The sequence below is a fragment of the Eurytemora carolleeae genome, unplaced genomic scaffold, assembly GCF_000591075.1.
Source record: "Eurytemora carolleeae unplaced genomic scaffold, Eaff_2.0 scaffold903, whole genome shotgun sequence".
Classification (NCBI taxonomy): Eukaryota; Metazoa; Arthropoda; class Copepoda; order Calanoida; family Temoridae; genus Eurytemora; species Eurytemora carolleeae.
Genome location: NW_019396790.1, coordinates 88,772 through 145,237, shown reverse-complemented (window position 1 = coordinate 145,237; position 56,466 = coordinate 88,772). Strand labels below are relative to the sequence as shown.

At 31.1% G+C, this 56,466-nt stretch overlaps 2 protein-coding genes across 2 annotated transcripts; one reads left to right on the top strand and one right to left on the bottom strand.

Moving 5' to 3' along the window:
• Nucleotides 1-2,594: 2,594 nt before the first annotated feature.
• LOC111708723 (uncharacterized) lies at nucleotides 2,595-8,199 on the bottom strand. The gene is made up of 8 exons (XM_023482182.1): nucleotides 8,086-8,199; nucleotides 7,973-8,017; nucleotides 7,712-7,764; nucleotides 6,448-6,513; nucleotides 5,666-5,735; nucleotides 4,294-4,354; nucleotides 2,798-2,850; nucleotides 2,595-2,730 (listed from the first exon to the last, which is right to left on the bottom strand). The coding sequence occupies exons 1-8, from the start codon at nucleotides 8,101-8,103 to the stop codon at nucleotides 2,659-2,661; spliced, it is 438 nt and encodes a 145-aa protein (XP_023337950.1). The 5' UTR covers nucleotides 8,104-8,199; the 3' UTR covers nucleotides 2,595-2,658.
• Nucleotides 8,200-14,252: 6,053 nt separating this feature from the next.
• LOC111708728 (peroxidase) lies at nucleotides 14,253-41,825 on the top strand. Its single transcript, XM_023482188.1, has 29 exons — nucleotides 14,253-14,356; nucleotides 14,975-15,009; nucleotides 16,206-16,261; nucleotides 16,656-16,713; nucleotides 16,779-16,852; nucleotides 17,587-17,682; nucleotides 20,937-21,037; nucleotides 22,216-22,308; nucleotides 23,948-24,003; nucleotides 24,251-24,276; nucleotides 26,198-26,279; nucleotides 27,147-27,197; nucleotides 27,967-28,004; nucleotides 28,521-28,637; nucleotides 29,970-30,025; nucleotides 30,583-30,649; nucleotides 31,083-31,129; nucleotides 31,611-31,652; nucleotides 33,903-33,950; nucleotides 34,453-34,522; nucleotides 35,302-35,415; nucleotides 35,991-36,093; nucleotides 36,808-36,887; nucleotides 37,025-37,102; nucleotides 37,518-37,621; nucleotides 38,461-38,563; nucleotides 39,270-39,385; nucleotides 39,971-40,121; nucleotides 40,361-41,825. The coding sequence occupies exons 1-29, from the start codon at nucleotides 14,274-14,276 to the stop codon at nucleotides 40,439-40,441; spliced, it is 2,226 nt and encodes a 741-aa protein (XP_023337956.1). The 5' UTR covers nucleotides 14,253-14,273; the 3' UTR covers nucleotides 40,442-41,825.
• Nucleotides 41,826-56,466: the final 14,641 nt, after the last annotated feature.

The window sequence follows — 56,466 nt, the reverse complement described above, 5'->3', positions numbered from 1 at the left end:
ATGATGTATGATGTATGATGTATGATGTATGATGTATGATGTATGATGTATGATGTATGATGTATGATGTATGATGTATGATGTATGATGTATGAAGTATGACACCTGTTTTTAGAGAGAACCCACCCCCACCCTTGAAGCTGAATCTGAATGGCAACTACCCTTACTACCCCAGCTACCTTCAGTTTTTTAAGAGACCCCATCCCCACTCTGTAATTATTCTTTGCCCATGGTCTACAATATGGGTATCGATTCTCATTAAATCAATTGTTTTAAGCTTGTTTCTGGCATTCATAACACTCTCCGACCTTTACTATCCTCACCACCCACCTTCTGAAGGGTGCACATTTCGTAGTCGAAAAAAAGGCATTTTATACTTACAGGGAAGTGGTTCCTTCCTTTCTCGTTTGAAAGCTTTTTATGATGTTAATTACACAAAAATTATAATTTGTTCATCCTTGGTAATTTTCGTTCTACATTTTAGCAAAAGATTTACAACAATTCCATTAAGTATCTTATATTTTTGGTATACATCATGATATGGGGGGAAGGGAAAAAGAAAAGAAAATTGTGTAACTTTTTACCTTTCTTCGCTTTGAATCAAAAACGGCAACATGTATGATATATAAATGATCCTGTGCAGTGGGAAACCTTGAAAGCGTATTAAATAAAATTGGTCAGTAACCTAAGCTTATAGAAGTTATTAGAAAATTGATTTTAACAAAAAACTATTTTGCATCAAAAACATTTCAATAACTTCAATAAATTAAAAAGCGTTTGTCGACATACTAAGTAGAGACTTGAGTTCTAAATTGAAACTTTTACATTTAAATATTTATCAATTATTGCAAATCAGAACAGAGAACCCTTTAAACCTCTTTCGGATCACAAATGTGGAAGATATCATCGTTGGTTTTCTAGCATTTAAAGTGAATACACTTCTCCATTATTTCTGTAACAGAACCCACAATTATGAATAATCAATTTTCAAAGTTAAAACATTGATATCTTATTTATTTTTTATCATACAAAGGTTTTAAGGTACTGAAGTGAATCGACGTTTATGAAATTACGTCTATACAGTCCCTTTAACAATAATAAAATAAAACCAAATTATTCAAAAACTGACCTTCGCTATAATTTTAGATAAAGTGTTTCTCAGAAAGGATGACATTTTAAAGACAACTTTACGAAATTTTACTGTTTCCTACATACATGATTCCCTGCAACTGTAAAAAATTGCTTTTTTCCTTTGCCAAATCATTAAAATCATTATATAAGCCATTTAAACACAATATTCAGGGCAAAAAACTACACAAATTAAACTTAAAATTATCGTATTTTAAGAGTTTCAAGTTCTCTTTAAAATCTCATCCTTTGTGGCTAACCCTGTACGATACGATATGGAATATAATAAAGGTGCTTTGGAGTTATCAGCATTTTGAATAGTACATTTCCTCTATTTCTATGATTTATTAGATTGCAAGAAAAATGATAATATTAACATAAGAATTTTTCTATAGAATGTTATAATTTAAAGGGGAACAAACAAATATGCTTTTTACTTTTTTGAAAAACTTTTGTTAATTATTTTTTGTTAAAAAACCTAAATTTATGAAAGTTATGTTTCCACTTGCAAGTTACTATTTTAAAGCAACTACAGTTTCATTTGAAAAATTATCAATTTAAGAAAGAAAAAAGATGATATCACTTGAAATAACGATGAAAGATATTAAAATATCTTTTAAAAAATCCTCTGAACTCTAGCTCAAAATAAAATGCTTTTTTTTAATTTCACCGAACATATATTTTATAAATGGTTATTTTAATAACGTTAAATTAAAATCAGAATCTAGATCCTTTCAAACTCAAGAGTTGGAACTTCAAACTCTTGAGCTCATTAATATTAATACATAGGTAGAATTTATGTAATGTCGCTTTGAATTCTAATTTTTCTAAGCTGTCATAGTTTTCTGCCAAAAGCTGTACAGGGATATATATAGTTTACTAAAACATTTAAACATTTCTGTGTTTAAAGTCATAGTTTTTTTTTATCGGGAATAAAAGTTTCTAAATTATTTTTTTTTGTAAAGATAAATAAAAAGCCCTGAAATACGCGACACATTTTATCCAACAGCTTAGTGAAGTTGGGCACAAAATATCATATAATTTTCAGCGGCATAACCAAGTGAATAGTGATTAAGACGACATTCTAAAAATTCTTCCAACGTATTCATATTTATGAGTTTAACTGTAGTTTAATTCTCCAATGAATAAAAGAAATAAGTTTATTCCTCCCAAAGATTGATTTAAAGGATTAAGTTTAATCCTCTAAAAGAATGATTTATAAAAGCAAATCAAGTTCTCCAACAAAATAATTTAAAGAGATAAGTTTATCCCCCAATGAAACAATTTAAAGGATTAAGTTTGATGACATAAGACAATTATTTAAAGGATTAAGTTTAATCCCATAAGACAATTATTTAAAGGATTAAGTTAGATGCCATAAGACAATTATTTAAAGGATTAAGTTTAATCCCATAGGACAATTATTTAAAGAATTAAGTTTAATCCCATAAGGCAATTATTTAAAGGATTAAGTTTAATCCCATAAGACAATTATTTAAAGGATTAAGTTTAATCCCATAAGACAATTATTTAAAGGATTAAGTTTAATCCTCCGAGCATTATTGAACCATACACAAAAGCTGGGGCAATCACGTGATAACTCTGAAATCACAAGAAAATTATATTCCAGAAAAAAGTTGAATTTTCTAAATATTAAAAAGATATTTACGATAAAAGTCTCCTTTATTTCCAGGCTGAATATCATGATAAACCAGTAGAAACCTGAAATATATTAGAATTGAATAGAAGTATAAGGTGAGGTGTCCCATTTAGTTAATCAGACCAAGGTTGTATAATAAGGTTGGTTACTCTCTATGCGCTCCAATGTAGAGAAAATGTCCTCCCCTAAGATAGATAGACCTCGTATGATGTCACTGATTATTGAGGCAAGAGTGACGTCATATGAGGGTTTTATATATCTATCTCAGGAGACGACATTTTCCGTACATTGGAGCACATTGAGATTATTATGCAACCTTGGTTCAGACATTCTGATAATTGCAGCAGCTAGCTTAGGTGTAATAAAGCAGTAGTCACTAATCACTAACCAGTATGCCACATCTCAGAACCAGTATGCCACAACTCAGAACCAGTATGCCACAACTCAGAACCAGTATGCCACAACTCAGAACCAGTATGCCACAACTCAGAACCAGTATGCCACAACTCAGAACCAGTATGCCACAACTCAGAACCAGTATGCCACAACTCACCACCAGTATGCCACAACTCACCACCAACATTTTAAAATTCCCAACAGAGTGTTCCAAAATTAACTATTCAATTACTGTGAAAGTTTTCACAGAAAAGATTAGAATAATATTCAGGAACTAGACTTAGAGTGCGCTTAGCGCACCTTTTCAATTGAAATATTTAGCTTTTGCAACTTTTCAAGTCGCCATTGTACATTGTACTCAGTGGCGCAACTGGGGGGGGGGGTGAACCGAGTTGTGCCCCCATCAGTATATTTCGCCCCCCTGTTCCCCCACCCTCATTCCCCTCACTTGACTCCAGCATGATCATGATTGTGAACCATCTTTTATAAGTTTTCCAAACTTAGAAAAAATAAAAAATAATTCTTTGACGCTTCTGACATCATTTCTAATAGAATTTTCTCGTTTTCGACTTAAAGAAAGTCATTCATTCTTAATTTTTCTTCTCTCAAAAAACCTGTTTATATGTTACTTCTCATGAGTGTTGCAATACATTTATATAGATCTTACAAGTATCACCATCATTTACTTAAAATGATTGTCTAAAAATAATTTAATAAAAGGAAAAAATTATTAGAAAAAATTCAAAGAAAATTATTCCCCTCTTCTTACCTTTATTAAATCTATGTAACCCCGCCATATATGAAAAATAAAGAAATTAAATTGTATTCCAAACAAAATCTCGTATTTCTTATTACAAAATTTAATTTCTGAAATAAATTAATACAATATATGACAGAGGGGGGGGGGATAGTAATTAAAACATGGACGACGAAACCCCCTCCCCCTCAAATTTTGTAATGTAATGAATCCCTGACACGACCCATGGAGTTTTTTAGGGGAATGTGGGTACTCCTTTTCCATTTCTTTTAAGGTATTATTGGTTCTTAAAAATAAGGACTTTACAGGAAATTTAAGAAAAAAATCGGAAAATGACCTTTTTATTTTTTACCTGTCAGAAGAAACATAATTGCAACGAAGCCATAAGCCATAACCTGGTCACATGCTTCTACCTAAACATTGCCATAACCTGGTCACATGCTTCTACCTACCTAAATATTGCAATAACCTGGTCACATGCCTCTATCTAAACATTGTTATATCCTGGTCACATGATTCTACACTAAACATTGCCATAACCTGGTCACATGCTTCTACCTAAACATTGCCATAACCTGGTCACATGCTTCTACCTAAACATTGCCATAACCTGGTCACATGCTTCTACCTAAACATTGCCATAAACTGGTCACATGCTTCTACCTACCTAAATATTGAAATAACCTGGTCACATGCCTCTATCTAAACATTTTTATATCCTGGTCACATGATTCTACACTAAACATTGCCATAACCTGGTAACATGCTTCTACCTAAACATTAACATAACCTGGTCACATCCTTCTACCTAAACATTGCCATAACCTGGTCATATACTTCTACCTACACATTGCCATAACCTGGTCACAAGCTTCTACATTAACATTGCCATAACCTGGTCATATGCTTCTACCTACCTAAATATTGCCATAACCTAGTCACATGCCTCTATCTGAACATTGTCAAAACCTGGTCTCATGCTTCTACCTAAACATTGCCATAACCTGTTCATATGCTTCTACACTAAACATTGCCATAACCTGGGCACAAGCTTCTACCTAAACATTGCCATAACCTAGTCACATGCTTCTATCTAACCATTGCCATAACCTGGTCACATGCTTCAACATAAACATTTCCATAACCTGGTAACATGCTTCCACCGAAACATTGTCATAATCTGGTTAAATGCTTCTACCTAAACATTGTCATAACCTGGTCACAAGCTTCTACCCAAACAACTTGGGAACAAGCTTCTTCCTAAGCATTGGCAAAAATTGGTCACAAGGTTCTACCTTAACATTGTCATAACTTAGTCACATGCTTCTACCTAAACATTGTCATATCTTGGTCACATGCTTCTACCTAAACATTGCCATAACCTGGTTACATGCTTCTACCTAAACATTGTCATATCTTGGTCACATGCTTCTACCTACCTAGTATTCGGCATAGATTTATTACTTTAAAAAAACATTTAACTTTATTTTGGTTTTTTAAGATGCACCTAAAAATTGTATGATCAAAAAGATTTTTTACCATTCTGCAAAATGTTGACTTATATAAAAAAGTTAATCGCTTGTTAACGAAAGATTGGGGGTTTCTCCATTTAAGCATATCTTTTGCCAGAGTCAACATCTTTCATGAGAGAATTTTTTTTAAATTGCATGTTTGACCGCGAAAATTTTTTACTCTTCTTCAAAATTTCCTTAAAAAACACTTACCTCTCTATAATGATGCTTAAGTTTATGCGCTCTACTGTGTAAGGCTTCTTTATGCCTATTTTCAGATAATCTACACAAAACATACATTTTTGAGATAAAAAATAAGAATTATTTGCAAAAAGAAAATTACAAATACAAATGACAAATATACCCCATACCATCAAACGCATTTGGTAGAGTTTAAAACTGTGACGGTTATACTAGGCTTTTAGAACGGACACTTCAAAGTTCTGCAGCAGTGCAGCCCTTTTTTCTTGAAACAATTTTTGCTTTTAAATGTTGCTTTTTAGGCCGTCGTTTTTTCAGTAGTCCTTCAGAAAACAATTTGTTTTGGTGATAATTTGCTATATTGCTGTATTTCCCATTTTCTTTTAAAATTAAACATTGGTTCAGCCGTTTAGACGATTATTATTGGATGCAAACAAAAAAAGACAAGCCAAATAAAATATTTATATCTAGATAGACGTTAGAAAAGTGCGATAAGTTAGGGACAGATCACTTAATTATACGATAAACTAGGTTGGGAACCCAGCCTTGCCCCCAGGGTACCCATCGTTACTCCCACCGTTTACCCCCACTTGTTCTTAAATTACGATTTTAGCTATATTTCTCTATAAAAATCACTCAACTAAGAATCTCAAAACCAAGCCTAGGCTATGTCCGTGGTTCTCTCGAGTTCCCCAATTTAGAATTTGAGGTAAATTGGTCAAGGGGATCAAAATTCATTTGATAAAACTCAGAAATGAAAACTTAAATAAAAAAACATTTAAATACAAAAATACCTAGCTGTGAGAAGAAGATCGTTCTTAATCATTTTTCTCTCATTATTCAGAGAAGAAAGCTCAAAACTAAATAATTTTATAGATTAATATTAACAAGTTTGATTTATATCGTTTAACTCTGGTTTATTATTTTTCGACGCATTCGTATATAGTTAATATTTCATAATATTTTTGATTTAAAAAAAATAATTTTCGCTAGCGCTGGATTTTCGAACATTCCTGGAAAATATGAAAATGTCGTCTTCATTATCAAAAACCCTCGAAACAGGAATAAATGTTTTCAAAGGTAACTTTCAGATCATGAAAAATACAAAATATTATGAAAAATCAACTATTTACGAATGCGTCGAAAGATAATCGATGACTATTGTTTGTAATATCTGGATGATTTGTTTGGGATTAAATTGATTTGTTTACGATCTTTCTGAATTTGTACAGACACTACGTTCTTCGGTATTGGTCGTTTTTAACAATTTTCTCCTTATAGACGCAACAGATAGAAGTAATATTAGTAGCCATCAAAAGCGCTTTTTTATCGCATTCAGCCTATACCCCCTTTCATTTTTCGCGAACACTCCCTTTTAATTGACTGTAAGCGTTATTTCAAAGTGACCCTCTATGCAAAGATGGTAGTATTCGATTTGCAACGGTACCTTCAAAAGATTTGTCTGATCAAATATGAATTAGATATAAATGTTTTTTTTATAAACTATTTATTTTCATTTGCGGTTTCTCTGCAAAAGTGACGTGAGCATTTTTTGCTTATAAGATATAAATAGTTTTCGAGTAAAAAAAAGATTCTATCTAAACTTTTAATCTTAGCACTCAAATCTTCAAAACTTACAATCTTAGCCCTCTTATTTTTCAAACTCCCAATCTTAGCCCTTTAATATTCCAAACTCCCAATCTTGGTCAATTGTATTTATTTCGCGTGTACAAAAGGATTTGACATTTTCTATAAAATAGTTTCACCCTAACTCTAACCTTCTAATCTTCCAGTCATAGCCCTTTAACCCTCTAACATGCCAATCTTAACCCTTTAACCCTCTAACATACCAATCTTAGCCCTGTATTCTTCTAACATGCCAATCTTAGCCCTGTATTCTTCTAACATACCAATCTTAGCCCTTTCATTTTCTTCTCTTTTAAACCTAGCCCACTAATCTTCAAACTATTCAATCTTAGCCCTTTAACTTTTGCCCCCTAACCTTTCAACCTTTAACCTTTCTATAAGCTGTTCTTCATACTGCAAACTTATAATAACCTGGTAAGTTTTGGAACTGGAGTATAGCTCTCAGGGTAGTCAGATACATCAGACTGATTACAGAAATAATAATGATACCATTAATACTGTATATATAAGTATCACAATTAGTAACGATTTATTTCTATCATATTAATAATAGAGATACTGAAAAAATACTTTTGTATTCAGATACTTCTAATTAAAATGACATGTTGTCAATAATAAAAATAATATAAAAAAATTTATAAAAATTACTTTTTATTACTTGTTAGTTATTACCTCCGTATCGTTGTGTTTATCACTTGATTCAGGAATAACAAGATTCTGAATTATAAAAATAGATTTATTTTTGAAACTTGCAGTTTATTCGGACTAAAAGAATAATTATTCACCTTTAATGGTTTCGACATTTTTCTCTGTAAAATTTTAAGAAATTTATTAAACAGATGCTTATCAGGCGAGTTTTTCTTCGGAAAAATTCAGAAAAATCATTTTCAAATTGAAAAATATGAAGTAAATATAATCTTTTATAAAACTAGAAATTATAAACGACGATTTTAAACATATCATTGATTTTAACAGTCATTTTTGAAAATATTTGTTTCTCGAAATCTGAAATTGATTCATTTTTGAAAATAGTTTTTCTCGAAATCTGAAATTGATTCATTTTTGAAAATAGTTGTTTCTCGAAATCTGAAATTGTTTCTTTAATCTTTTATTCTTCAGAAGTGACGGAGATAATATAATTCTTAATTCTTATTTTATAGAATTCTATATTTGTAAGTTTGAGAATATTATGATTGGAACTGAATAAGAAATTAACTTGACAGTATGTTATAGATATATACAGGTTTCTTATCAGAATTCAGATAGCAACTCATCCTTCATATCATTTTAGATTTTTAAGCATCTTATCTGAGAAGATATAACCCCTACTTCCCTCCACCTATACTTCCATTTTAAATTTTTAAGCATATTATCTGAGAAGACTTATTTCCGGCCACTGCAGGAGCCAACAAATAAAATGCTATTTAAGACCAACAATTGCTAGCAATTTAACCACTTAGGATGGAAGCTGAAACTGCATATATGCATCTAGCATACTTGAAATATTTCCTTGATTATTAGCGAAAATGCATTTCAATGAAAATGTGGGTTTAAATACCATTTCATCGTTTGACAGAATTGACCTTTCACGCCAATTCAACATACGGTTACCCACAAAAGATGAGACTTCAGAGATTACTTTTTTGAAATTATACTGTCTTTTTCTTTATCTATATGACAAAGCTCATATAAATATATTTATATGTATATATGTTAGCTATAGCTGGCCAAACGACTGGACCAAATTGGCTGAAATGGGGAACACATGGGTACCCATGGGGTCACAAAGGTTTTAAAAAATGTATTCAAAAATAATTTTTCTTCTTCTTCAAAATTCATATTTCTTTTTGATTTCACGGGCAACGCTAGGCACTTCAGCAAGTATCTCGCTCATATATATATATATTAATATGCAGTTAGCTCTAGCTGGCCAAACGGCAGTTTTTTTCTCTTAAAAATTCATTTTTTTAAAAATTCCACTGGCAACGCCGGTCACTTCAGCTAGTTTGTATACTACATGGAACCTAAAACAGTAAACTTTTTTTCTCTTTCCAAATCATTAAATAAGCCATTACAATACTACATTCCAGGCAGATATTTTAATTTAACCCTAGAGTCGTCATATATATTTATATGTTTCAGGTTGTCTTTAAACTGTCATACTTCGTGGGTGTGGGTAACCCTGTCCGTAACAACAATCTTGAAAGAATCATGATGATTGTTACAATTTGTTGTTCCTATTTTCAGAAAAGCTTCTCAATAGCATGCCTAAGGGAAAGAAACCCTAGTGCAAAACAGGAAAAATATCTGTCTTAATAAACTATAATGTGTGAAAAGTTTAAAATCTAGTTTTTTAGTCTTTTGTCATTAAATTTTACTCTTTTTGAGTCGTTTAAGTCTAAAAAATGTTCGTCTTTGGTTCCTAATTATGAAATTTTTTGTTCCTAAAAAATCCCCCCCCCCCTCACTTAAATCCTTTATCTGCCCCTGTGCGGCGATAAGATTCAAACTTTTAAATACAAGAGCTAAGATAATCGAGTCAAGTCTAACTTTTTGTTGCATAGTACTCTAGGAGCGGACTTAACTATATCCACCATACATTAAGTTTTGAACTCTTGTCTCAATGGCTGGGCACCAGGGAACAAGAATAAGGGAATGGAAATGGCGCTGGTCTGGCATGAGAAAAGCCAGTCGCACTGCTTTACAGAAGGGTTCCTTATCATACAAACTCACTCTTTTGGTACAGGCACACACACATGACGTTTCCGCCCCCTGCTAGTCAAGTTTAGTTCACAGTATTTTAGTTCTTTTTTAAAGTTATCGTTTGTTAACAATCTCAATCTTTACATTAACAACGTAAAAGGAAGATATATTTCAGAAATTGTTAAATAAAATATCGGGCTAGTTTTTTTTTTAAATCGGTTTTCTTTCACACGCTGGTTTTGTTCTCAAACATGAAAATGTTTTGCTTGAATAAATTGTTTTTCAAACTTTTCGTAAGAAATTGAGATAATCTCCGGATTTAGATTCAAGCAAACTAGCAACTAAAAACAAACTGAAGGAGGGAGCTTTAAACCTTAGAAAAATTTGTTTATTTTTTTATTTTTTTTTCTGCAATCTAAACATGCACTATTTTTTATTATTCTTTGAACGGTTTAAATAAAATAAAAGACGACATATCTTTTGATATTTGTGATCTGCATTTATCCGTGCCTGAAGCTATAGCGGACATTGCCCTGTTGCCAATACCCTAAAAATGTTAAACCTTCATGTTTATTTAGTGCACCAACAATAAACGTGTTTTCATTTTTTAAACTGCATAGGTGCACCATGCATACGATGCATTTTAACTTCTTGGGCCATAGAGCAGGGCGGCGTGAATTTCTTGAAAAAAAATCCTGACATTCAGATTCAAGCCTAACGGATGTGCCGCGTGTGAAATGTCAAGATGGCGTGCACGTTTAAGAAATATTAGATATCTAACATGTGTATCTATTTCTGTATTTACATGGCGTCCCATATGATGTATATTAGATTATCTTCAAGTAAAAATATGCACAAAATACTCCCAAAATCTTTGTATTTTCTGCGTGCGAGCGAGATTTATATTAGGCTTATTCAAATTTACAAGATGATTGATTTAAAAAAATTCCTGTTAGTCCCAAAAATACCAATTTAGAGCTATGTAGTATGAACGATCCAATGCGGTGGTCTAAAAAATCGTCGAAAATGTGTCAATTATGATAAAATATAGCATTTATGGCCTAACCAACAGGGCATGTATATATCAGATGCAGAAATCTTCTCCGTAAATTTCGAATCGAAAGCACTAAAAAATTTCTAAAAATGCGATTTCGAATCGTATATATAAATATGATGTGTGTTAGTGATAAAATATGTGTGTACACTAAATTATATAATTATTTAATACTCCATATGTGAAAAATTAATAGTATAATAGTATTTTTTTAAACACAAAATAAAACATGATAATTTATGATGGTTTAGCTTAAAAAGTTTATTAAATATAAGTCTATTGAATATATAATATTGATAAATTTTGTTCTGCAATGAGTATTTGTTTAAACAAACTTTCATATTGCAATCACAACTAAATATGCATTCCTTTCTAAAAAGCTGTTTTTTTGGTATGCAACAATTTTCATTGAATCCCGCAAATATGTAAACTTATTAATGCATGTCCAGTCCAGCTCTTTGTCATTTACTCTCAGAACAATTATTATCAATTAAATTCGGGATTCAATAAAAACTCTATAAGCTACGTCTTCAAATATTAATCAGTATTTCTTCAAATCTTAATTGTATCTCGAGCATATTATTTGAAAAATTGCTAAGTTTCTTAGCCCTTTGATTATATTTCTGTAAAAAACCTTCCTATTAAATACAATTTCATTTCTGTTGGTTTTCATTTTTCTGAGAGTAAATGATACATTGATACATGATGAAAACAAGTAATTAGTCTAGGTTCTAAAATATTAAAAAAATTTAAAGGAACCCATTTTACGCACTTATATATACATAAAATGATTCATTAAAAGTATCTAAGTAGTTTCTTTGACCGTAGTAGATTTGACATCCACCATTAACAAAGTGTGGACCCCACTCTCGTTCTCTCATTAACTGTAGTAGATTTTGGCATCCACCATTAACAGAGGATGTAAAGTTACAGAGTAACAAAAGTTTGTATACGTCCGATTATAACTAATGAATCCCTTTTGCCTAAAATTTTGATTGAGAAAGTTAAAATTAAAAAGTTTGACTTTTTAGAGAAATCTCCAGACAAAACTGGGTTTCCATGCTAGTAGTTTTGCTTTTTTACTTTACTATTTGAGGTTCTTGCATTTATAGTATTTTTACAGAATATCTCAGGCTCTCAGACTCAGAGAAACAAATTGAGTCTTTGTTAAAAACTCAGATTTTCTAATCCCTACATCTTTGCAACCCGATAGCTACATGAGAAGTTTATTGAAATACTATATTTCCCCAAATGTTGGCCACAATAATTAAAAAATTAAATTTATAATTATAAAATTTATATTAAAAAATTTGTCGGCAGTTGTAACCTGTTGGCCTTTGTCACGAATAAGCTATGCAATTTTAGAAATATAGGATACTAGAAATTCAAGGCGCTTCGCGCCCTTCTTTCTAGCCTTAGAGGACGCTTCGCGCCCATCTTCTAAATTAGTTGTGAACATGTTCTCTTTGTGTACATCGTAAAACAAAACAAAAATAATTCGCGGATTTTCACAAAAAATTTCGCGGATTTTCAAAATTTTTTAAAAATTTAATGACGATCGAATTTTGATGGAGACAAATATTTGAAATTTTGATTTTTCATAAACCTTCCCTGGGGTCCCTAGATGTCCCACAAAAAATTTGGGCCCGATCGGTTCAGCCATTTTGACGTTTATTGGATACAAACAGACAGACAGACACCCAAACAGACAGACAGACAGACAAGCCAAATTTATATATAGATATATTGGGCTAACCTAAAAGGCCATATAACTTTAAGCTACTTTAATCTGACGAACTTTATTTTTAAATGTAAACTAAATGATTTGACAGAAAAGTAATCTTTTTTTGATTAAAAACGTGATTTTTCTCTAAACTAGCAATCAATTTAGGAACATCAATAGCGGGCTAATAGATTAAAAGGAGATTATATTTCTATGTTTACGTTTTCTAAGTATATTTTTCATTAAAATGATGAGAGAGTTGCGAGGTTGTGAGATTTTTAGAGCGCTTAAAAGCCCAGAGATTTCAATGCTGTAAAGGGCAGAGAGTAGGANACATTTGTCCTCAACCGAACCTTTATCTAGAGTTGAAGGTTTAGCTCTAGGTTTAGTGTTAAACCAAGGGTAGAGAAGAGTAGAACTACAAAACGTAAACTTCAGATCGTGACTTCACACAGACTAAACGTTTTAGTGTTAACGTATTTAATATGGAGCAAAATATGAGGAATAAATAAGAGGACATGAGTGGGGGGGGAAGGTCATACGTTGGTTTAAAATTTTCATATTGCAAATTCTTTCCTTTTTCATGCAGAGCTATGTTTTAGTTTCCAGTAATTCTTCAAATAAGTTAACAACGTTTTTTATCAGCAGTTCTTCAAATTAGATAATTGTTATTCACAAGAATCCTAGGGGTACTTTTCAGATTTAGCATTTATCTTTGGAATTATTTACCCCAGTTTAATATACATCAGAACCTGTAAAGGGACTGAAGATGTTTTTATTCTTACTAGAAATTCTTTCTAGGCTTTTAGGGCGCTTCGCGCCCATCTTCTATTTAAACTTTTAATTGTGGCTTTATCTGTGAGCATCTTCTCTTTGTACAGTATAAAACAAAAACAAAGAAAGTTTGCGGATTTCATAATATTTTTTCGCGCATTTTCAAAATTTTACAAAAATAAAAAAACTTTTAAACACAAATTTTTAAAATTTCAATCATTCCTAAACCTTCCCTGGGGTCCCTAGATGTCCCACAAAAAATTTTGGCCCGATCGGTTCAGCCGTTTTGACGTTTATTGGATAGAAACAAACAGACAAGCCAAATTTATATATAGTTATACCAGACATGTTTAATATACATCAGAACCTGTAAAGGGACTGAAGATGTTTTTATTCTTATATACCAGACATGTTTAATATTCATCAGAACCTGTAAAGGGACGAAATATGTTTTTTCAAGTGACTCTCCATCTAAAGAAGGCAATGCCTGATGCACAGCGGTACAAGTCAGAGAGACTCTGATAGGGAGAGGGAAACCAAGGGACAGAATTAAAAAATGTTTATGGTTTCGTTGTAAATCACGCATGTGCTTATCTTGAAATAACGCTAACAGTCCCTTTAAAAGGCCAGATTTCTCGTTTATCTGATCTTGTTGTATTGTTATTATCAGATATCAGAATCCTCGTTTATCTGATCTTGTTTTATTATTATTATCAGATATGAGAATGATGTTTCTGTTGTTTATGTTTCTCCTAGAACTACTGGGTTCAACCTTATCTCAGAACTCACAGAATTTGTTCAGGTACAAACATCAGAAACTTAATATTCGTCAAGAAGGAGGGAGAGAAGGAAGAAGGGGGGGGGGGGAGAGGGGAGGTGGATGAAGAGGGAAGGGGGGGTGTATGTCTGAGGGAAGGTGGAGGGAGATGCAGATCTGGAATGTGAGGTGGAGGGGGGAGGAAAAGGGAAGGTGGAGGGAGAGAAAAGAGGGAAAAGAAATGGAGAGTGTAAAGAGAGGGGTTTAGGAATGTTAAAAAATAGTAAATGGTTATTGGCAATTACAAAGAACCAAAAAGTAACTTGAAAGATTGTAAGTTGTTTAAAAGGACTCGGGGAGGCGGGGGAAACAGATCAGAAAAATTTGAAAGGAATGAAATAAAGAAAGAAAAATTCAAAAAGAAGAAAAAGTGTTAGAAGAAGAGGAAAGAGGTATAAAAAAAGATGTAAACAGTATAAAAAAGGTAATAAAGAAGAAAAGTGCACATGAAAAAAGTGTTAATTAAGAGATAAGATGAATGAAGAAAAGAGATCAGAATTTCTAAGAGCCCCATGAAAGAGGGAAAGGAGTGTTTAAGAAGTAAAAAGGGAAAAAGATTACAACGTATTAATCAATAATAATGATGGTTGATCTATTCTATAGTCGTGGAACATTTCAAACCATCACAAGATTTAGAGGTAAATAGACTTTTTTTTTAAATTACAAATTTTAAATAGATGATGATAATATGTTATATTGTATGCAATAATGTTTGAAGGCCTTTATTCTTAAAAACAATGACAATAAAACAATGACAATAAAAAATTTAAGAATCCATTTTGTTGCAGTTTTTCTGATTTTAAAGAAGTTATATTTCAATGAAGTAAACCCTTGTACACGTTTTGATCATAAGAAATTAACAATAGTAGCTCATCTTAGACTTGTAGTCTTTATATTTGAAAATAAAATCCTGAGCATTGTGGTTCTCATTTGTGTTGTCGATATCCAGGACTTGATTTTTAGGAATGCCTCGGCGGAGATATTATTAATTTTCAGTCACGTTCACAACTTCTAAATGATTGTTCATGGAACATTTAAGATCCAAAATATTATTTGTAAACATGATTGAAACCAATCTCAGTATAATACCACTTATAATACTTTTATAAAGAAAATATAATGATGTATCGTATCTTTAATCATATTTTCTTAAGTCTACTCTACTAGCTTGGTACTTGTATCTTGAATATTGTAAAATGTATGTATTATATATTGTTATATTTTGTCACATATCTATGCATATAAAGTAGAAATATTTGTTTGTTTGTATGTCCCATCATAACTTAGGACACATTGACCAATTTGCCTCAAATTTTGGTTAGATAGCTTTTGAGAACCACGGGAATTTCCGTCAGCAAAGCTGGCTTTCAAAGCTAGTTATTATAATATCTATATAATAAAACGACATTTGAATATATGTTCACTATAGCCGGCCAAACAGCTGGACCGAATGGGCCTAAATTTTTTATGGGGACCCATTGCTAAAAAAAGATGAAATTTTTTATTTCACTGGCAACGTCGGGTAATTCAGCTAGTAGTGTAATATATATGTTTATTGTTGTTATATATTGTTATATATTATTAAAGATTGTTATTTATTGTTATATATTATTAAATATTGTCATATGTTATTAGATATTGTTATATATTGTTATATATTGTTATACATTGTTATATATCGTCGTACATTATTAGATATTGTTATATATTGTTATATATTGTTATACATTGTTATATATCGTCGTACATTATTAGATATTGTTATATATTGTTATATATTGTTATACATTGTTATATATCGTCGTACATTATTAGATATTGTTATATATTTCAGGGTCTAATGAACGAGATTTTAGTAACTTTGTTGATCTACCGAGCCAGAGACTACAGGTATCTACATATTAAAAAAAAAATTCCATTATCCGAATGTCTTGTTTTATTATATCTATATAATAAAACAAGACATTTGTATATATATGTTGTCTATAGCCGGCCAAACGTCTGGACCGATTGGGCTGACATTTTTTGTGGACACTCATGGGTGATTGGGAGTGTTACAATAAAAATTTGAACTTTTTTTTTCAAATATATTTTTTTTTCAAAATATCATTTTTCAAAATTTTTTTCACGGGAAACGGGCCCTTCAGCCAGTAGAAAATAAATCGAAAATTATAGATATTGGAACTTAATTTTAATCATCTTGAATTTAATGCGCGCATGTATAATAGAACAATTATTGTTTTTGGAGGATATTTTTAAAACCTATAAAATTGTGCTAATTTAGGCATCACAGCCCCAGCGCGGTGGTGCCTCTCCACAGGGAAACTCAGATTGTGCTTTAGGTAATGTTTGATCGTAAACAAATGTATTTTTGAGAATCTAATTGATCATACTTTCCTATTTTCAGAATTGTCCAACACATGTATTACATACACAGAGATTAGTGAAGCATTCGTTACAGCAAGAGACTCAGTAGTGAGGGTAATAAACTTCTTCAGGGGGATTTTGACCTTTCAGGCAGATTGCAACCCTTTTCAGGCAGATTGCAACCCTTTTCCAAGAAGAATTTTATCTTATACTGATGTCTTTCAAGTCTCTATTTTTCATCGTACTCTGCAATAGACAAATATTTTGGAGGATTTTTCAGTTTAAAGGAGTTAAGTCTTTGCAACAAACTCGAATTTTCTAATCCCTATATATGTCAAACCTTATGACGAAAACCTTAGACATTTCAAACTTAGATTATTTGATCTAACAGAATTTATAGTTTGAAATATGTAAGGTCTACGGCATTGGATGGCAGAGATATTAGGATTAGAACATCAGAGTTTGTGGCAAGAACTCAATTCCTTTATGCATTATCCAGGCAAAATGTTTCAAATTGAACCTATCGGTTTAACAGTTATGGCGTTTACTGGATTTACATACAAAAATACAAACAGACAGACAAGCAAATTATTCATATAGATTTACCATCAACTATGAATCTACATTAATTATTGCATTTAAATCATTATATTTTCAACTATTTTTGTTTTGTTTTTAATCCTCTTATAAAAAACCCACAAACAGATTAATATTATTACAATTTTTACAATTCTTTATAATTTATTATTATTAAAATTTATCCTTTTTTCACAAAACTCCAGTATTTTAGTTCCACTTATTTTAGCATAAAAACGACAAAATCTAGATTTCTACGACATGCATTCTAGATTCCCTTGAAGTCCCCGAGATCAGGGAGTTTCGACAGAGATGAAGTTCATAATCTAGGTGTAGTGATACAGGAGACAACTAGGATACTAGCTCAGGTGATACAGGGATACATATCATAGGTGATACAGGGATACATATCATAGGTGATACAGGGATATATATCATAGGTGATACAGGGATATATATCATAGGTGATACAGGGATATATATCTACATGTATACATATCATAGGAAATACAGGGGTACATATCAAAGGAGGTACAAGAATTCTGACCATACAAATGATACAGGGTAACTTATCAAAGGGGATACAGAAATACATACACAAGGGATACAGCTACTTACATAAGGGATACATAGAGATGAAAATATACATACAGGATACAGGGATACAGAAAGGGGATTCTGACAGGATACAGTATGATACTAAAACTGTTGTATTCATGACACATGTATTGTAAGTAATTTAACATTTAAAAATATGTTTTAAATACAATTTTATAGTCACGTGCAGGGCTAATAGATAAGAAGGAGTTTAAATTTCCTGGTCAATTATCCTGCAGAAGTAAAATGAGGATAGAGAATTTTTATTCTAAATATCTATGACGTTAGTTGTTGTAGTTAATTCAACCTCTTGCCTCCCTTTTATCGGATGAAAGAACTAAATTCTTCGTAATTTCTGATTGAAGTAAGGTTCAAACAAAATTGGATTTCAAGAAGGTCTTTTGTAAAATCCATTATTTTTGCAAATATATTCTTTATTCTCTTTGAAATTACACTCCCAAACAGATGGGTATGTTTTTATTATTAGTTTTTTTCTCTTAAAGAAACCGTATTTTCAAGCGGGCCCCAGTTTAAAGAGTTGAATACCCGATATATACCCTAAATATATATACCCTACAATGAGGAAGATATCAATTGTTTTTTCTTTGAAAACTGTTAGATTCTGAGAATTTCCTGCTTTGTTTTTGAACATTTTTTAATTTTCAGAAAGAAAAACAAAAGTTTTCTTTTTCATATTTGCTCAGCTGAACATTTGAAAGGTATCGAATTGTAAATCTGAATTGTCCCTTTAAATAAAATCTGAAAGTACGTCGGGAGTCCCTTTAAATTATTTTTAATTGAAGGAAAATACATTATTTTTGTTTGTTTATGCGCTTGGACGCGCTGTGCAGAGTATAACGTTAAATGTTGATGCTGTAATTAGTATGCGCGCATTCAAGGACAACATTGGTTTAATTGTATAATATGATAATTGGTTTGATCTTTTTAACAGAGACGATTTAGAAAAAATATTTAAAGTACTTTCTCGAAGTATCCGAATGAATACTGAATTAATACTGAAATAATACTGAATTAATACTGAAACGTATCAAGGAAAACAATGAATTCCGATATTAACTGTTTTTTACAAAAATACTAATCATAATAATTTTAACTGTGGTTGCTCTATGATTCCGAAAAAAACTGGATTTTATTTGATTAAACTTGCAGATGTGAGATGTCACCTAAATTTGAAATGTTTTCAGAATAAATTCAAAAAGTAAATCTCATTTTATGCCAATTCTGATTTAAGGTGAATTGAAGCGTAAAGCATGTACATATACTGTGAGAAACATGACATTTCAATGTTTAAAGTCGAGATTTAAGGTTAATCGACTTGTTTCTCAGATTTGTTGCAGTTATTACTATCCTGTAATCTTTCCAGCTCTTAGACTTAAATAAAGCTAAATTATTTTGAGTTTACAGAAACTGAGTTTTTGCCACATAATCCAATTTTCGAATCCCTATTTATTTGCAACATAATGTCGTATCCTAGAAATTTCAAACTATCTATACTGTTAGATCAAATAATCTAAGTTTTAAATATCAAGGGTTTACACCATCAGTTTACAAAGATATAGGGATTTGAAAATTACTATATTTCAGAAGACGGACATTGTAATGCTGTAACTTGAGTTAAGAAATAATTGTTATCTTGATGACCCAGCAACATTTTGAATATCATTTTTCCATCAAATAGTGAAGACAACTGTCAATACTTTACATTTAAAATGCAGGGGAAGACAGTTCCAAATCAAGTTTATGTTCCAAATCTGACACTGAGTGTCAGGTTTGGGTACACATATTATGATCAACGGTTTAGTAACTCTTCCTGTGCCGAGAGCAAATAGACATTAAAGAAACTATTTCCAACATATTATTAAGCACGACAAGAGCTACAAATAACACTATTTTCTTTTCTAAAATTAAAACTGTGAGAGAAACCATCTTTGAAACAATTCAAGATGTTCCATGTTTGCATATTTTACAAATTCGAATCTTGGACGCGTTTTGGAACCCAATTTTTGAAACAATCCATAATTTGGAAATATTCAACAATTCAAAACAAAACACAGTTTTATAACCTACAGAATAGCATGAATCACTGAAAATATTTCTTCCAAATAATTGTATAATTCATTCAATAATGGAATATTTTTAATTGTCTTTTATGATGAAAATAAAGCGCGCAATTTATTTCCTAAAATCCGCATTTGAATGCGCTCACGACCTTGAATGAATTTTAAGAACTGGATAATCCTAAAATGCAACTGCATCTCCTTTATCTAAACCCACCTTTGAGTGCGCAAACTGCAATGTGCAGATTTTAAGGTCAATTCGAATGCAGATGCTAAAGGTTTTTAGCTTGAGGCAAATCAAGTCCTTACTACAAGTCCATTTTATTATTGACGGGAAAATGCATTCGTACAAATCAAAAGTTCAAAGAATATTTTATTCATTTTGCAGATATATCTTTTTCTATTTGAAATTAGATTTTACAAAAATTCTTTCAACTTTCTTTTGTAAAATATCTGAATAAATTTGTTTTTGTTTTGTTTTTCAACGTTCATCTGAAACGCCACTTTTATGATCTTTGTAAAGATATAGGTATTAAAGTTTTTGACAAAGACTCAATTTCTTTGCTTTGTGGATTAAAATTATACACATAAGCAAACCTTGTAAATACTAAAATAACCTTGATAGTAAAAAAGCAAATGGCAAAAATGGAAATGTATAAGTTGAAAGGAAGCTCTGGTTTTATTATCCTTTTAACTTTTCAACCCAGCTTGTCGTATAGACCTTAGATATTTCAAACTATAACGAAGTCTATAAGATTAAATATTCTAAGCTTGTAATATTAATGGTTTGCACCATCAGGTTGCAAATATATAGGTGAGACATGATTCCTCTAAGACTGTTTTTGAAGCACTTTATCTTATTTATTCTTTAAATACATTTAACATATATTTATGAACTTACTAAACATTTTCTGAATCATTTTCAATAATATTTCTTACTTGTTCAGAGATACGGACTGGATAGTAAAGCACTGTTTGAGCGTATAAGTCTGATTGATACAACTAGAACAAGTATTAACGGATTCTGTCCCACAGCTCTTCTTAAAAAGTAAGATTTTAAGATTTACAAAGAAGAACAAAATGGAAACGAAAATGGTCATTGTCGTGAGTTTTAAAAACGCTTTTGAGTGTTGCTTAAAGAAAAAGGGTCAATTTTTTTTTCACTTTAAAATCAAATGTAAGCACCACACAATCATAACACATGGCTAGAAAAATAAAAAAATAAAAAAAAATCAACATAATTTAAAGAATTATGAAATAATGAAATTGCGAACAGGTTTGAAAATATTCATTTATTGGACTGAAAATAATAATAAGAAGAAAACCCATAAACGAATCAAAAATGAACCAAAAACGATCATTTACCGGTATGTGCGTTACATATATATTAGGGGTGTGAAATCTAGTGAAACTTTTCTGAAATCATTTTACAGAAGCAAAATAGTATTCCGCTTGGAATTCTAAGGCATGTTTATAAAATACATTTTTCACAAAATTTAAAAATGTGTTAGCGAAAATGAAAAATTTGACAATCTTAATAATATGGGTATCCATTGAACCAAAACAATTTACAGAATTGAAAAATAATTAAAATTGGGCAAGTTATGGTCAAAAAAAGTTTTCATTATAGTACTAAAAAATGTCTTTTTTGACCTTACTCAGTCAAATTTAAATATTTTTCGATCCTGTAAATTGATTCGAATTCAGAAATTTAATTCGGTTTCAATGATACCCAATTCAATAAGTATTTCAAAATTTTCATTTTCACTTATACTAGTGACTTTTTAAATATTAATCCCCATTATGTAAAATATATTTTATAAACATGTCTTAATATTCCTAGTAGAATACTTTTTTGCTTCTGTAAAATTGTTTCAGAAAAATTTCACACCCTGTATATATGGATGCATGTATATATATTGGAGTTTTTAAACTTCACATTTTATCAAAAAAGAATTATACTAAAAATGTTTCACATTTCATGACGATCCTCAGTATTAAAAGTTCTTTGAACAATATATATATATATATATAGATATGATGATATAAATTTTTTTTGATTGAATATTAAATTGATTATATATTTATTATTTATATATCATATACATATTTGTGAGCCAGGAATTTTCAAGAAAGTTATTTGCTTTGTAATTTGCAATTTCCTGTTTTTAAAAAACTCTGGGATCCTGTTTACGATTTACTATATTCTCAAAAATATACTTAAAGGGACTGTTCTCTGGCCCGATACAGATCGTTGGATGGAACCTGTAATAATTTGGAGAATCCTCTTTGGGGATCCTCGATGATGGCCTTTAGCAGGTTCGGAATGTTTTTATATGTTTTAAAATATACGTTTTACCGCATAAAACAGAAAAATAAAATAGAGAAAGAAGAAACTGAGCTTTAGATAAATGTTTTCAACTATTTTTTGGAAAACCATCCAATTAATCACACGTTGTTTTTATAATCATAACTCAGGAACCCCTGGACAGATGTGCCTCAAATTTTGATTGGGGAACTTGGGAGAGCCACGGGAATGTCCTTAGCTTAGATTTGAAATTTTAAGTTGAGTGGTTCGACTTTAATAGCAAAAATTAAATTTTCCTGTAAAATCGTAAAGTGCGGGAGTAACTTTTAGTTACCTGGGCAGCGCTGGATTCCGAACCTAGTTCTCTTATAAACCTTATCTTATTATGTTAAATACACTTACACACGTTTTATATGTGCAACAGCAGTATTGTACATCATTCAGTATTTTTCAAATAGATTATCAAGTACAGTAGGCGGCAACAAAGAAATGGACCAATTATACACGACGTCACAAGTGTCAAATATAACAAGGAAAACGAAATGTTCTCACATCAGTTGACATGTTTTCAAGATTGAATAAAAAAGTGTAAAAACAGAAAATAAAGAACACATGCATTTTCACTAATTTTACTGTAAGACTAAGATAACCACTTTAGTCTCAATTATATTACTATTATTAATAATCTTGTCGGACACAAAAACTGAGTTGACACCGGTGACGTAAGAATACAGCTGTACTGAGAGTGTACAAAGTCTACGTTGCCATCTATTGTTATTAGAATCTATTTGTGTATAATTTTTTTCTTTTGGTGTCAAGATTGAGAAAAAATATGCTTTTTTAACTAACATCATATCTATCATCAATCATCTAAAACGTTTTTTCGCCTGACATTAAGATTTTTTTTACAAGTATTGGAAGAAAAAACAAATTACGTCGAAGGTTCTAAATATCTAAATATTAAAGGGACCGTAAGCGCAATGCCCGATTTACAACGGTACCCTTAAAAACTTTGTCTGGTCAAGTATGAATAAGATATCCATGTTTTTGTTTCTTGAAACTGTTTTTTATTTGCGATTTCTATGCAAAGTGACTTGCACATTTCTTTCTTTTAAGAAGCAACTGCAGGGAAATTCACACTTTTCAAATCAGAAAAACGACGTTTAGATCAGATTTAGGTGTCAAGGGTATTGTTGTAAATCGGGCATTTCCATCTTTGCATGGAGGGTCACTTGAAACTACGGTAACAGTCCCTTTAATATAAAAATATGGTAAAATTTGTAATTGTATAAAGTAATAATGGTTATTTTCCCTCTTAATGTAGAATGGGGTTGTACAACTACAAACCCTTGCGCGAAAAAATAGAATAATCAATGATCCTTTGAATTCACATAGCAGATTTTTTCCCTTTTCAGAAGCTTTCATTCTTTGAAAGGAATTGAGTTTTTGCCACAAACACAAATTTTCTAATTCCTAAATTTTTACAACCTGTTTGTATACACCTTTGATATTTCAAACCTATACTACTTGAATTTATAGTTTGAAATATCAAAGGTCTACGAAATCGGGTTGTAAAGATAAAGGGATTATAAAATCTGAGTTTCTGGCTAAAAAACTCAATTTCTTTATATTTAAACTTATTTGTTCAAGGTTTCTCCCTTACGCCTACGCAGACGGTATTGCAGAGCCGAGAAGATCAGTTTCAGGAAAACTATTTTTTATTTCGAAAATAATCAATATTTTGCATTACAGAGTCTAAAAACTAGCCTCAAACTCTAATTTTCTAATTTTTATTTCTTGTTTAAATCGAAATCAATTTTTATATTTCTATGGTAAGTGAATAATGTATTTATGTCAAATTAAATTGTAACAGCATACAAAAACCCTTTTAATTCTTAGAGAGTAATTTTTTTAAAAAGTTTTTCTTGTTTAAAAATAGTTTTGCCCGTTTAGGTCACCCCCTTCCATCTCCCAGAGAGGTAAATCAATATCTGAATTTGATTTTAAGAATTATGAAAATTAGATTTCATTCTTTTTCTTTAATGCCAACAAGCTATGGATGTTTTATGATGGAGACCATATATTTAACTATCTGTATTTTTAAAATATTTTGTGGTAGGCAATTACAAGATCTTTAAAGGGCAAATTTCAACTGTTAATGGTTGAAAGGTCATCATACAAAATGTTAATAAACAGAAATAAAACCAGTTTCTGTATTTCCTTCTTAATTTTACCTTTAAGATTCTTATGGTCGATTATAAAGGTACATGAAGACAAGTGATCCACCGATTCAATTTATAAAGGGGTAAGTCAGATACACAATGGTGCCCTTTAAACCTCTACCTAAGCAAATATGATGGAATTCTCCCTGGTCTCCTTTCTAGATTATTTTTAATTTCGGGTTCTCTGTAGAAGTGATTTTTGGATTATTAATGAGATACAATATTCCCATTGTGAATCCGGTTTGCCCCTTTTTTCTTTTGAGGTTTAACCCTGAAAATATTCAGTCTCCGAACATCAAAAGTCCAGAATTATTTGCCTGACACCTTCGTTATCGGAATATTTAGTATGGGTGTTAGTTTAAATGTTTCCTGGGACTTAAAATTTCAACGACACTCCATTTAGGTGCAAATTATAGGTGGTTCTCTAACCCTATAGTAGTGCGTCCAAATTAGTCAACAGTAGTTCATATTACCACTTCAGGACATATTGATGTTTCAAGTCCACAAGTCCATATTGGAATCAAAGGACTGAAGATTAGTCCGGTATTTTCCAAAGTACTTCATATAGATAAATTATAGCTATAAAAAGTATACATTATAAGGGAGGGAGGGGGGGGGGGGGCAACCTGGCAATTATTCATTAAGTGAAAGAATTATGTACAAATGCCAGTAAACGATCTAATGGTTCAGTGAATTCTGACATTTTAGAATTTAAGCTTCCAAAGATATAAAAGAGGAGAATTCTTATCATCACATGGTATTAAACATATTAAAGCAATCATATCAAGAGAAAACACGTTTTTTTCGACGAACATTAATCATTGTATACATTATTTTGGTTATAATTAGTAGATATAGTTATAAGGGACAGTGGGAGGAGGGGACATGACCCCCGGACCCCCCCCCATGAGTGTTTCAAAAAAATATTAATTTTTAATAATACCCAGGCATTCTGCCTAATTTTTTTCCACTTCTGGTTGTTTACCTCTTCTGATGCCTGTGACAAAATAAAGCAGGAAGTCCAAATTTTGCCAAACTGTTTTGCAAACTTGTAAATATGTTTGGTTTTCTAAATTACACTCAAGATTTTTGAAAATTTTAAATTTTATTTTCCAATGGCTTGGTTAAATGCATCAAATGGACATAATTTAGAGCGTACGTATATTGGTTTAACATTTTATTGAAGAAATGCTTTTATTTAAAAAGTAAGTATTACAAAGTTTAGATACATATATTTATGTGACTTGGCTGAAATGGGTTTAAAAGTTGTCTGATATTTAACCCGGAAGTTAATAAACAGGCCCACACCGTGCATTGTTTAAGATTGTATTGAGCTTTATGACCATGAACTCTTAATCTTTAATTAGTATTATTGCAGGAAGTCCATTTAACATGAGGATTTTATTAGAGGCTGCACCATAAACTAGACCTGTATTTATCTAGATCTTTAATTTAATTTTATAATGTCTTTGTTAATGTTCAAGATCTGCAAAATTGTAAATTCATCATAAGCAATCGTGTCTATCTTTTTTTGTGTAAAATTATTTTCTGGTTCGATTAAACTTTACCGTGAGAATCTGGACAAATAAACTAAGATTCATTGTTTAATTAATTTTCAACCTTTTCCTCTAGTATAACTTCCCTATATAAAATGTTTATCACTGATGTTATTGTTCAGGTTTCTGCTTTGATGCATAGAGATGAGAACGTTCATGAACATTCTATAAATATTCTTCTTATTGCATGGGGACAGTTCATTGGTAATTTTTATTCATACTACAGTAATATCCCATAATTGTCGTCTTTGTTCTTCTTTCATTTAATATTTTGTATTTGTAACTGTTACAACTACAGTGGTAAGCGATTATAACAATACAATGAAGACGACTTTCTTATTAAAGCTTTGATTGTTAACATTTTTTTGAATTACAAGTTTACAAGTAATCAAAGAGGAGCTTTTTGAATTGATCTATTCTATTATTTGATGATAATTCTTTATGTGTATCTTTATGTGTTGACACATGCTGCAGCAGCTTAATTTTAATCAATATTGCAATCGAAAGTCGTCTTCATTGTATAGATAAAATCTGTAGCTGATAGGTTTGGCAAAAATGTTTATAAGTCCGATCCGAGCTAAGAATTTCAGAATTAATATCTTATGATGCATGTCATACCTCCAAGGGGTTATTTTAATTCAGGGATCACATAAGCATTGATCCTAATATTTAAAGTGTCCACAATAGATATCGAGATAAAGATAAGATTTTAAAATCTCCATATAACTAATCCTTAGGAAAAGCTACTCTGCTAAACTTTGAAATAAATTTTTCTTTGCTATTCTAATTTCCACAGTACAGTATGTCAGCACATCATCTAATTTAACATGCTTTCTATTTGTTTTCGCCGAGAGGAGTCGTGTTTCACCGTGAGTAAGTGAAGACGTCTTATGTTTGCAAAAATTACGGAGGGAAAGATTCGGACTTATATTTTCGTAAAACTTTCTTGTTGTCGTAATATAATAAAATAATCAAGGGGAATTTCAATGTCGTCTTCTCGGAGCCAAAACTTTCTGAAAAAGTCCAATCTTTATAATTATATTAAACAAATTTATTTTAATTATTTTCTAGATCACGACATGACCCTAACTGCTGAAACAGAAAATATAAGATGCTGCTCAGGTATAATATTTTTTACCTTTTGAACAACATTATCGACATATGATTCCCCCATCAGTGGGAGCTTATGATGTCATATAACGTCCCTTGGCCGCTCTGCGAAGTTTTCAGGACAAAATTCACGTATTTTCATCTCAATAGACAATAAAATTGTGTACTACTACTTTTTCGGGAAATTGAAAAAGATACTTTTTCTACTTTTAATTCCCGGTTAGCTTTCCTAGCTGTAAAGACATTAAACGCTATAATTTTAATACAGGGTTACCCTACAAAGGATATTCCTCATTTTCATGATTAGAAACGTATTTCTTTCTTTGCCGAAGCTATGAAAAGACTCTATGTAAGGAAGAAGACTTGGGATCGTCATATTCTATGAGTTTTAGGTCGCCTTTACAGTCTCATCCTTTGTGGGCAACCCTGTATCTTTTAGATATAAATAAAAAATCAACCCAAAGAAGATTTTTTAAATTATTTACTGCAAAAAAAATCTTATTTTCAGTCATTTTCGTGAGTTCTTAGGTAGTTTTATATCAAAAAAGTCGTTTCTTCCTCTTTTTTTTAGATATGCTATAGTGTAACGCTCCCAGAAATTTTTAAGGGCAAAAAATCGCTTATGAAAAATATATTTTATTGATCACTTGAACGGTGAAACCAGAATATAATACGAAATAATGACAAGAGATCTTTTAATCGTCTGCCATCTTACCGAGGTTTCCATAACTTTCGTCTTAAAATATTCTTGTATTAACTTATTTCTAATTCTGTTTTGTAGGTCCCAACACCACCCATCCTAGCTGTATGCCAATCCAGGTATTCAAACTATATTCAGTCTAGTATGAATTACATAGATATCAATGTTTATCATTTTAAAAACGGATTATTATCAATTGTAATTGCTATCTTTGAATGGAAGATCACTTCAACTTAAGATTATTGTCCCTAGTTTTTGAAATTATGCATGTAACCCCACCAACCAGGCTACACTCCTATCCCTATGTAACTGAATATGACCTTGTCATGTGATTTGACGTTTTCATATGGGGGGGGGGACTCCCGTCTTACTCATTTAAGAATACAAAAGAAGAATATTTAAAGTTCAGACTAAACAGTTGATTAATTAACCTTTAAAACTATGAAAGGGATTGTATACGTAATTTCAAGTAAACTATACTTTCAAAGATGGCAATACCCGATTTACAACGGTACCCTTAAATATTTTCCATGGTCAAGTATGAATTAGATTTTAACTTTTTTGTTTATTTTGGGTTTTCTGCAAAAGTGACTTGTGTATTTCTTGGAAACTTATTAATTATTGAATGAATTTAGATTTCTGAACGGGATTCCTTCTACTCGAGGCACAACCAGGGCTGCATGCATTTTATCAGATCCAGAGCTGGACTCAGACCAGGATGCAGACTAGGACCTAGAGAACAGTTCAACCTGGTAAACCCCCCCCCCCATCCCTCCTATTTTACTCATCTAGCCTTTCATCAATCTCATACAGAGTATATCGTATACTGCATGGAAACCTAGACTGAACTTCCACATAGAAAAATAAATCATCCAACAAGAAAGTTAAACCATGGCTGCCTCGGCAATCTAAGTTTTATTTTTTTTAAACGAAATCGCAAATATCTTTGGTAATTTTAAAAGCTCAAAAGAGTCTGATTGTAACTCAAAAGATTATTTTTTTAAAATCTTGTTTGGGGATTTAGTGCATTATGAACTTGCATTTATTACTTTTTATAAAATTAGATTTCAAGCTTTTCTGAAAGAATGTTTTAAAAACTTCTGATTTAAAAAGTTAAAAATTTCTTCAAGTTTTATCAAGTTCTGACAGTATTCAAATTTTATAAAACTTTTTAAATAATTGCTAAAAATTGGAAAAGTTTTAAAAGAAATTTCCGAATGAACATCAAAATATAGAAATTCAAAATTTAAATTTATTTTCCGAATACATTTACAAATTAGAAAAATCCAAGAATATTTCATCAAAAAGTGATTCAGATCAGATTCACATATTCTAAGTAAAAAAAATCCGCTATAAAATATTATTTAATTTAAACAGGTTGAAGTTAAAAAAAACTTTATAGCAGTTTGGCTTCAATTACATTCTCCTGGAACATACCTTTAAAATGTAAAAAATCCTTGCTTGTACAAGATACAGAGAAATAAATTTGAAAAAATATTAGATTTGGTGATTTTCTATTTAATAAAATTCTCCTTGTAAACTATTTTCTGAACACTCCCTTAAATTTTCACTCTACCCCTTAAATGTTTTCTGAGCATTCTCTTTAATTTAAAAATTCTTCAAAACCTGTCACAGTACCTCTCAAACTTTTTTTCCCAAACACTCTCTTTAAAATGACAATTCACGCTGTAATTCTTATCAAATTTTTCTGACTACTCCCTTTAATATGATTATTTTCATTATACTCCAATACTGTTTTTCTGAACACTCCCTTTAATATGATTATTCGCACTATACTCGTGTTCTGACCACTCCCTTTAATATGATAATTTTCAATATACTCCCATACTTTTTTTCTGAACACTCCCTTTAATATATGATTATTTGCACTATACTCCTTTTCTGAACACTCCCTTTAATATATGATTATTTGCACTATACTCCTTTTCTGAACAATCCCTTTAATATGATATTCGCACTTTATTCCTTATTTTTTTGATCTGAACACTCCCTTTAATTTGAATATTCTCACTGAAAATTAACTGTTTGATCTGAACACTCCCTTTAATTACAAAATTAACTAGGTGAGTGCTACTCTGGATGCAAACACTGTTTATTCTAACGAAGAAGAAGTTTTGAGGTAAACAATTAAGATTTTATTTGTATTTTTTAAACTAAACATCATGGTTAGTTAGTTTGAAAAGCAATGAAAACCTTTCATTTAGAAAATCTCTTCAAAGTAGAATTATTTGTTAAAATTGAAACTTTCGCATTTCAAATAAGAATTTGATATAAATATTTAAAAGTTAAAAATATCAAAAGCCTAAAATTAAAAAAGGATTTTAGTTCCCTAACATTTAAAGAGTGACATATGTCTGTAAAAGTGGATTTATGCGAGAAGAAACATTATGGAAAATTGTCAGTAATTAACACTTTTCAAAATGGGAAACGTCGATATTTTGTTACCAGAAAAAAACTTTAAGGGTACCGTTGTGAATCGTGCATGGAGGGTCACTTAAATGTCGTCTACTGTTCCTTTAAAGATAAAGTTTAGAAAAGTAAAAAGTTAAATCTTAAAAAAAACTATTATGAAAAACTAGAATATCAAAATAAAAAGATTTAGAAAGTAAGACTATTTAATAAATTATAGATAATTCTCTTCGACTGTTCGAAATTATGTGTAAAACGTTTGTTTAGAAAACTAAGAACGTATAGCGGAGGACAGATGAAAACTCTCCCTGCGTTCTCAGATCTTGGATTAAAGGTGAACCAACGAATTTGATATCAATTCGATTTTAAGGTTTCTACTATAAACTATTACTAATTTTCTTTAATATTCTTTTTGACCCTCCCCTCCCTCTCCGTCAGAATGCTTTATCATTATATTAAAAATTTTTAAAAATGGTTTAATGATAGCTTGCAAACAAAGTAATATATAATAGAACACACAGGAGGAAAAAGCATAATTTAGAAAATAACAATATATTTTAAAGAAAATGAGTTATAACACAAACTCAACTTTTCTAATCTCGATATCATTGCAACCTGGTGGTGTAAATCTTTGATATTTCAAACTATAAGACGTTTTGATCTAAGAGAATTCATAGTTTGACATATCTAAGGTTTATGACATTGGGTTGCAGAGAGTTAGGAATTAGAATATCAGAGTTTTGTGACAAAGACTAAATTCCTTTTAGGATCTGCTTCCGCTGAACCTGGATAATCCAAACCGTGGTTGTATCAGGGAAACGTTCACTTAAAAAATTTCATTCTTAAAAATTAAAAAATACATTTAAAAAATGCATTCCCGGCTTTTCTCCAATTGTTACAATGATTTTTTTTATTTCAATGATGAAATTCAGCAATTTTAGGAATTTTAGAGGATAGCCGCTTATTTACGTCCCCAAAAATGTGTTGTTCATCAGTATGCAGTTGTTAAAAATGATTGCGTAGCTTTGATTATGCAGTTCCTTAAATGTGTTGCTTTTAAGCTGCAGTTCCCTATAATGTTTGAATAGCAGTGTTCTCCTCCTTATCCCTAAAAAAACATAAGGTGTATCCTTAGCAATGTAGATCCTTTAAAACTATCGCTTGTTCAGTGTCTAGTCCCTAAATATATTTAGCCCTCCTCCTTCCCCCCTGCCTTAAAAAAACCGAAATATATTTCTAAAGTTCCTAAAAACAACTAAAAAGTTCAAAATATTTGAAAATGAACTGAATTCTAGACCCAGTAGAGAATTCTTCTGCTTTCTTACAGGAGATCAAAGGTAAACCTTTAAACCAATAATAGCAAAATATAAATATGGCCCCCTCACAAACACAAACTTCTAAATCTCAAGATTCTGAGATTAGATGCATCAAAGTTTTTATTCAAATACATAAATAAAAAGGAAAGCCGGGTTTGACGTTAAACTTAGAGTTGAAAATAAATATTACATTATACAAATATTCCATTATACAAATATTACATTATACAAATATTACATTATACAAATATTAAATTGTTAAAATATTTCATTATACAAATATTCCATAATACAAATATTCCATTATACAAATATTTCTTTATACAAATATTCCATTATACAAATATTACGTTATATACAAATATTACAGTATACAAATATTACATTATACAAATATTCCATTATACAAATATTCCATTATAAAACATTTATTTTTACAAATATTCCATTATACAAATATTTCTTTATACAAATATTCCATTATACAAATATTACGTTATACAAATATTACAGTATACAAATATTACATTATGCAAATATTCCATTATACAAATATTACATTATACAAATATTCCATTATACAAATATTCCCTTATACAAATATTCCATTATCCAAATTTTTTATTAAACAAATATTACATTGTTAAAATATTCCATTATACAAATATTTCATTATACAAATATTTCATTATCCAAATATTTTATGATACAAATATTACATTGTTAAAATATTCCATTATACAAATATTACATTATACAAATATTCCATTATACGGATATTCCATTATACAAATATTACATCATTCAAACATTACATCATTCAAATATTCCATTCTACAAATATTCAATTATCCAAATATTACATTATAAAAATATTACATTATAAAAATATTACATTATACAAATATTCCATTATCTAAATATTACAATATGCAAATATTACATTGTTAAAATATTTCCTTATACAAATATTACATTATACAAATATTCCGTAATACAAATATTCCATAATACAAATATTCCATTATAAAAATATTCCATTATACAAATATTACATTATACAAATATTACATTGTTAAAATATTTCATTATACAAATATTACATTATACAAATATTATATCATACAAATATTAAATTACACAAATATTACATTATACAAATATTATATTATACAAATATTCCATTATACAAATATTACATTATACAAAAATTCCATAATACAAATATTCCATTCTACAAATATCCCATTATTCAAATATTCCATTATTCAAATATTACATCATTCAAATATTCCATTCTACAAATATTCAATTATCCAAATATTACATTATACAAATATTACATTATACAAATATTCCATTATCTAAATATTACATTATACAAATATTGCATTGTTAAAATATTTCCTTATACAAATATTACATTATACAAATATTCCATAATACAAATATTCCATAATACAAATATTCCATTATACAAATATTCCATTATACAAATATTCCATTATACAAATATTACATTATACAAATATTACATTATACAAAGATTATATTATACAAATATTACATTACACAAATATTACATTATACAAATATTATATTATACAAATATTTCATTATACAAATATTACATTATACAAAGATTACATTATACAAATATAACATAATACAAATATTCCATAATACAAATATTCCATTATACAAATATTCCATTTTTAAAATATTCCATTGTACAATCATTACATTATTCAAATATTTCATTATTCAAATATTCCATTGTAAAAACATTACATTATTCAAATATTCCATTATTCAAATATTCCATTATACAAATATTCCATTATACAAATATTACATTATACAAATATTCCATAATACAAATATTCCATTATACAAATATTCCATTATTCAAATATTCCATTATACAAACATTACATTATACAAATATTTCATTATTCAAATATTCCATTGTAAAAACATTACATTATTCAAATATTCCATTATTCAAATATTCCATTATTCAAATAGTTCATTATTCAAATATTTCATTATTCAAATATTCCATATAATACAAATATTCCATTATCCACATCTCCAAAAACCAAATAGCAAAATAAACACCCATCTAAACATGCACAATTCCAAATATCTAAAAATCTAAAAACTGAAAAATTTTCTAGCTTAATCCAAAAATCCAAGTTCAAAAAGAAAATATCCAAATGTGCAAATATTCCAACATTCAAATTATTGAAAATCCTGAAATTAATTTAGGTCCAGCGAACAGACAGTTCTAGCTCTAATTCATCTACTTTTGCTTAGGTAGGAATCACTGGTCTCAAAGACCATTATTTTTTTCATTTTAAGATTAATAGTTAAAAATATTGTCTAGAGAGCATAACCTTATTGCTGGAGATTTATAGTTAAATATATTGTCTAGAGAGCATAACCGTATTGCTGAAGATTTATAGTTAAATATATTGTCTAGAGAGCATAACCGTATTGCTGAAGATTTATAGTTGAATATATTGTCTAAAGAGCATAACCGTATTGCTGAAGATTAATAGTTAAATATATTGTCTAGAGAGCATAACCGTATTGCTGAAGATTAATATTTAAATATATTGTCTAGAGAGCATAATCGTATTGCTGAAGATTTATAGTTGAATATATTGTCTAGAGAGCATAACCGTATTGCTGAAGATAAATATTTAAAAATATTGTCTAGAGAGCATAACCGTATTGCTAAAGATAAATATTTAAAAATATTGTCTAGAGAGCATAACCGTATTGCTGAAGATAAATATTTAAAAATATTGTCTAGAGAGCATAACCGTATTGCTGAAGAACTATCCCTGATAAACCCGCACTGGGGAGATGAAATTCTCTTTCAGGTACACATTCCATTTCAATATAAATTTATGTACATAAACTTTATTTGAAACAAATTATAGATCAATTTTTAGCAGCGGGAATACACACCTGGCTGCAACAATTACGTTAGATAATTGCCCCATATGTCTTCTGGCATTGATGGTTCTTTTATGGGACCCTGGGAAACCCACATGCTTTTTAACAAAAATAAAAAACTTTAATCAATATGGATTGATTGATTGAAATCAGCTTTTTCTGAAAAATCTGCCAGGTGCAGAGTCCAGAACCCAGCAAGCTGTAGACAAATACTTTAGAATTTTAGAATCAAGGTGAAGATATTAAAAAAAATTCGAGCTATCAAGTTTTAGCAGACCCTATGGGATAATTATTGTATCTTAAATTTGTTTACACAAATTTACAACAAGGCCTGTATTAAGATAATATTGCATTAAAACGGAATTAAAGGGAAACATGAGTTACAATTCTACTTAAAGAGGATTTGAGGACTAGATCTGGGACTCACAGATTTAAAGTATCTGGACACTCAGCATTGGACTCTGCCCCCCTTTAGAATCAGGTCACTCTGCTCAACTCCGTGACTCTAGGCATCTGGACTCTTACCCTCTAGACTCTCAGAATAAAAGAATGCCAGTCTAGTCTTTACCATACCGGCCCGTCTAGTGTACCCATAATGTGGTGGACCCAACGCGTTTTATGAGACATAATTAATGAAGTGGTCTGAACTGTATTGTCTCTTGTTAAACCTTTTTAAAGTGTCTAATGGAGATAATATTTTCAGGAGACCAGGCATATCATGGCTGCCCTGGTTCAGCACATCACACTTCAGGAGTTCCTTCCTCTTGTTCTGGGTAAAGCAGGACTTCAGGAGCATGGGCTCACTCCTTTCTCACAGGTAGAAACAGGAGCTATGTCTTATTCCTTTCTCACAGGTAGAAACAGGAGCTATGTCTTATTCCTTTCTCACAGGTAGAAACAGGAGCTAGGTCTTATTCCTTTATCACAGGTAGAAACAGGAGCTAGGTCTTTTTCCTTTCTCACAGGTAGGAACAGGAGCATGGTCTTATTCAAATATCACAGATAGAAACGGGAGCATGGTCTTACTCCTTTCTCACAGGTAGAAATAGGAACTTTGTCTTATTCCTTTCTCACAGATAAGAACAGGAGCTAGGTGAGTAGGTCTTATTCCTTTATCCGAGGTAGAAACGGAAGCATGGTCTGACTCCTTTCTCACAGGTAGGAACAGGAGCATGGTCTTTCTCTTCTATGAAAGACTATAAATAAACTCTGACACAATTATAAAAATAAAATTTTTAGGATGCTTCATCCTTTTCACTTATCATAGTCTTCCTTTTACCTTTCGTACAAGATGAAAAAATATAATTTGGACTGATTGGTATAGCTGTCGTTTTTTGGAGACAAACAAACAAAAAAACAAGGAACATATGATAATGGTTCTTTCTATTTCAGGGTTACTATGACGGCTATGATAAAACTATCAACCCATCATCATCTCAAGTATTTATAACAGCAGCTTTTAGATTCGGACATTCCCTTCTTCCTTCAACTATTGGTAAACTTATAATTAATCTTCACACTCATAACTCGGAGAGTGAAACTTTTGTTTGAGATAGCGTCTAGCTTCAAGGTCTCAATATCTTTTGTGTGAATTTTTAAACTACAGGAACCCTTGGATAAAATGGACGTCCACCAAATACAATTTAACCCGGAACTTTGGAGATATTGAAAGAATTTATTAAATGTCGTCTTGACAATTTTTCAATTGGGGTTTTTACAATTAGTTCTAACTCTCAGTATTTCTAAAAAATAAATAATTAGTCATTTTTCAGGGATAGAATTAAACCACTGAAGCCACAGGTTTAAAATACCCTGCGAACAAAGTCATTTTAGCCATTGAGTCAATTTTCAGCCATTTCCTATTGTCAAGGGCCTACCTAATCTCTGTGAAGTTTGTTAAATTTTCCGAATTTAAATTATATTTTAAGTTTCAATTTTGTATTCTTTGCATCTCTCCCATTTTATTTTTAATTCCAATGACTTTGAATATTAGAACATTTAATTCAGTTTATCTTTTCTCCAATCTCTAAACTAAACTCTTAAATAAAGTTGAATATATTTTACTAAATCATTAGATAAAGCCAGCTTTTTATATGAATATTTGATAACTTTTAAGTAGATGCTCATAAATTTAATTGATGTATGTATTGGCGTATGCTGATCACAATATTTAAGTACGTGATTGTACATAATCTACATGTATTTGTAGAGAGATGGAGCAGAAGCCATCAGTATATTGGAAATCAGAAGCTTTCTGAGATGTTGCAGCAGCCTTATGATCTTTTCAAGGTATGAACATCATAAAGTGAACACGGCATCCAATTTAGAATCAGTTGATTTGTAAGCGCAAGTTAGAGTAGAATGCTGCAAACTTTTCATACTGTGTCGTCTTTGATTTTATGTAAATAATAATGTAATTTTTCAAGGCTGGCTGGTCTGATCAGTATATTTTCGGTATGATGAATCAGGTTGCTCAAGCTATGGATGATTCAATCACAGACCAGGTGGGTGGGTGGTTTTTTTGAAAGACAGGGTATTATAGACGGTATTATACTGCCTGTTTCTTTTCTATTTCTAGATGATTTCCTGTTATTCTTAACTTGTTTCTTTCTTCACTAAAACATTTAATAACCTATTTCAAAAGATGATATTCAAGGCAAGAAGACTTGATTTATCCTTGGGATCTAAATATTTTAAGAGTTTTAGGTTGTACTCGAAGCAAATTATTTTTGTGGGTAACCAGGAATATTTTTTATTTGATGATGGGCTTTTGCAACTTGACGATAAAATATGAAGTGTATTCATGAACTTTGATCCCAAGTTATTCATTGTTTAAACTCAGACAAATGTTAATCAGTTCTATGACCTGTAAATATCAAGGGATGATTAGAGTCTATTCAACATTTATTCTTTGTTTAGGTAACAAACCATCTGTTTGAGGAGCCAGGAATGGCGTTTGGGATGGATCTAGCGGCCATTAATATGCAGAGAGGAAGAGAACACGGAGTTCCATCCTACAATAGGTTTACCATGTTTTATCAGAATTTGATAAACTATTCACTTTACATGATACAGCAAAGATAACCCTGAAGACCAAAACGATTGAAGCTTTCTGTCAAAATATTCATTAGAAAGCTGGGTTTACTTTTTTATCTGAATTTGTTAAAAATATTCCGCGCGTACATTAATAATATGGTATTAAAAACTATGTACAACAGTACAAGTTTATAAAAGTAAATTTTTCCCTTGAACCTAAGAGCTGATACAGAATTTTGTGTTTGGGTGGTAGGCAATTCTCTCCCCCCCCCCATTCCTGGTGTTTATTGGTTTCAAGGGATAAATGAGGATCCTAGTCCCCCCTCCCCTCTCTAAGTAAAAAACAAATAAATCATTTCAACTTGAATTCTCAAACGTTACAAAAGAGAGAGATGATGAGATCGCAAAATAGAATTAATCATTATCATGGTAGTCGTGTTGTTATTGGTGAGATGCATGTCTGAGGTTAGAAGTCTGAAATTTGATTACACAGAGTCTTTATAAAGTCATGAAAATACACAATTTTAATCTAATTTAGCGAATTTTATTCCAAAATTGCCTAATGTCTATTGAAATCGAAAAATGCTCACCAGAATTCACAAATCCATATTTTGACTTGATGTTTGAAAATGTTAACCAATTAATCAAATCAACTCAACATATTTAAGTTCTTAAGGTTCTTATTGATTTACGGAATTTTCATTTATTTCTATAAAATTTCATTAGTTTAAGACATTGCATTGTTCTTTGCTTTAAACAAATTACATAAAGATATCCGATAATTTTGAATCTTGATTTCTGGTTTTGATTTCTTTCTCCTCTCCAGGTTCCGTGAATGGTGTGGTCTGAAGCCAATCACCACGTGGGGAGACCTGGTCGGAGTTATGCACAATGGAACTGCTTACCAGAGAATATATGAGTCTCCTGAGGTAAAACATATTATTTTACTAAAATGTAAATGTTATTTAAATTTTTTTGACCAGATTTTGAAGTTTACTGTGACATTTAACACATATTTTTGAACAGATTTTGAAGTTTAATGTAACATTTTACACACACTTTTTCGAACAGATTTTGAAGTTTTATGTAACACTTTACACACATTTTTTTGAACAGGTTTTGAAGTTTAATGTAACGTTTTACACACATTATTTTGAACAGATTTTTAACTGCTTTGTAAAATTTTACACACATTTTTTGTCAAATTTTTATTTTTATGTTCAATTTTAACTGGCAGTCACTATTTCATTACCAAATTATTCTTAAATTTTCAGCAGCTGTTCTAGATCGTTTGATCATGATAGATAGAGCTGGCAGCTGTTATAAATCATTTTGTCAGAGCTGAGAGCCGTTATAGATCATTTAAATAGATCTTTTGATCAGAAAGGGCTGGCCGCTGTTATAGATCTTTGATCAGAGGGGTAGCTGTTTTAGATCATTTGATCAAAGCTGGAAACTATTAAATATCATTTGATCAAAGCTGGTAACTGTTAAAGATCATTTGATTAGAGCTTGCAGCTTTTGTACAGTGGTTGGCGTTTATATCAATATAACGAAGACATCGGTTATAGAATATTTGATCAGAGTTGTCAGCTGTTACAAGATAATTTGATCAATTATATTAATATCTTCTAGGATATTGATATCTGGTCTGGAGGTGTGAATGAGATCCCTCAGAAGGGATCTCTTGTTGGTCCAACCTTTGCCTGTATCATTGGTAGACAGTTCTTCAACCTCAGATCTGGAGACAGGTAGAAATAATCGGACCAAAGTTGTCTTTCACATGTTTTTTTTTTATTACAAACCTTGGTACAAATTTTGGAAATTTGTCAATATCAGAAATAACCGCGCGTTACAAATAAGAAAATCTTCAGGTTTGTTTTAAATTAAAAGCTAAAACAAAGACGACTTTACAATTTTGCAACCTGATGACGTAGACTTGATATTACAAATTCTGCTAAATCAAATAGTTAAAATTTGAATGATTAGAAAACTAGAGTTTAAGGCTCTAGATAGTAAAAAAACCTTTTAGCATAGGGTTTTCCAAAAACAAATTGCTTTTAAAGTTACAGGCGAAGGGAAACTAGGAAAGAATAAAGTTTCCATTTATTTTCAAAGTAGTAAGGAATAGAATTCAAGATATAAAATTGAAAAAATTAATTTACTGAATTAATCCCAAGTGGGAATAAAAAATGGAATCATGTATATTATCAGAAGGCCCTTACAAATATCACTAAAGGTACAATTTTTTCACAGTAAATTCCGGTTCCATGGGCAATAGCTCGTAACCTTTAAACCATTGAGCCTGTGGCGAACTATAGTATTTAATATTGCAGGTTCTGGTATGAAAACTCTGGTTGGCCCAGTAGTTTTACAGTTGAACAATTAGAGGAGATCAGGAAGATATCATTGGCTAGAATTATCTGTGATAATACAGACTCTGCTGAAACAGTTCAGCTCCGAGCAATGCTGCTTCCTGATCATAAGGTACCATATTTAGCAATAAACACAACCATTCAATTTTCTAGATTAGGAATCCAATTAGACCCAATATTTCCGCTTTAAGATGTTCATTAGAAACTAAAATGATTAGATACTTTCTGTCACACAACCATGGCGTTATTTAAAAAAAAAATTGTAAAGTTCATGAATTATAAATAAGATTTAGTCGTTTTATTTTTATCATGTGATAAAAAAGATCACTTTTTTACATTATCTTTGTTTAGTTAAATCCTCGTCTATCCTGTCGGTCCGGAGAAATACCTCGTCTTAACCTGGAACCTTGGAGAGATGCAGGACGGGTTTAACCTTATTCTCCTGCTAGTTCGGAGAAATACCTCCTCTCAACCTGGAACCCTGGAGAGATGCAGGACGGGTTTAACCTTATTCTCCTGCTAGTCCGGAGAAATACCTCGTCTCAACCTGGAACCCTGGAGAGATGCAGGACGGGTTTAACCTTATTCTCCTGCTAGTCTGGAGAAATACCTTGTCTCAACCTGGAACCCTGGAGAGAGGCAGGACGGGTTTAACCTTATTCTGGTATTCTCCATTCTGAAATCAATCTGCCTTCTTTTACCATTTTTTAATGTCTTCAGTCACAAAATAGTTTAACAAGTATGAAAGTTTTTTTTTCAGTAATTGCTGATGTTGTCTAAAACTGGTTTTCTCCATAATCTTTTACTTTATATTAATATAAACTCCTGCAAAATATATTCTACTTGCTTTTTAAATACCCCCCCCCCCCCTTCAATTCAGTAATTTTGAATGTAAAAGCTCTAGTCAAACTTAAACGAAAATATATGGACAAATGCCATTTTTATTTTCATTTAATGCTTAGATATTTTTGTATAGTTTAAACCTTTCTTCTCCCGGTGCTAGTCAGCTAATATTATATCTGTTTAAAAGTATCTTCTTAAAAGCCTTGTATTTATTTCCAACAGACTTTTTCATTTTTCTTCAACAGAGTCTAAAACTAAAGAACAAAGAGTTACGACTTAAATGTTAAGTTTCAGCTTAATTAAATGCCACTTCCGATTTAATTTAAACCTGAATTTTAACCCTGGGTTCAAAATCTTACTCGTCGATTTCAGGGAGTTAAATTTTAAACTCGAAAATATCTGCATTCAATTTTGCAATATTTCAAAGCATGAAAATCTTTTCCCGAAATCTGGAAAAACAAATACATCGTGTATCTAATACCAAATATATTTTTTCCTTTTCGCGCTGCAGTTTTATGAAGAAATTGAAATTACGAAACTGCTGATGTTGCATAATCTCTGTCAATCTGTAATCTCCGTAATTCCCGTAATCTGATTGGTTCATATTTTCCCGGGAAATTTAAATTTTCCTTCAGGGTTAAACGGTTAATATTTAAGTAGCAACTCATTATTCTTCAGAACTTTAAGCTATAACTTAAAATTCTTTAGTTTTAGACTCAGGTTAAAAAGTCCGATCAACAAATTTAGATTTTTCTTCTTCCATTTTTTTTTCTTTAATATAGCTTCTACCCTACTTTTAAGCTCATCATGATTAAACACATTTTCTTGTAAATGCCAACAGGGATGCTTTCTAAAACTATTTAGAAAAAACTGATACATGCTGTTAACTTCCTAGTTATATGTGTAAAACAGTATAGTCATTTCTAAAAAGTCTATTGTGAAATATAGTAGATGAAATAAAATATCAAATACGCTTGCATCATTTATCAATTGATTATGAGAAAGAGAACTCTATTTTTTACCCAAAGAATTTAAAAGTGAAAACTAAGTCTTCTGTTGGACAGTCTTGTTGTGAGTGATTTTTTTTCGAAAAAAATTTTATTTGCAGCGGCCATAGACAACCCTTTGGGTATGACCGTTTCGTTGTTATTATAAAGATCCAGATTCCAGAGACTGCTATGCAAAGTTTTATGAATTTTAAAGAATTTTAAAGTGTTGCAACGCGGGTCTTGGCCTTTAATTATACCTCGCTAACTCACTTATAATTTTTGTAGCCCTAGACATTCACATTCCAGAACTAAAAAGCACTTGCAACCTTTGAATCACTAATACCCTAATATGCAAATAAACTGAAAACTAAAACCACAGACTGCTTATCTCCTTTCACAGAATGGGCTACGTATGCCTAAGTTGACCCGGCACGACATGCTACATTTTTACAATAGGTTTTTAAAGTGCCATCTCACGGCCACTTGTTGATTATAAAGAAATACTTCAATTTTAAACACTAGCCTTAGAGGGCGCTTCGCGCCCATCTTCTAAATTAATTGTGAACATATTCTCTTTGTGTACATCGTAAAACAAAACAAAAATAATTCGCGGATTTTCACAAAAAATTTCATGGATTTTCAAAATGTTCAAAAATTTAATGAAGATTAAATTTTGATGGAAACAAATATTTGAAATTTTGATCATTCATAAACCTTTCCTGTGGTCACGTGAGGTTCCACAAAAAATTTGGGCCCGATCGGTTCAGCCGTTTTAACGTTTATTGGATACAAACAAACAAACAAACAGACAAACAGTCAAACAGACACATAGATAGCATCAAGGTTATAAAGCATTAGGAAAGTTATTTCAGAATTGTAGGCATCTTTTGTACTGCAGTGTACTGTCACTGGTCGGTAATGTAAACACAAGACGGATGTCGAAGGCTGACATGGGATCCATCTTTCACATAAAAAAGTCAATGAAATATTCTGGTCATAGGAAACTATTATGTGAATTATCAAAATTATCAAAATTTAATGCTTTTACCCTCCTCGGATACAAAACGAACACTGATGCATCTATTCTTGTTTACAAATTCCGCCCAGAGAGAACTGGTTTAAATATGTACGCAGAGTTTACGCAACGGCAATTAACCTTCCTTGCATTATAACCTTGGATAGCATAAACCTAGGTTTTCAAATCATTAAAAAGAGGTTCTTCAAGCTACCTCTATCTACAGAAAAACAAGGAACATTTCTGTATTGTTCTTTCTAAAAAATGTGATTTGTTCTGTTAATTTCCTTTATAATTTAGGAAGCATAAATGCGTCTCTGACTTTTAAAGAGAAATCCCAATTAAAATAATCAATTTTTGCCAAGACAAATCTCTCATTTATCCTTGACCAGACAGAGATTTAAACCGTTTAAGCCACTCTACGCATGGAATTTCGCAAATTCAGTATCGTAAAATAATCCTAACTAAAGAGGTCATCCATCCAATCCGCAAAATAGAATGAGAATGAAATAAACTACTGCTTGGATGAGATGAAATATCTTGAAAACTCCTCTGAACTCTCTTCAAACCTACGGAGGAAGAAACCAATGTATCAAACGCTTTGTACACATCTAAACATGTTTAACATGAAAATGTTAAAATGTACAGATAACAATGTTCAATCCATCTATCTTTTTATCATCCTTTTAAACCAACATCAGTTCTTATCAACAATTTTAAATGGATTATTGTTGCAATTTCAAGTAGCCCTCCATTTAATGTTATAAACAATTGGAAATCTCATTCATTATTTATGATAAATAAGCTTTACATTGGGTACCAAATAAATCGCACATTTCACTTTATAAATTGAAGGTCACATGAAATTACGTTAACAGTCTCTTTTTTACAGACCATTCATACAGAAGGGCATTTTTCATTTAAAACTCTGTTCTTAGCCTAATTTAAAATACACAAGTTCGTTAAGCTAATATTTTTTTAGATTTAGGTCTAAATCTTTAATTTTTCGGAAGAAAAACAGTTTTTAAGTCATTGTGTACCAAAAACGCGTTTTCCTTTTGTTTATGAAATGAAACCTAGAAAAGGTACAAAGTGGAATTGTTTCTCTTTCTATAAATTCCGTTGCACGCCTCCCTGGTGGGTCGGACAATCCAGGGTCTTAATGATTGAATTTTCACTCTTCCTGAATAATTATACACCCTACAAACGTCTTTCAAGGTTTCAAATAATTTCTAAAAGACTTCTCTACACTACTGCATTCGATCTCAGCTTAACTACCATGTCTTTAAGTAACATAGTATAGTCTTGAAAAGTAAACGGCCTAGATTGGATTGAATGAATGTTTGCACACAAAACTATATTTACAGATTAAACTTATACAAACGGTTGATCAAATAATAAATTAGATAACAGTTTTCTTTATAACCTCTTTTATTTCAGGATCAAACTTTATAAAAATGACACAAAATCATGTTTACACACTTGGGAAAAGATAGCAATATCGTTTAGTGCACTTGATTTCCTTTACTCTCCACAACAGCCTGACATCTAACTGTTATGGAGGACATCACCATGACCACCAGAGCTCCGTCCTCATTAATAGATCACTATGCACCAATGATGGACCTCTTTAGCTTTTTTTGTTAAGCTACCCTCTCCTAGATTTTCCCATACACATTTTCTATCAGCTATACATCGAAAATTTACGGCACTGCTCTTCATGGTCCAATCACATGTTGACAGCTACCAATGCTGCAGCGCATCTGTGGATTAAGACTATAGGTCATCTTGCCTGATAGCATCTCCTTCTGGGTAAAGATCCTCAACTGCTGGAGCAACATAGTCCCAAACATGATCAGCATACTTAGCACCATTTATGTTTTTAGGAACAGGGTTGTAGTTCTTGTAAAAATCACTTATAAACACAGGGGACCCTGCTTTCTCCCTGCAATTTGGGATCTGCCATTGTTGCCTGCATGTTTTTTTACATCAAGGCTGCCATGAAACTTCATTATTTGGTAAATAATGAATCCATCCACGGACCTGTCTGAGCTCAGCTTGAGAGTGCTTCTCAAGGTAAGCTTGGATTTGTCGCATGATGAGGGATCTTTGCTGAGATAATAACTCCAAGTCCAAAAATTAAAACTGTTATCGTTTCCACATATCCTCATTCTTCATACATGTTTTGGTAGATTATGTAACTTGATTCTTATATACATGTTTTGGTAGATTTTTATGCAACTTGATTCTTATATACATGTTTTGGTAGATTTTTATGCAACTTGACTCAAAACCAAAAAAAAAGTTATAAAGAAAACTGTGAACCGTTTGGTTTTTTTTGACACCCTTTATTTACAATTGCGAAACATCGGTAATCCTTGGTTCACAATAGCACTAAGGTAATTGAATCGTTACTTAAATATGTTAAAATCTTGTTTCTTTAAGAAGTAATATTCATAATTTTAAACTTTTTCATCCGTTTCGTCCTGTGCTTTCTTTTCTTTTCTGAATAATACATAAATGATCAAACTTCTAAGTTTTGAGATTCGAAACAAAACAAAATAATTCCAAAACGTTTTCAAAGTCATCACTTGCATTTTGACGGATTTGCCATATAAGCACTTTGTGCTGTCATAGTCTTGTGATGTTAAGTTATTTATTTATGAATAAGAAAATAATATATATATATATATATATATTATATTATATATATTATTGATTTTAAACTTATTAATTATATTTATTAATTAATTATGAGTTATGGATGCAAATTAAAAACTAAATATGCATTTCCAGAAAATTTTTAGAAAATTTTTTCTTTTCTGCATAAGAAGTTAAACCGATTTGCAATTTTTATCTTCCAATAAAAAGATTAATATGACAGAAAAAATGAATTTGAAAATTATTAAAAATCGTATCAATTTCAAAGTCTAAAACTTCTGAGAAAATGACTAAGCTGAAAGAAAAGAAACAAAAACAAGGCCTGAAAGACAGGAATAAAACAAGGTTTGAAAGTAAAGAATAAAACAAGGTCTGAAAGTGAGGAATAAAACAAGGCCTGAAAGTAAGTAATAAAACAAGGTCTGAAAGTAAGGAATAAAACAAGGTCTGAAAGTAAGTAATAAAACAAGGTCTGAAAGTAAGGAATAAAACAAGGTCTAAAAGTAAGGAATAAAATAAGGTATAAAAGTAAGTAATAAAACAAGGCCTGAAAGTAAGGATTAAAACAAGGTCTGAAGGTCTGAAAGTAAGGAATAAAACAAGGTCTGAAGGTCTGAAAGTAAGGAATAAAACAAGGTTTGAATGTAAAAAAAAATTTTTAAATGTCAGAATTTACGGTTTTCTAAGCACATATATGTCTGGATTATTTTCCCATTGTAAAGACAGGGAAGGATATTTAAGAGCAGTGAGTACTAGAGAGAGCTAGATACTAGATTAAAAGGATGAATGGAATAGAGGAGAAAAGATATAGTAGACTTTCTTTATCTTGGGAGCAACCAGCTGTCTTATTCAAGAACCTTCCCCCCCCCCTCTTATAACCACCCCCGACCCTCCCCCACAAGATCCCTAACCCAAACTTTTGTAATCCGCAATCCCAAGCTCCTAAATCTTCAGACACTATCAGAAATAAAATATGTGTTCTCCCCGCCACACCTCTTAATCTTCCTAAACCTTACAGTATGCATGATACAAAAATACTTGACATAAGACTAAAATTTAAAGGAATCAGAATTCCATCTACCCACTACCCGACAAACAAAAATTGGAATGAAATCCAACTACCATCCGGTCTGTTTGCTATCATTTTAGCTGTTTTTTTAAAACCAGAATCCTGTGTGAACAACAATTTCCGCCTCCAAAATTCAAACTAAATCACAGAAGTTTTACTGATTTAAAAAAGCAATCGCCACTAAATATTTTTATAAAAATAAGAAAAAAATCAGTAATTATACAAGGATTTCGGTTTTGAAAGGCGGAACTTTGGCTTATCCATCGTTTCTGGTTGCAGTTTCTTTTGTCATGCAGTTTGCATGGATAGCATGGGATGCAAACGTGAATATTTGTACATTTTGTCCGGACCCCTCCCCTCCCCATTCTGATGTATATAAACTGTATAGCGCCTGATATTTATATTCCATCCTGTGCTACTGTACATTCTGCATCGCCTAGGTTTAATTAGTTTTAAACTATACCTCGAACACAACACCTTACAGTTTGGGACTATACAAACATCTAAGAATTATACAAACAGTTAGGGACTATAAAAACAGTTTGGGACAGCAGACACAGTTGGGGACTATTCAATTAGTTTGGAACTATACAAACAGTTAGGGACTATGAAAACAGTTTGGGACTCCAGACGTAGTTGGGGACTTATTAATTAGTTTAGGACTATACAAACAGCTGGGGACTATAAAAACAGTTTAAGACTATAAAAACAGTTGGGGACTATAAAAACAATCGGGGACTATACAAACAGTTATGGTACTAAAAAATAGCTACTGATTGATTAAGGAATGTGTTAGGGATTAAACAAATATTTACTAAACTATTAAAACAGTCAAGGGCTAAAAAGGGACAACACATAAAAATATTCTATTTTTTTGGTGCACATTGCTTAGTACTAAAAGACATGCCTGCCCCCTCCCCACGTGGCAATAACATAGCTGTATAGAGTATAACCCTCCATATATAACCCTCTTTAAACAACCAGATTTAATTATTTTCTCCTCGAAACTTTGCTAAACTTTGTCCAGAAGGATTATACTGGTCTAATCCATACACTATATAGCTCTAATCCATACAATAGCTGAAACACATATCTATATATAAATTTGGCTTGTCTGTTTGTCTGTTTGTCTGTTTGTTTGTTTGTTTGTATCCAATAAACATCAAAACGGCTGAACCGATCGGGCCCAAATTGTTTGTGGGACATCTAGGGACCCCAGGGAAGGTTTATGAAAAATCAAAATTTCAAATATTTGTCTCCATCAAAATTCGATTTTCATTAAATTTTTGAAAATTTTGAAAATCCACGAAATTTTTTGTGAAAATCCGCGAATTATTTTTGTTTTGTTTTACGATGTACACAAAGAGAACATGTTTACAATTAATTTAAAAGATTGGCGCGAAGCGCCCTTTAAGGCTAGTATTATAAAACAGAATCCATATACTATATAGCTATGATCCATACAATAGCTGAAATACATATTATAAAACAGAATCCATACACTATATAGATCTAATCCATACAATAGCTGAAATACATATTATAAAATAGAATCAATGCACTACATAGCTCTAATCCATGCAATAGCTAAAATATATACAAATAATACATTTATCCATCACTATAATAGTATACAGCTCTAATCCATGCAATAGCTAAAATATATACAAATAATGCATGGCATGTGGTCTTTTTTATTATTTCACTCAGGTCTCTGATCGTAAATAATTCAAATAAATTTAAGATTAATTATTAAGATACTACAATTAACCTATAATCGTTCATAGTTCTATTGGATGCATTCGTAAAATATTTGCTCCGTATACAATTATTCTTTAAACGACGATTATTTTGCCGTTAGGAGTCTCTGCTTTCGATTCTTCAGGGTTTCCACGTGAATGAGACACCTAGCGACCAAAAAATCATCGTTTAAAGTACATCGTTCCTAAAACAAATAAAAATATTCTAAAATATAAACTATATGTATATGAATGAATCGAATTAAATTCGATAATATTATCTGAATGGTTAGTTTTAAATCAAATTAAATTATTTGCAATCTGACTGGAATATTACGATTGTGTGAATTTGTATGGACGCTATATTATATGCTCTTCGGTATAAGTCATGTTTAACCATTTTCTTCTCAGAGATGCACCAGATAGAATTAAGATTAGTAGCGATCGCGATCTAATTCGATTTGAAATTATAGTCTATACCCCCTTTCATTTTTAGCGAACACTCCTTTTAATCCATACACTACGTATATATATAGCTTTAATTCATGCAATAGCTGGAATATATACAAATAATACATTAATCCATACACTATATATAAACCTCTAAACCTTACAATAACAGTAATACTATAGAATACACTAATCCATACATTTTGTAGTTCTAAGCCATTCCATAGCTGAAGTACATACAACGAATACATTAATATCTACGCTTATATGTATGGCTGAGTGTTTACCATATACACTCATAATACATAAACCATTTCATAAACCATTATTATAGCTTTAAGTTATTCCTAGTTGTAAAAATACAAAAAATACACTGATGTTTACACTATAATAGCTCTAATACTTTTGCCATAATTACATTTGCCATAATATATTTGCCATAAGTATCACTTTCCATAAATTACACTGGCCATAATTACACTTGCTATAATTACACTTACCATAATTAAAATTTGGTTAGAATTAACAAACATATATACATATATTTTTTTTGATTACAAATTAAATGCAAATTACAAATCTAATTCAGAGACAGTTCGAATTCTAGCTGAGCACATTTTAACCGAACATTTCCAATATTTCACTTCTGTAGACGAGGTATTGGCTACATAGGTGTAGTTGTTGCTGTCTCGAACCATTGGTTTACCTTTACTTGTGGTCTCAAAGGTCACCAAATGAGAAAACTAAAGGTGGGAATTTTCATGGGAAAATTTCCCGCATTTGCAGTAAAAACAGACAGATTCATATCTTTTTAAAAATTAGAAAATTATGACAAAAGTAATTATAGCAAGTGTAATTATGGTAAATGTAACCATTATTGCAAGCGTAACTTATGGCAAGTGTTACTTATGGCAAAGGTATTATGGCAAGTGTAATTATGGCAAAAGTATTATGGCAAATGAAACTGAGCCCTCTAAACCACACAATAGCTGAAATACTGTGCTGTGTTATGTTTTACTGCATGTACTATGTACTATGTAGTACATCTATTACACAGTATACAGTACATATATGTACATATATGTACTGTATACTGTGTACTTTGCATTACAACTATGTACTCGTATTGTTTACTGTTTAGAGTTTAGAGTTTGTTCCCCTGGATATGTTTATCCCATATTTGTTTTATGGTATATAAGCTGATATAATGAATCCTCTCAGGGATTCATAAAACAGGAATCTGTTTTCTCTATATACACATCAAACTATTACCCACAGATCAGGTTAACAAGAAGCAGAATTAACGCGGACAGGATTTATTAATCACACGGTTGCATTATAGATGTATATTTAGAGTAATAAAACAACCCCGAGGTGTATTTTTTAGAGATATTGATAAAGATTAATCGTAAAGAAGACGACATTTCCCCAAATCCATTTAGTTAAGTCATGGGAATGAAGGTATTAAGCAAAAAGTCTTTGAAACTCTTTAAAAAAAAGTCCAAAACACATTAAAGTTCTTTGAAAAATAAAAAAATAAGTCCGGGGGTACTGGGGGATAAAGCCTAATATGTAAAATACATTTTCTACGTATCTACATAAAACAATTTATTTATCATTATAAACATTTTTTATAAAACCTTATTCAAATCACTGTTATTAATGAGCTCAGTCAACTTTATAGGAGAAAAACTTGATAAAAGTACAAATTCTGAACTGCACAGCATGCAGTATCTTTAAACCATTTTATAATCTTTTGGAGCGTTTGATTTCCATCCCTATAATCTTCAATTTTAATGATTTGAAAATGTATTTCAGATGCTTTGCGGATTTACATAATAGACGTTCATTGTTCAATATCAAGCCAAAAATGTACATACAATTTGTACTTTTTAGCCAGAGATAAGAGAGTTACAGAGATCGATTATCAGCTAAAATATGCGATATTAAATTTTCCACAGCATGTTCAATTGTGTTTGTGTACAAGTACTGTACACGCCCAATCAGTAAACATCTGTATTTAAGCATCCTATGGATACGAAAAACAAAATCTTCAAAAAAAGACTGAATTCATAAATGTTATGTTTCATCTATATATAAGGCTTGTCTGTCTGTTTGTTTGTTTGTCTGTTTGTCTGTTTGTCTGTTCTCCCCAGAGATAATTTCCAGATGAAATTGTCTCAAGGGCTTAGTAAACATCGGGAATACGAATATTAATAAGGAATACACCAATATAACAAACAAACACACAGACACCCACACATTTTTTAGTTTTCCAATAATATTGAAAGAAAAAGAAAAGGCAGACCACATTTTGGAAATGCCAGGACTAGGCAAATGTTTAAAGAATCGTAAATGTTGAAGTAGGTTGACTATCAAATGCTGCAAAATATTTCAAAGATCTATGACGACCTTAATTCGTCTTTCTTCTGTGAAATTTCTTGGATTTGTTCTGTGTGGTTATTCTAACATGAAGGAAGAAATGTTTTAAAATAAAAGTTTTAAACCCGGCCCTAATCATGGTTGTGTGAAGGATTTTAACTTTACTAATTTATCTAAAATTAAAATTTTACAATATTTTTTAAATATTTATGTGATATCAGATAAACTAATTTTAACATTTCTATATTTATTGTTCTTCTCACATCTTTCAATCATATTTTGGCTAATTTTGAATATAAGTTGTGTGAAGGATGGTTGTGTGAAGGATGGTTGTGTGAAGGATGGTTGTGTGAAGGAAGGTTGTGTGAAGGATAGTTGTGTAAAGGAAGTTTGTGTGAAGGATGGTTGTGTGAAGGAGGGGTGTGTGAAGGATGGTTGTGTGAAGGAAGGTTGTGTGAAGAATGGTTGTGTGAAGGGTGGTTGTGTGAAGGATGGTTTTGTGAAGGATGGTTGTGTGAAGGATGGTTGTGTGAAGAATGGTTGTTTGAAGAATGGTTGAGTGAAGGATGGTTGTGTGAAGGATGGTTGTGTGAAGGATGGTTGTGCGAAGGATGGTTGTGTGAAGGATGGTTGTGTGAAGGATGGTTGTGTGAAGGATGGTTGTGTGAAGGATGGTTGTGTGAAGGATGGTTGTGTGTAAGTGTTTGAAGTGGTTTCCCCAACCAATTTGTTTTCTGCCATAAAATGGTATTTAGTTCTCACTGCCTCTTATCTCTCCCCGGCCGATTCGAGGGAATAACCCCCCCATCTCCCATCCCCCTCCCCCCCATATTCTAGAGAAATTTCCCCTCTCATTCCTCCAGCCCTGGATATATATATAGTATACTATATATACCAAATATAGATATTCCTCCAGAAAGTTGGAAAACTGTCAGTTTCTGAATATGTAGAATAAACGGAGCTTCTTCTTTCAAAATATTAAAATATATCTTATTCTTAAATCTTAAAAGCAGGAAAAGGATTTAAAACCTAAATTTTAATTGAACTCAATTAAAAAATTTAAACTCCAGCTTTAATAATTGTTATAATGTTAATATAGGGATGTTAAAAAAGGGCAAAAAGGAAGTGATTTATTGCCACAAACTCAAAATTGTAATCACTATATGATTATATCTTTGCAACATGAAGGTGTAAACCTATGATATTTCTGACAAAAATCATTTGATAAACAGAATTCATAATTTTAAATTGGGTTGCAAAGATATTGGGATTAGAAAATCAGAGCTTGTGGTAAAAAAATGTAAAAATTGAAATATTTGTTTTTTGACAAATATAACAGATATTATTATATTTACATTATAAGGGCTTTTCAAACATGTACATTTCAGATTTGTTGGTCAAGTTTTAAAAAGTTCGATTTTTTAAAACACCGATTGGCTTTTTGACCGTTCTTTACCCTTCCCTATTTATTCTAAAAAATTTAAAATCCTTTAGATTATTATTTCTTAAAATAAGTTCTAAGTTGAGCAAAAACTGGAATGTACTTCAGTTCCTTCAGTTTCAATAGAAGTAAATATTTCCATTTACAGTTTAGCGCCGATTAAAGGATACATCTGTAATTGGATGGTGAGTATAGATAGAGAAATAGATGTTACCGCCATGCGATTTCTATTGGTTCAGAAAAGACACCAAACACATGACTGAGCCCTGATTGGATCAGACGCTCATGGAATCGGCACACAAGTGTGAGTGGGGCTCCAGACAGCCTCCCAGCCCCCTTTTAACGGATTTAAGACTTCTCAAAAATGCAAATTGTGGGCCCACGGCCACACCACTATTTTAGGGTTAGAGGTGAAATTTTAGTTTGACAAATGAGATTGGATAAAATAAACATCTTGTATTGTGGGTTTAACCAGGAAGCATAACTTATATATGATAGGTTCCTTGTGTGAAAACTATTTAAATTCTGAACATAAATTTAGAGAGTTGCACAAAATCTTTAGAAAGTTTAAACCCCGACTTCTCCCCACCCCCTCTACTTCAGTCTCTACATAACATATTAATAAACTATGTTGTGATAGATGAAATTATACAAAACATTTTGATTGTAAATCCTTAGAATACTTAACTTTTCTTTTCTATTACATTCTTAAAATTATATGTCTGTAGATTCTAAAAGTTTATATAAAAAAAGCTAATTTTGGTTTAAATCCAATCAGCTAATGAAAATATTCCATCTACTTTTATATTTTAATTTCTTAATTTCCCCTCGAAATTCTTCCCCTCAACCTTTCCTATTACCAATACTTATTCCCCTTAAAACACAGATTGTAATCCCCATTCCCCTTCCTCCTACCCCTCCCTTTATTCTAGTTAAGGGGTGGGGGGGTTAATCCTGAATCCTGGAAAAACACCGGAACAACATCTTTATTAACACTTCTTGCTTTTTATCAAATAGTTGAGTTGTTTTTAAGGTATTTTTAGACCACACAATGTGGTGCATAAGCGTCAGAACTTGTAACCCTTGCAGTTTTTTTGTTATGCCGGACACCTAATTCCTATTTAGCAAGGATTAAAAATTAGGCTTCTTAAAAAAACTTTCAAACTTTAAACCTACAAAATTTTAATACATGATGATTGAAATAATTTTTCACGGAAAACACCGAGTCAAACTATTTTTGGCATTCACTTTTAGTAACATGGAAAAAGACTGGAAATCCCAGCAAAGATTTTAAAAAGTTTTTTCCTAAGAAACCATGAGCAATGATAATATGAGACAATAAGTAACCATCCGGCGTTGTTACAAACAAATGAAAGAAGTAACGACAAATTAGAATTTACTTTACAGGGAAAATTAAGTCACTTTTGACCGTTTTGGGTTGAATTCCCTCCTGCAACCCTTCTCAATCCATCTATTACGGATTGTTAAGCGAACAAAAGGTTTAATCAACGGAGTTTAAGAGTTTGACATTCCATTAGAGATTTCACCAAGTTTGGAAACCCCGTTGATATGTTTCAGAGTGTTTGGATACACAGTTATTGTGTTCTCAAGGGTTTTTGGATACTTAGATGGAATATATGGAAAATCTTTAAAAAACTTGGAAACCTTTATATTTACTGAGTTTACAAATTTGTTAAATTTCTACATTGTATATATTAATATCTACATTTGTATATATCATATATATATTTACAATATATAATATATATTCTGGATTTACTTAAGATATCCTAGAGAATGTTTGACAAGTCTATTCAGTTCCTGGAATTCTAAATAGGGTTCTATACCTAGACCTGATATATATACTTTACTAGAATGAGAACCCAACGTTGCCCAGGGTACTCATAGTTACTACTGCCGTTTACCCGCGCTTGGTCGTAACTTACGATTTTAGCTAAAAAAAGTGGACCCACTCAACTTAGAATCTCACAAAACCAAAATAAGAACATTCCCGTGGTTATCCCGAGTTCCCTAATCGGTCAAGGACTTCAAACAGCCAAACCGAGATTACAACTTTACACATATATATAGAATATAACCCTAATTTTACGNGGGTTGAATAAAAAACCGTTTGTTCAGAACTACCTTTTGTTCTAAATTTAATTCTTAGTAAAAGTTTTTGGAGAAATATTCGAATCTTCAAGTATTCAAGCTTTTAAAGAGATTTGATTTTTATGTAAATAAAATGTTTTAGTTTTTTTTATATTTTAAATGCAAAAATGGTGACGTCTCTTTTATATTTTATCCAGTCCTGACTTTACATCTAAACCACATTATATTCTGTCAGCTTTGTGACAAATTATTTGACTCATTTATCAAATAAAATTTCTCTTTTTATCCACTAATTGTTTCCCCGGGGTAATGAGAGTACGTTTTTGTGCTTTCCTCCTTTTCTTTTTCTTCCATTTTGACATATTTAAAAAAAAATTCTTCAGTTTTCTCTTTACTTTTATCTTTTTTTTCGAATTTTATTTATCTTTCCGGTTTCCAAATCAATTTTTTTCTATGACACTTCGTTTTAGCCAAATTGCTGTATTTATAGTGGTCAGCTTTTATACCAATACAATGAAGACAACTTTCTTCTTTAAGTTTTGATTTCTATAAATAAGCTTTCTTCAAGTTTCAAATAAACAAAGTGAAGCTGTTAATTGAAATCTTCTCTTTCTTTGATTTGTATGTGTATCCATACTTTTGAAACATTGGTAGAATTAAAAATTTAAATCAGAAGTCGTCTTCATTGTATTACTATGTACGACGACTACTGTTTCTGATTAATGATGGTTTTTAATTTTGATTTTACTGTAAAAGTGATTTGCTGGTTTATTCAGAAGAGATAAAGTTTAACCTTAACTTTTTTAGATTGAAAAAAATAGGTGGCAATGCAGAATACGTACACTCTCAGTTCAGCCGTATCTTCGTCACAAATGTCAACTCAGTTTTATGTGTCTGACAAAATTATTAATAATAGTGATAATTTTAGTGTTTAACTTACATTGAAATAAGTGCAATTTTATGTGATTTTTATTTTCTGTTTTTACATTTTTTTTTAATGTCTATCTTGACTAAATAAACGGGATATCGCTCGACATTTTAATTTGGATATATTACGCTAAAACATATTACAGAAATGTTTAATGACATATTCGGGGAGGTACGTCCTTTGTAGAGATTTTACTGTGGTTAAACCCCCAGATCCGGGGGAAATGCAGGCAACAAGAAAAGGTAGTTTCCTAGTGAAATGTCGTCTTCAAAGGATTTTAAATTTTTTTTCTGAAGTGTCGTATTTGACTAAATTTGGGAACACATTAAAAATATACAAAAATGCAAAAAAAAGTGCTGTAATGATCAAATTAATTGAAAAGTTATATATATGCATATTTGACATACATAAATGTAGGTAAACTGTCGTCTTCCTTGTTACATTTGACACTTGTGACGTCATGTATAATTGGTTCATTTCTCTGTTATCACCTATTGTACTTAATAATCTATTTGGATAGAACAGATATCTTTCTGGTTGTTAGTCTGGAGGGTAAAATGGGGTACACTTGAACTTCGTCGACAGCTCGTTCTTAAAGGGACTGTAAAGAAAAAATGAAAGGGGGTATAGGATAAAACCTGAGAACCTCAGGCGTTGAACGATACACATAAGACACATATCTGATGTTCCTGTCTCGAGAAATTGATATAAAACTGTGTCAAAATTATACAAAACTCTATCTATATATGAAATTTTGTATAAGAGTAGTAGGTTTAAACAGATCATATTCAGAAAATACGCAAACAATCTGAAAACGATTATATTCCA

Bases quoted from the DNA above. Each gene is read 5' to 3' on its own strand.
- LOC111708723 (XM_023482182.1), bottom strand. The intron at 5,736-6,447 runs GTATTTTTGTAT...TGTTTTGTGTAG, and splicing joins GATCTTCTTCTCACAGCTAG to ATTATCTGAAAATAGGCATA. The intron at 2,731-2,797 runs GTAAATATCTTT...TTGTGATTTCAG, and splicing joins AAATAAAGGAGACTTTTATC to AGTTATCACGTGATTGCCCC.
- LOC111708728 (XM_023482188.1), top strand. From the start codon at position 14,274: ATGAGAATGATGTTTCTGTTGTTTATGTTTCTCCTAGAACTACTGGGT. The intron at 16,262-16,655 runs GTATCTACATAT...GTGCTAATTTAG, and splicing joins TACCGAGCCAGAGACTACAG to GCATCACAGCCCCAGCGCGG. The intron at 26,280-27,146 runs GTAATTTTTATT...ATTATTTTCTAG, and splicing joins TGCATGGGGACAGTTCATTG to ATCACGACATGACCCTAACT.